Raw genomic sequence first — 68,308 nt, forward strand, 5'->3', positions numbered from 1 at the left:
CCACAAAAAAAAGTCACTAAGAGACAATTTTTGGCCGGCAAGTTTTTTTAAATATTGTTTTAGGATCAGGTATATGAGTCTGGAAAAGTATGCTTTTGAGGCGAAAAATTCCACATTCCATTCCCAGAAGAACCAAACAAACGCATTTTTATCCCATAATCAAATCAAATTAAATTTCTGTGAAACCTGCCTCAGATCTTTACGGGAATGTTTCCTCCTCCTCTCAGTGTGTTGGAATGCCAAAAATTCTGTTGTCATGTCGATAACACGCAAATGGGTCAGTAGAACGTGCCACCGCTGCGGCTATTGGCTGCCCAAAAAACCAAACCGAAACCGGCAACTGCAAAACGCGTCAAGCTAATTTAAAAAGTAAACGCACTTGGGCACATGGCTCTGCGGAGCAGTACGCGAGAGAGCCCAATCTGCCACACCCACACGGTCCGGCGCAGACGAGAAAAGTGGGAAGTGGGGGCAATCGACAATCGGTGTTTAGGCCAACTTGTTGCCGGCTAATTGAGCGACGCCCGACACCCAGCAACAAATCGCTAGTCGAGTCGCAGAAAAGAAACGAAGATAATTGACTTTGAATAAATAATGAATGCCTACATTTCTGTGAGTCCAGTCTGGACAACAGACCCTGCTGTCAGGAACGCATTATGTGGGAGGGGAGCACGACATGAGAAAGGTTATCAAAATTGACAGTTCTCAAAAGCAAAAAAGCAGAAAAGCAGAAAAGCAGAAACCAAGCCAGAGCTTTTCGGTAGAAAAGAGAAATTGTTTATGATTGGCATTTAGAAACTTTGTTTGATTTGACAGTTGGGTGGGTAATAGTCGTAAAACCTGACGATCGATAAGGCCTCGGAGCATGGAGGTCCCGGCAATCCGGTTTAGCGGGGCAGCGCACTACAGATTGCAAAACTGAATGGGAATTACATAACTTTCACTCAAAAACGATGACGCGAACTGCGAACCGCGAACCCCAGCGGTGCTCTGGCTGCGTCAATGAATGAGTAGTGCGAAACTGGATCGCCGCATACCTGACCGTGCGTGCGTGAGGCAAGCCAATGTCATGCGGGCATCATCATCATCATCAATGATGGCATGAATGGATCTCCGGTTAGTGCTTGGGCTCTTGCAGCGCTGAGATATGCAAATTGTCGCAGCAAGTGAATCACTGCACAAAACGCTCGATAAGGCGGCATACTTCCTAGCACACTTTCTTTTTCTCTTGCCGGAGCGGGGCTAAAACAATAACCGAAAATAAAGGCGCGTCACTCATACGCAGCGTGTGACAAGCCGACGCCCGCGGCCGTGGCCGCAACAGGCCTGCCGCCCGGCAACAACAGCAATAACAACAGCAACATTGGGGGCAACATTTAGTGTCGCATTTCGTTGTAATATAAATGAAAGTGAGTGAGGCAGCGGATCGGCTACATATTTTTCTCTGCTGTTACTTTGCTGCTCTTTGAATGGGTTGCCTTTAATAAGCTGCTGGAACAATAAAAATACAAATTTTGTTGCTGCCAAAAATTGAAGCTGCTTCGATTTTATAGAGATCTTTGTACGAAACCTGTCATTTTACGATGCAATTCCTCACAGAGAAACTTGGATAGAAGCATAAACTGGCAATGCAGTGGAGAATGTGGGCCGTGATAGCAGAACGTGACTGGGAAAATCTTCAAGCGAATGAATGACTGATGAATCATAAACTTCAGTGTTCAGACTGATAGACACATAAAAACAGATGTATCTGACAGAGTGAGAGAGAATGAGATGACGATGAGAATAAGAGTGGGGCTTAAGGGAAATATTCCGAATGAACGTACACTCTACAATACCTTAACAATTTTTTATTTTTATTTTGAGTGTTAAATATTAGTTATAATAAGACTTGACTTACTGGTAAATTCCTAAAACCATCGCATTGTATTTATCATTTCCCAAAACATCATCATAATTATTATTATTCCAGTCAAAAACATTTTTTTTTTATCAAATTTAATCAATTTATTTATGAATAATACAATTTTAATATATATGTACGTATAAATAAATAAATAGAATAACAATATAAAATACAATAGTTTAAATATTTTGTATTAAAAAAAAAATCAACAAAAATTTCAAAAGACTACAATTATTTTTAAGTAATTAATTTCAAGTTTTATATTTTATCCATATTTCATTATTAAACTTTGTATGCCTTTAACTTGCTTTTAATTGCCTTTACCTTTACTTAACTCGTCTTTACCTATTTCGCCCATTCTATCAAAAAGCTCTATTATGTTTTATTCCCCTAGAGTTCTATAATTCATATCGACTTCAATTTTCCACTAAAACTTCCTTTTATCCAACAAAAACATTTAAATATTTTTTTATTGCTAATTATTTGTACCATTAGATCGTTTTACCTATTTTCCCACCTAATATTTAACATTCATCCTTGCTTTTGGATAACAAAATGCCTATTTTACCTCTATTATTTTATCACTTATGATTAGCTCGTATTTTTCCCATTGCCACTTAACTTTCAATTATTACCACATAGACATGGATACACAGTCCACTTCAATCATCGAAGTGCTAAACACTATTTCACCATACCATTTACCATTCCCTGCAACAACAACAGAATGGGCTAACACAAATGACCCATTTATGCTGCAAAGAAAGGAGACACACACACACACGGACACATTTTTGCGCTCATAAGTGGACAGCGTGAAATATACGGCAACCGGATCGTTCGGTTAAGAAGCGTAAATAAATTAGCAAATATGTGACTTTGGATATTGCGAGAGTCGAATGAAAGCTGAGCGCAAACGCAGCCGGGCTGGGTAAACTGCGGGTAAACAGCCTCATTGAGGGCGTGTGCATATCGAATGCCTCCAGACCATATCCCAGTCCCAGGCCCAGGCCCAGGCCCAAGACCAAGCCACCAGCCAATGATGTCGAATGTTTACCCCACAACACAGTCAAGGCGCCCCGCCTGATCCAATGGCCAAGTCCAAGTACAAATTTCTCTCCAGTGGCGCTGACTGCGACGACGACGTAGACGTTGACGGATGAAGACGGCGCTCCCGAAAAAAAGGCAGCAGCAGCAGGGCTGCCCAAAAAGCAACCAAAATGAACATTTCAGTTAACAAACAAGTTGACTTTATTTTCTAGATTTATGTACATGTGTGTATGTTGCCTCTACGGCTCTGACGCTGACTCCGACTACAACTCGGGAGAGCCGGCATATTTTTCGCGTCTTTTTTTTGGTTGCTTCCGCAGTCGGCGGCTGCGTCTCGGCTGGTTTTATTTAATTTACTTTGAAATTGTTTTGTAATGTCGGACCGACTGCGACGTCGGCGGCGGCGGCGGCTTCGACAGCGCAACAAACGCCGCCCAATATAAAAGGCTAGACGTCTCGAGACGCATACATCAAACTCATCTCAACGCTCTCGAGCTCAGCAGCAGACAGCATCAGCGCCAGCTCCAGCAAGGATTAAACCGTGTCGCGATCCGACTTGAATCTAAAACGAAACGAAAATGAAAGTGTTTGCCATCGCTTGTGTTACCCTCTTGGCGGCCGCCAGCTGTTCCTGGGCCGCTCCCAGTGTCCAAGACAACAGAATCGAAAGTGATAACACGCTCAGCAGGGCCGCCCGCTATCTGGGTGCCTGTTTGGAGAGCGATGACATGGCCACCTGTCTGGCTGTCAAGGGCATCACTGCCCTGAACCGTGCCGCCAGGAGCAACAACATTGAGCTTGCCAGCGGTGTCACCTTCCAGAGGTGTGTGTTGTGTGTCTGTGACAGTGTTCAAACTGAAATTGAAATCGAAATAAAAAAACCGAAAGTGATGTGGATTTGACACCGTTTTTAATGTGACCCATTTCTCATTCGTTGCAGAGATCCTGCCAGTCCCGTACAGCGCAATGGCAAGTCCCTCAGCGAACAGGATATCTATGCGGAGCTGCCCCAGAACGCCGAGGATCGCAATGGACGCTTGGTCGATCTAGCCATTTCCAGCATGACCGACTTCTTGACCACCCACAACTTGGAGTTCAAGCTGCCCTCGGAGACTACCCAGCAGGTGGCTCGCGCTCTGGATGAAGGTGAGCTCAGCAGTTCCGTCGAACCATTTTAATTTGGTTCTAAAATTCGGATATTTTTGTGCTACTCAGGTCGTGGCAAGATCAAGAAGATGATTGGACCCATTGCCCTGGCTATTGGCGCCAAACTGTTCGCCGTCGTTCCTTTGGTCCTCGGATTCCTCGCTCTGCTAACCTTCAAGGCCGTGATTGTGGCCAAGCTTGCCTTCTTCTTGGCCATCCTGGTTGGCGGCTCCCGTCTTCTGGGCGGATTTGGTAACAAGTTCGGCGGTAACGCCATCGGCGGCGGTTACAGCTCGAACGCCTGGTCTGCCCCTGCCAGTGCTGGCTGGAGCTCGGGTGCCTCTTCGTCCTATCCCTATGCACGCAGCATCAACGAGGAGCAGGTCGATGCCCAGGAGTTGGCCTACGCCGGACAGCAGCAGCAGTAAGCAGTCAGGAGTCAGGAGAGTAGCCGTGGATGCCGTTGGTGCCACTAATGTGCCTTTGTTTTGAAACCCCTTAGCATGTAGTAATTTATTCGAAGAGTAATTAGCTAACTTATTGTACAAGAGACAGCCGAACGCTTTTCACAGCAAGAAAATAGTCATTATGAATGTTTGAATAAAACTAAAAGTATTTCCCCAACCCCCTCTCGAGTCACGAGCGTCTGCCCAACCATATTCCACATCAAAATCCCTGCACGTGCCTCTTGGCGTTTGTATAATTGATGCCGGGGAGGGCGTGGTTGGACAAAATGTTTACCTGTTGGTAAAAGACTTTCCCATGGGGCAGCTTAATTCAAATGCTGACAGAGTCAAGCAAGACTGGTTGGGCGACAAATATTTGGAACTCTGAGCGAACGGGCTTGACCTAAGAGTGCGGCAAGGCAAAAAGTTTCTTGTGGTAATTAAAACTTGTGGCAGGTTCTGCTGCTGCCTGTCCCTCAAACGAGTGGCAGTCGAGCAAAAGGCTGTGCAAAAGGCTGTGCAAAATTATGTGTAAAAGTCTGTGCAAAAAGAATTGATAATCTTTGGATAAAGTTTTGGCAAGCCAAGTGGTATGTGTGCCCTTCTCATAATTGGAGTTTCTAATACTGATGTGGCATGTTAATTGTCTGCCACACAAGTTGCAGCCAGAAGAAACTTTCTACTTATGCTCATAAAAGTGTCACTTTTGCGATTGAAAAGATATATGCGGGTATGCGCTACAATTCAGCTTTCTTTTGGAAATAGATTTAGAAGCAATTGAAATAGAAAACGAGCGCCAGCGAACCAGCAAGCCACCGAACGACACTTGACAAAAAGAGAATGAAATCGAAAGCGTTGAAAGCGTACGCTGGCCAGAGCAACTAACTGGGCCAAAGCGGGCATTAAGTCACCACGACTGAGGCATACCAAATAAGGGGCGGATCGGGGCAGGCCACTAATAATCGCTTTAATGGAATTCAATGGCACGCCTAATGAGCGATGGCGAGCGAGAAGGAGTCAGTGTGGGAAGAAGCCCAAGCAGAAGGCAGCGCCCAAGAATCTGGCACACAGTCAATCTCCTCCAAGAGCCGCCTAAGTCACGTTCCCGTGTGCTGCAGTGCTGCATGCCAATTACAATCAGCTAACGGTGGAAGGCAGAAATTGGGCCATTTGCTTATATAAAATATATGTACAAAAATCATATCCAGCCACGGCAGTGGCAGACGCCCGGCCCAGCCCGGCAGGTCACTTCCCTTTCGTTGACGACGTGCGTGGTGGAAATATGGTCAAGAAATTGTTGGCAGGCAGCATACGCATACGCTTTGCATAAATTGTGCCGGGGATGGCATGGCTTTTTGGTATGGGGACTGTTATTGCAGTGCGGTGCGTTTTTATTTTGGACACTGCGCGATTTCTAGCCACACAAAATTGGTCAATCGACTCAGTTCGGAGCCGGCGGGCACGCATACGATTCGAAAAGGTATAAAACGCGGGGGCATTGCATACAATTAATCACAAAGCAATTTCCATTCGCAAAGCCAACAGCCCCAGCCCAGCCATCAGTGCGCCGACCAGTGTGGAATCCAATCGAAGGATTATCAATATAAATATCAATATCGACTTTTGTCCAAAACCAAAACCAAAGTGCTAAGCAATATGTGCGCGAAATTCGTTTGTGTTGTGCTGGTGGCCAGCTTTGTGTGCGGCGCTTTGGCACTGCCATCGCAGGACGGCAGTGAAAAGGATTTAGTGAACATGCTCAATCGATTGGATAACGAGGAGTCGGTGTCACTGTTCGGTGGCCTGCGCATCGATCGGTCTGAGACGGGACGCAGCTTTGGTGCCAACAAGGGCGTCGAGTCGTTCGAGGACCGCGCCGAACGCTATCTAGAAACACATGAGCTCAATCTGTCCTTCTCCGGCGATGAGCAGGAGGAGAATACCGAGAACGAATACGCCGGACGTGCCATGGATGGTGAGTGATCAAAAAGCAAAGTGCCTTCACTCCACGAAATATTGCGCATACAACGTGTTGTACTGTGGGAACATATAGCCAAATGCAGCAGAAAAGCGTTGCATACTTTTCTGTCTTCGCCTAAGTGGAAGTGAAAGCTTTCTTCGAACTGCCACGGATGGCATACTTTTGGGTGGCCTTCACTCAATGTCTCCGCTTTCTCTCTGCTTTCTCCGCAATAGAATCCCGCAGCAAGCGCATGAAGAAGATGCTGCTGCCTCTGCTGTTGGCTTTGAAACTGAAGAAGGCTGTGGTCGTCAAGGTCATGTTCACGATCATTAAGTTCATCTCGCTGAAAGCCCTGGCCATCTCCTTCCTGGCCCTCATTCTGGCTGGTAAGTGTCGCTAGCTGAAAGCAAACAAAAAGAGGCCCAGCTTACGATTTCCTTGACTTGCAGGTGCCACCTTCTTCAAGGATCTGCTGGCCAAGAAGAAGGAACATATCACCACTGCCTACATCACTGGCAGCCCCCTGAACGCCGATATTGTGCACTCCGACTGGAGCCGCAATGGACAAGCCGCCGGCGCCGATTTGGCCTACAACCACTACGGCCTGGCCCAGCCCTTCTAAGCTCTGCCATACCGCCACAAATCCATCCAATCCATCCCCCTCTATACTAGTCTATATCCCAACCCTCATCACTGCATCTTACCCTCGCTGTTTGCTCTCCCTCGCCTTTTCCTTTCCACCCCTTCAATCCCCTTCCTACATGAGACTTTACCCCTGAAGAATGGCTTAATTCGTTGTAGTCAATAATTATGTATTTACGAGTAGTTACATTTAGTTAGTTAGCTGCGACATACCAAAAAACCAACAAGAAAAGCACAAAAAAAAGAGAAACTTAGAAAGGATCCAATCGGATGCCCACGACATGGCTAGCTCAGGACAATGCTTAAGGATATATGTAATCAAACAGTCGATCATATTTGCGCCATATTTATTGCACATTTCCTTCCACAACCCAGAACCCATAACTCTTGGCGGATGTAAATGTTACTCAGGTCCAATCGAACAAAACGAAGATTATGCCTGCTAAAGAGCTTACTTACTTACTAAGTATTTATTTCGATAACTTAAAGCAAAAGCAATTGAATAAAAATGATTCATCAAATTCAAAAATCACAAATATTTCCAACCTTTTTGCGTAAAGAACTTTTTCTACAGCCCAAATACATACATCAGAGAAAACCTACGCCCATAAATAACTTCAAAGAGATGTAACCCAGATTTGAAGGCATCCTGCCGTGATATATTGCAAAAATATTTTCCGACCTTTTTTTGGACACAACAAAAATCGAGCAAACAACAGAAATAGTCCAAAGTATTCATCATAGGTGAAGATTAATGGCTGAATGTTGGATTGGTTTGTTTTCTGGTTCACCCGCAGTTTCTATCCCTGGATATAGCTTGGCGAAGCAATCAAAGAAATATGTTCGTAATCATCCAATCGAATATGCACATACATATGTATGTGTGTTTAAGGAATTGAAAGAGTATGCAATGCGTATGCTTTTCACTCTTAAAGCCCATCTATTGATATATGTTAAATATCTAAACATAAGTGTGAATGTATGGGCTCATATGGGATATTCCCCAGTGGCCAATGCTTTCTTTATCATGCAAAAATAGTGCCAGCATTTGTGTTTCATTAATTTATTAGCAAATTTAATTAACATGGTCTCTAGGCCCACTCCACTGGCTTTCTTTGCGTATTCTTCCTAATTGATTACGGGCAAATGTCCCACTTACTGTTCCTCTATAAAACTGAAACAAATAGACTATTGTTTATCAGTTCCATTTGATCAGCATTGAGATGAACGGTATAAGCAAGAACTTAGCAGGCGGGTGCCTGATTAAAACTGCCCTCATCGTCGGCTTGCTGGTGTCTCTTGCCTCGACACTGCCTGTCACCGAGGAGCAGTCCTCGACTGCGGCCACTAACGTGTCTGCCCCTTCGATTCAAACGACCGAGAAGCTGGCTGAGGGTGCAGAACTTGTGGATGGCCCCTTGGATGCTGCTGGGCAACTGCGCTTTCCTCCAGATGGAAACGGTGGATTTTTCCAGAAATTCGGCCAAAGACTAAAGAACAAGAAGACCACAACGACCACTACTACCACTACTACCACTTCATCGACGACCCAACCACCATCATCGATTTGAAATTTCTGTGACTGCGACAATTATTTAATATTTATTCAATTTAAATTTACTATACCCAGCATATTCCATAAAATATAATTTGTTTTATGAAAACCGCATTAAATGTTTTGCAATTGAGAATCAAACTATAGAAAGGGCCAGAATCAAAATAAACTCCAGAAAATAAATCATTAGCAAAGTATAATATGAATACAAAGAGTCAAGAGGCAGCAATGAAGAAAGATATATTACCTCATGGGCGAAGAAAGCGGCAAAACGAGGGTAGGGAAGGGCCAGAAGAGAAATGAAATGAAAATGTAATAATAATTAACAATGAATTGTTAGTTAGTCCCAGTTAGGCATGGCAAAATGCTGTGACTTAATTTATGGAAGTCCGAGGCACGCGACCTTTATCTGCCTCTGGTAATTATGCGAATGTCCACGAGTTTTCTTCTCGGCTCCCAGGGCTCTCCGGGAATTCATTAGTTGGAACTTTTTTGGCGACAGAATTAGCCGCATGGTTCGTCTCGCAAGACTGGCCGCTGTGCGCAGAGGAAAGCGAAAGTCCCACCCATTCGCCGCTGATGCCCCCCCAGTTGCTTGGTTGTCGGTTGTCCGGTTGCCCGGTTGGACGCAGCTGACTGACGCTGGGAAGAATTTCGACCACAAATCGTTTGGGTAATTAGAAAAGGCAAGGGGCCACAGAGAGTACACAGAGCACAGCATTGGTGAAAGGGAAATGGGAAATGGGTATAGAAATGGAAGTGGAAGTTTGGTATAAAAGGCGAACCCATAAAAATTAGATGTTGCAGTCTCTCTAAAGCAATCCCCAAGCATAAGTCCCCGTACAGCAACAATAGGTTTGTCACACCAAGTATGTTGCTAATCAAAACCCTGGAGTATCTATTCTACCTGGCCCTGTTCGCCTTCATGTGCAAATATGCCCAGGCGGCCAGCGTCCAAGCCACAGAAGCATCGACTATTGCCACAGAACCTCTAAGGAAGCCGCAAAAAATAGAGACGCCTCTCAATGAGTGCGATGCTTCGTCATTCAGCTGGATGTGCCTCAAGATAGAGCTGGTCAAGATCATGGAGAGGCTGGCCGAGCAGCAGGAGCTCAGTGTCTTGCCCGGCGTTAGTGTGGTTAAGGATGAGAGTGCCACCGAAATGAAGACCTCCGAGCTAATGGCGGGTAAGCTCTCTCTCCATCGCATCGTTATGGGGAAGGGAATGCTAACTACTGTCTAATCTTGCAGAGGTGGCACGCAGCTATCCAAGTGATCCCAATACCCGTCTGAATGGATACATAGTGGCCAAAATGGAGAATCTCCTGAAGACGCGCTTCCTTCGCTTCCGCTTGCTGGACGACAAGGCCCTGGTGGAGGGACGCAAGCACAAGTTTGGCAAGAAGGGCGGTCTGGAAGCTCTAGTGGCAGCCGGTGTCATGATGAAGGGCATGCTGATGGCCATGGGCTTGGGCGCGATAGCTCTTATGGCGGGCAAGGCCCTGATGGCAGCTCTCATGGCTCTGACGCTGTCCGGCGTCCTGGGTCTTAAAAGCTTGGCCGGCGGTGGCAAGTCAACCACATACGAGATAGTGGCCAAACCCATTTACACCTCAAGCCACTCCCACTCGGTTACCCACGAGGATGGCCATGGACACACGCCACACTTTGCAGCTGGAGGCGGCGGAGGTGGTGGCACTGCCAGCGGTTTCGGCTACGGTGGATATGCCAGATCTATGAAGCCAGGCAGTCAAATGCAAAAGCAGTAGACGAGATTCGAAGCATTTACGTGTATAACTACTCTTAGGTTATTTATTTATTTATTTATTGTAATTTAAGCATGACAGGAAATACATGCAAATCTATCATTGAAAAATAAGCGATATAAATCAATGGGTTACACTTGTGACGACGTTTGCTGTACCTAATTCTTTTACCTGGATACTACTTAAGGTTCTTTAATTGCCTCAAAATGTTCATGACGACCCCCTTGTGGAGTTGTTTTGTTCTTCTGATGGCCATCACTATTACTGCTGGACGCAAAAATCGCACAAGTAATTTACAACTCAAACCCTAAAAATTTATCTAAATATATTTCACGTATATTTCTCCTCAGTATGCGATGATTTGGGTGTATGTATGAAAAGCTGTTTTGTGATAATTGTCCAGACGAAAGCCCAGTGTCCCGAGGGTAAGCGGTGTTGCCTACATGGAAACGTCCCGGATACTTACCCTGCAGTACAAGTCCTCGATGACTCATCTGATGACGAGTCGATGACAGCATCTCTACCACCGATGACATAGGCGATGAACCGCCTACGAAGTGTTGAAATTTACATGGTAAGACCTCTCCATAGGGCATATCAGATGACATTGTCTTCCAGGAAGAATCATGCATATTATAAGCGATGATTTCAGAGAGGAAGTAATAGATTTATATTTGTCGTATATATGTGATGAGTTTCCAAAATATTAATACATTTAAAAATTATTGGTTTCGGGAAAAAGTAGTACTCGTAGATTATTTAACATTGTTCCCTGAGCCCTGTACTTTTTGGCTCTTGAACATTTTTTAAATGTGCTATGCTTAACGTTATGGTTATATAGTTCTTTTAGCGGGCTCTTTTGGAATCTTCTACTGAATCGCCACTGAAATAATATTGATTACTTACTACGCGGTACTCAGTGAGTATACATTTCAGCTTATAATTTATCTAATTTTTATAATATATATTATGTGACGTTTTGTATTGCTTTTCGCAAAAAGGACAAATTAATTTTCTGTTAAAAAAATTTTTTTTTAAAGTCATAAAAATCGGTTGAACCTATTCAAATTTGTCTGTTTGTTTTCTATTCTCACAAAACATCAGCCGTTTTTTCTCGCCAGAGGGCGAACACTGCACCAGGAAGATTGTGTGAAAAATAAGGGACTGAGTAAGCGCGTGGCCACTGAAAATTTATTTGTTCATTCTGGCTATAATAATCATTATAGTCAAAAAAATAAAATACACTCCTAATTATAAAAAAAAAAAAAAAATCGAATCATTAAATTTGTGAAATAACATTTCATATTTTGATTTTTTTCCATTTAACATTTTTTGGTCACATATGTATTTCAAAATTTATAGCGATATTATTTTTTCTGTATTCTTCTTGAGTTTATCAATCGCGTTCAATAGTCCAACTGCTCCCAGTGACGTCAAATTATGTAAGTAAATATTTGTATAAAAAAAATCAACGTCAATTAGCAAGTCCAAAGAGAATCAACTACCAAACTGTATATAAAAACTTTCTTATACTCTCACTTAAGCGCTCTTTACAGAACAAAGTTATTTGGCAAAAGTTTGCTCCAAACAAAACTTTGAAAAGGTATTTAAACTTCAGTGCAAAAAACTCCAGCTGAGTCTTCTGCGAGCATTAATTAGCAAAATTATTAAACATTGATTTTTGCCACTAGCCTACTTTTTAATTTGACCCAATTTCTTTAAATAATTAAACCGAAATTCGTTGAATATACTTTAGTCCATTGCATGTCACCATAAAGTCACTCTGTGGTGGTAAGTAGCTCGAATACTTTCCACGAAAATTTCATACTTAATTACTCTTTCTACAGCTGAATCTGTTGGCCACCTGATATGGATTTCATTGATACGAAATGGTCTCCAGGCGGGTACTCCTCCCTTGTCAGTACTGACAGCTAAAGGTGATTATCCGAAAAACCCCAATCGTACTTACCAGCCCCATAGCACAGCCAGTGACATCGGGGGCAGTCAACTACGAAACAACGGAGGCAGACTCAACTGTCAACGCTGAAGCGGAGGTTACGGTTGTTACAGTGAAATCCATGCATTCAGCATGAACGCTTTAGAAGCAGAAGCCTGGACTCAACGTCTGGAAGGAACCTCACGGGTATCTGCAGGCCCAACTCTAGTTAATGCCTGACATCTTGAACAGCTCGCATCAATTTGCACATGGCTCAAACACGGCTGCATGAGAACACTGGGGTACTATCGACTGCCAGTATATATCCCATATCCATAAACTATTGGCTAAAAAATGGCGAGTTAAACTCCGCCACTACAACTATGACACTACAACCACTACATCGGAACGTCCGGTCACAGTGCTCCCGAAGAAACAAGATTTTTAAGGTAGTTACAACGACCGAAAGCAATATTTACTCTGAATTAGAAACAACAATTATAAACAACCATGTGTAAATCTGGGCTATACTGAGGTCCCAAACTAAAGAGTGATGTCCAGTTGACATTTGCAAATCCATATTCCAGGCAATCAAATAAAAGTATAACTTTATAGCTAGAAAATAAATCACAAAGACTGATTTGCTATATGAAATGGTCATACCTTGCTCTTGTGCAACAAATATTGGGTATTATATGGTAGTGTAATTCGAATCATACATCAGCCTCGAATCAGCCTCACGAAACATTACAAACTGATGTTTCATATTTTGTTACAAACATACGTCCATTTAAATAGGAACAATTTGTTTAAACTTCTTTGTGGTTGAATTGAAACTTTTTATTTCTTTGTTTAAAACTAAACTATAGTAGTTATTCTGCTTTTATTCTTATATCGCTCAAATCGTTAATTTAGTGGGCTCTGTGGAAATTATTGGTGGTGGCGTTTCTGTAGTAGTAGTTGTTGTGGGTTTTCTCCACTTGCCTCGCCATTTGTTTGTTCCAGGACGGTTCTTATTCTGATTTTTGTCCTTCCAGATGTTTTTCAGATTCAATCCTGAATCCTTAAGCAAATTCTCAGCCAATAGCTTATTCAATTTTGATGCGAGTTGGTCTTCAGAGTTGCCTTTGTACAAACTTTGGGCGTCGTTCATCATAAATGGAATTGGATATGGGATATATATCGGCATCGGATAGTACCACGGTTGCAAAGTGGGTGGCATTGGGGCTTTAGTTGCAGCCGCGTTCGAGCCAAGTGCTAATTGAGGAGAGCTGTTCCACATTTCAGGCATTGACAAAAGTTGAGCCTGCAGATATCCTTGAGGTCCGTCCCAAACGTTGAGCCCAGGCTTCTTCTGTGGCGCTCGTGTTGGCTGCGCAGATTTCACTGGAACGACTGTAACTTCCCCATCAGCGTCGATAGTTATGTCTGTCTCCGTTGTTTCGTATTTAACTTCCTCCGATATCTCTGGCTTTGTTATGGGGCTCGAAAGCACGATCAGTGGATTTTTCGGATCATCATTTCTAGCTGTCAGTACTGAGAGGGGAGGCTCTTGTTCCGCGTGGCAATTTGTTATCAATGACATCCATAGCAGTAGGGCAACAGTTTTAGCTATAGAAGGTGTAAATAAGTATACAAGTTTCACAGAAAAGTGTTCGAGCTACATACCACTGCAGAGTAGCTTCATGGTGTCAAGAAATGGACTAAAGTTCTTTTGAGAAAAGTTCGGTTTTTATGCGAATTTTCGATTAAATAAGAAAGTGGGTCAGTGCAAAAATGAAGACTTGAATGAATTTGCTAATTAACAGTTTTATTGTTTTATAAAATATAATAATTTTTAATTAGAGGTTTTTTAGAAGCAAACATTTCTCCAGTTCTTTTACTAAAACGAGTTACACGCCGACGTGGCATACTTTTAGGCATCCGGAAAAATCTTTCACTCTCTCTCGCTGTCGTCGATGCATGACTGTGTGTGAGTACCGATGCGGTATACTTATGCTCACCCAACATCACCCAAAGTTGGCCGCATCTTGTCTGCACATTCGGTCTGGCACCTCGAATCAGTTGGTCTTAAACGTTTGCCGGTCTTCCACGTTCAACGCGTCGCAACGTTTCGGCCAGAGCCCACAACAGCCATAAAAAAAGTGAAAGACCCGATGGGACAAGATGAATTCTGGGTATCAAATGTCCGAAATTTGGGTGTTGTGAAAACTTGAGAGAGCGAAAGTAACTAGTAGCCGACAATAACAACAAATTGTCTTGCTAATTAGCCGCCGACACGCAACAGCAACGACAAGAATTATGAGTCGATGAGGCAGGAGTGAGTGTGAACGTGATATCTTCCAGTGTTTCTGTGAGTGTTATTGTGATTGAGAGTAAGTGCGTGCGAGAGGCTGCTAATTGGTCGTGGAACATCCTTACCCTAAAGAAACAGTAAGTAAAAGCCCGAGAGCCAAGCATTCCGATTTAAATCGAACTTGATTGCCCGTGAAATGCAAATATTTGACCCAGTTTCGAGTGCGCCCCACAGGCAACTGCCTGCACAAAAGCCAGCAACAGCTGGTAAGCCGGTTATAGCCAGTCACTGCAAGGCTGCACTGTGCTGCACTGCCGGGATGGCTTATCAACCGAAAAGTGGAAACAAAACCCGTTTCTTACCTTCCTGCATGCAAGTGAAAGAGTGGAAATGGATGTAAAAGTGAAATTTCCTGGTGTCTGGGGCCGGCTTAATAAAGTTCTTAAAGACCCTCCGCTTACCGGGCCCCCCGACCCCGACTCACTTGAGTTATTAGCGCATGCCAGATGAGAATCTCAACGCGCTCTAATACCCAACAAGCAGCAGCAGGTACTCGTATATTAGAATGCCAATTAGGGTTTGAATGGCGTGCCAAGTGGTTGTAGATTCTAAAAAACAAAATATTTATAATGTTATACAAATTGGGAATAGAGACCAGAAGCGGGTAGCGAAGAGTGTAAGTAAATGGCTGAAATACGCTGTACTTTATTTGTACCTCAAAGCCCAGCATATTGCTGAATAATCGCAGTAAAGTGACAGGAAAGGGAAAGCATTTTGGCATAGATTTTGAAGCGATAAAACCGCATACATACATATACGACATAAATGTCGATGCGGTGACAGAAATGTTTAATGCAAAGCCTGTTATATTTATTTGCTATTTTATTGCCGCTCTGTGGCATATCAAATATGCGCAATAATTACCACTTAATTCATTGCACTCTACCTTGCCCATGGATAAACATTAAAAAATCATGGTAAATCCGATCTATTTGGACTTAATAAGCCATTAGTAAGTCAGGTTGGTTAACCGCAACGAAAGTGAATTTGCTGCCTATAGATTTCTCTTACCGCAAATAAAACGCAACAGAAGAAATGTGAGACTAGCAGACAGACCTAGAGCAAAAGTTAAACAACTTTTAAAAATATTTGCACGCTATTCCCGAACAGAGTCTGAGATAGAGATACAGGCACGCATGAAGTGAAATTAGTAATCTATTAGATACATTCACCGGGCGGGCGTTCGACTGAAACTGAAACCGAAACCGAAAGCTGCCGCTGAATGGCTCTCAGATTGATGCGATTCCATCGTAAGGGCATGCATACGAGTATTTTTAAACTTTACATAACTTCTGGTTAAACATTGCTCTTAAATGCCTTCCACTTGATGGCAGGGCAGCTCTGTGATGTTTTTTGTCTGGGATGCGTGTGTCTGCTCGAGAAATTGTCACATAAAAATGCAATAAAATCTCACAGAAATGCCGTCACTGACAGCCACAGCAGCAGCAACAGCAATGGCAACAGAAATGACAGCGTACAGGGAAAGCTTGTTACCTTCCCGAACGTAATCTGGCTGGCAACGGATGGCGGAAGGTTGGCCATTTTCAAATGTCATTAAGATGAATGTAACTGAATCATTATTCAAAGAGCAGAAAGCATTCGAGTGAAAGGGTCGGGCCCGTTGTCAACTGGTATGGCAGAACGAGCGGCGAATTAAACGAATTAACAAAATCGCACATCTTACATAAGGTCCACACAAATCTTCAAGACCAAAAGTTCTATGGTTTCTATGCCACTAACCCTTCAAGTCAGTCGCCTAACGGTCAGTCAGGCCTGGGCCGGGTCTTCGACTCGGCTTGAACTCAAAGAGAGCTCTTACTTCATTGTAGAGGTTGGGCGTCGTTGGGTGAGTTCTTCTGCTGGTGATGGTTGCTCCCCAAAACTTGATTTAGCAGCCCATTATTTTTATAGCAATTGTGTACGAGTACTCAGTCTTTTATGGGTATTTTTGTGGCATGACATAAGTCGACATGGCACTTTAATAGAATGGAGAGCCTTTAATATGAAAAGCCATAACAACACGACGCGTTACATGAAACATATTGTGGTGCCGTTTGTGTATATTACGCATACGTCCTGTGCTACGGAGAGCCGCAAATTCGAAGCTCGTTAAAAATAATAATCATAAGTCATGTAGCTGCAGCTGTGCGCGTTATTTAGTATAATTGATTGCATTATACACATGATTAGCAACGGCTATACACATATCAAGTAGTATGGAGAGGCACTTACATTGCATGTCTAGGATTCCAAGCTAATTAGAAATCCACAAAATGCCAACAGGCCAATGGAGGTCAGAGGTTTCCTGGCAGATGCTTCGGAACACTCCGAAAAACCTGGCCTAATAACCCAAATTGGTCAGCTCTTTAGATTGATATCTCGGTTATTGATGTGGCAAACAAAACTTCCATGTCTTTTGTTGCGAATATCATTGAAACGGGGCTCAGTGCGGAAGGTAATGGAATTTTTATTTGACAGCTTGATTGCTTTTTATTGTCACCAATGCCGTTCTCAATTTGAGTTCTCCAAGACACTTAATATCCCATTTGAATACAAAGCTTGAGACCTCTTCCTCTCTCTGACAAATATTCACAGACCACAGTGGGGCTATCGGACTATTGCTGACCCAATTTTGAGTCCCAAAAAGAGTTTCGGTGAATATACATACTAGCCCAATAAATACATAATAGAATTCACTTTATCTTTATTCTTCTTTATAGCAAAAACTCGTTTGTGTTGGATCCTAAATGGCCGTGAAAAGCGCAGCCAGCCGCTGTGCAGAATTACCGTCCAACGAGCAGACAAAGTGCACTTGAAACAATCCAAGTTAACTGGAAAACTCAGCCACAACGCAGCCAAACAACTTTCAGCGGTGGTCAATGCAAAAGCAGAAACATCAGCAACAAACTACAGTTAAGGTTTTGAGCCGCGGAAGAATCTTGAAGCAATATTTGCAACGGCAACGTGTGAATACACAGGAAGATCCAGACTGCGGATGGCGACTGCAATGCGAAAAGTTAACGACGACTGAACGAAACCAGAGAGTGATAGAGAGAAAGAGAGAGAGAGAGAGAGAGAGAGAGCGGAGTCAAAAGAGCGACCGATCTGCCTGGGGCTGGCCATGATCTTGGCTTACAGCGCGAGAGCTTCCCTCCACAGTTGTCCGCCAGACGCGCACGCATGCGCACGCGAAAACTTGCTAACCGGGATCTACATAACGTATCTGCCAGATACCAGATACAACGAAACGATACGCGTTCACCGTTAGTCCGTAGGTGTGTCGTAGGCCTTGATGAAGTAATTGCAGGTGGTATCTAACCGCACAGCTCTTTTTGTGGCCAACAGTTGGCTAAAGCAAATAGAAAACGAGGCGCTAAATGCGGCAGCGAAACTCCAAACAAACAAACGAATCCAAAGTGAAATACGTGAAGAAAGTACAATCAACGCACAGTCTAAAAGAATTTACCAGAGAGGAGAGGAGCAGGAAATCAATGAAATTGTGTTTGCGGGCTAATCTGGTTTTACTCGGAACACTTTGCTGCCTCACAAATTGATTTGTCAAGTGGCTAACGATTTCGCCAATAAAGCCTTGGCCCCAGCCATTGTGTCCGGCCCAGACGGTAGGGCGTTCCTAAGCAGCTCAAAGTTCCTAAGCACGTAGACGGCAAATTCAGAGTCAGTCAGGCGGATCCAAATAAATAAACAGCTTGGAACAGACAAATTGCAGAGGAGACTGGCTACGGGTACGGCTACCCATTGCGGCCCATTGATTGCCTTGCCATTTCTTTGTGCAATTGCAGGTTAAAGGTGTAAACAGCCATCAACATCACTGTCTCGGTGTCAGTTGTTTAAGGGAAGTGCTAATCGGAGAGTGAAACTGAAATTGAAAATGCATAGCCCGCCGGCGACACACATACTCGTACAGAGCGTACAGATGCTCCATAATTGGACGTCAAGTGAGAGTCAATGCACATCCTCAAAGCGGGCCAAAAGAAATCGCACCTGCAATCGTAGTTGCAGTCGGAATCGAAATCACAGTTGGAGCCACCCAGGTAGCAGCATGGTCAAATCAAATACTTGGCTTCTGCTCTTGGCCATGCTCTGTCTAATCAACTTTGTCGCCAAAGCGGATGAGACTGCTCAGAATGGACGTGGACGTGGACGCGTTGGCCGCCATCTCTCCACAACACCTTTGAGTCACACAGCGACTGAGTCCCCGGACACTGCGACGGAGTCAGCGACAGTCACAGAGTTAGCGCCAACAGAATCCGCCACGGAACTGGCACAGGAAGACTGGCAGCCTGTGGTGAATGCCACACAGATGACGATGCCGACGCCGCTCAGGAAGCAGATGGATGAAAGAGCCGGCAGCGATTCGGTGCTGCTGCGTTTGGCCCGTCGCTTCACCAGCGGCAACGAGCTGTGGAATGGCATCATTCGCGATTGCTATCTCCGGCCAGACATCTCGTGTTTTCAAAAGAACGTTTTCAGCTATCTAAATGACGCCCTCGATGTGCAGGATGTGAATGTGACACAGCGCCTCAAGTTCTTTAAGAATCAAGTGCAGTACGAGGCGGATAAGGAGCAGGAGCAGCACAATGCAAACGAGATTCCCAATAGGGCGCGTGCCGGTAAGTGGTTTTACTCCAACCCGTCTCCATTTACTCCATTTATCAAGAGACAAAAAATCTTATGTAAGAGGCGCTCTAGCCCTTCGACTTGCCTTGCCTCACATACCAGTCGCTCGTTCGATCAGTTTTCACATTTGATTCTTTTCTTCTTCGTTTCGTTGTTTACCTCTACTCAACCTGGGCACGTTCACCGCCGACTGAAAGAAAACTTTCACTTGTTGGGTTTTGATTTGATTTTTTATGTATCTTTGCTCCGACACAGCACAGCAACAGCTAAGCCGCAAAGAGAGTAGTAAAATATCTTCGGCGGCGAGTCGATCTCTCATTCATGTGAGTCACGGCGTTTTGACTGCGCACTCAATTACTCGCCTTTTGGGTAGCCATCAATGGTTTGTTTGGCCAATGCCACGGCAAGTATTGGAGTAACAACTGTAACAATTGCCCATTAACATTAATTAAACCGGTCGTCGGGAGTTGTGCAACCGCTGAACATCGTTTAGAATTAGCAAAGAAATTGAGATAATTGAGAAGCTATGTTTATGCAATCGCCAGGTTTCGTTGCGTTCTCAGCACTTTCCATAACCCAAATATGCCAGGCAGTCAGTTCACATTTCACCCCATGAATCTCTCTGTTTTATAGCCCCGCCGGCGGAAACCCCCATCGAGGAAGTGACAACGGCGCTGTATGGCAAGAGTATTAAATTTGCGATGACCCACGATCTGGAAGTGGATTTACCAGAAGTAATGTTCAATGGCGCCACATTTCGCATCTCGCCGCGTTCCATCGAAGGAAATGGAATCATTGCCAAGCTGGAGCTAATACCCAAGCAGGTGGTCAAGGCCCGGCTGGCTGGCATGATAATCCAGAAGAAAATACGTAAGTAATATTCGCATTCGCTTGTCTTTTGGCTTGGCTTGTGGCTGCTGCAGTCACGCACCGCACCCCACAAGCAGATGCAGACGCAGATGCAGATGAGAAGCGCTTTCACTCTCTGAAAAAGAGCGAGCGAGCAACTGCAGCCAATGCAGCCGACACACGAAAAAATGCTCAAAAATCTCTGATTTCATTTTAACTTTCGTTTCATTTTCTGGTAGAAAAATTTCTACGCAGTAAAATTGTGCTGTCATTCCTGGCATTGCTGCTAATCATCAAAATCATCAAGATCAAGTTATTCTGGTTGCTTCCGATCGTCATTGGCGTTGGTGCGGCAAAGAAGTTGCTCCTGAAATTCCTGCTGTTCCTGTTCCCGGCATTGTCGCACCTCTTTAAGTTGTGCTCGCACTACCAGCAATCGTATCATGCACCCCTTAAGTACCACCACCACCATCACCTAATTGATCATCATCACACGGCAAGTACAAAAGATCGAAATAATATAATTCTTTTATCATTTATCACTCGTTCGGGGTCAGATACCTCAAAAATGGGAACGTCTGATGTGTAGTCTTATACTTTTTTGGTGAAATTTCATTAGCCAGCTTGAGCTTCTAAGCATATTTTGTCTATCCGCCTGCCGGTCGGAAGTCTCTGTTGTTGCTCCACGGAAATTCAATTAGAAAAGTACAAGTACTTTGGCCTCTCAGTAGAAAAGTATTTTCATTGAAAGCACGCGTTAACACATGCTCAGACGCTGACACAGACAGCTCCTCAGCTTGACGTATCGTCAAATGAAATCCCTACCGTCTTTGGTAAATGTCCTCGTTGGCGAGGATTATAGCTGGCTCCCACCTGAATTTCCCATTCTATGCTCACTTGTCAGAAGAAAGGAGTGCACACGCGTAGATACTCGTATTTATGAGATATTTATATTCGCATTTGAAAATTCTGCTGGATGCAAAACCAGGGCCTGAGGCTTAAGCTCGTCGGGATAATCCGGGTTTCTGTGTTTGCTTATAAAATTCTATCTGGCTTGCAACGGCTTGCGACTGAGTAAGGTTTTTTAAAATCAGGATTCAATAAAATCAGGAATTTTCCACTTAAAATCCTTAACGGCTGTCACGTAGTCAGGTTAAATTGGGATTAGGCCGACTATTAATCGATTTTACAGTAGTTAATGGAGAAAACTTGTAACCAAGTAACCAAGGAAGACATGAACGCTCAACATGTTGCTCCATGGAATAAATACATTTTTCAAGCGTTGATTGTGGAAAGTTAAGCGAGAAGAATGACCCATACAAATAGAAAGCTGGTAGCTAGACTTCTTTATGGCATTCTCGATTTTCATACTCTGGATACCACAGATAATGTGTCTGTCCTTTTATCCAGCCCTGGCCAAAGTCTGCGTAAATTAAATTACTTTGAGTTTGTCATTGCCCAAAAGGAAGTCTTTTCACACACAAGGACTCATCATAGCTCGACAACCGCTTGACAACCACACGTACAATCTGGGCGCAGCATTTCATCTGTTTGTGATGTGGCAAATGTTCGTTTGTCACCTCTTTACCAGGAAAACTCAGTTGTCTCTGAAGACAGTGATAGAACCACGAAATATGAGCCGAGCCATGAGTTTGGCCAACAATAAAAACCACAAGTAATAAGCAGAATGTGAATCTAAAGCTATAACTACGACTGTCGGTATATCAACATTTCATTCATTATTTACGGCTATTTGGCAGTCATTGAACTGGGACTAAGGGAGAGATCCCACAGGGAAATATAATGCGTATTATTCGGATACCAGTAGCCCGTACCTACCAGTATTGGCTATAAATAGCCAAAAAATGTCGTGATGAGAGCACTCCACACGAATAAGAAGAAGCCCTCCAACTCACACACACAACAAAAAAGAGATGAAAAAAAAATGAAAAAAGTTCTGGTGCCACGAGTTTATTAAATGTCACGCAGAAGCCTTGCAGCATCGACTGCTCCATTACATTTTTCAATTTAAGCTTATCATTGGTTTTTTTTTGTCTACCTCCCCCTTCCCGTCTGCGTCTCATCTTTAGGTGGTTCCACCATGGCACAGTGGAGAACACCAGTCGGTGCCTGACATTATCTACACTCACCCACCCAAGGGTCATCCATCTGCGTATCTCCATGGTGCGCCCGTGCACGAGAGCCATGGACCAGGATTCGAGCACTTTGAGGGCGCATGGGAGAACAGCGGCCCGGGACTGGGGTCTGAGTAAGTTTTTTGCATGGCTTTGGCAGCACTCTATATATCTGTCTTTATCTTTATGTTTATCTGTATCTATGACTCTGTCTTGTCTCTAAACACACATTTCTCACTCTCACAACAACAAACCAAAACAACAACAAAAAATCCTTCATCACAATAGATACATAGGCGATATAAATCGCGCTGCACAAATAGAGGATAATCCGCATTTATTTAAGCCGAATACGGCGAATGATGCTGGGGTACTGCATGCTTGGGGCCTGGGCACCACACAGACGTATCCTAAACAGCCGCAGAACCATCCACAGCAGCACCCACAGCAGCAGCAGCAACGTTGGCCTGCCACACAACAGTCCAGGCCACCGACAGCCCAACAGCACAGGCCGCAATTACAACACCAGCAGCAGCAACAGCAACAGCAGCAGAAATTTCAACAACAATTAAACGCCCAGAAAGTACATGCCTCTAGTCACAGTTTAAATCCATTTCAAAGTCAGGATAAACAAAGGTATATACATCCTCAGCACTCGCTCAAAACACACAAATCTGTACACACATACGCACACCCATTAATAAGGTCGTAATATACTCGAACTCTACTAACATCTAACACACCAGGGACCTCTTAAAGTATCCGCACTCCTGAGAAACGCACACTGAATTTTTCATCTCTTTATTAATACACCCAGAGAAAAATCAAATACTAAAAAGAAGCACACACATATTTAAATTACATATTCGGGGCTGAAGTGCAAACATGGTGAAATTATAAACACTTTAAAATAAATATATGAAGTTTGTTGGAAATATATTTAATTTACATTTTATATGTATTTATTTTAAATATGGAAATATGTAATTTAAGTATGAAAACATTTTACAATTCCCACTCTCGTTGAAAATCTTTTGGCATACATTTTTAATTCTAAGTGTAAATATTCAAATATCAGGGTGTTTGTTCTCTCTGTACAAAAAAAAAAGTTTATATTTTATATCGCACAACTGTTGTGTAGGCGTTATAATCAAAATTGAATGCCGAATTGTATTGCTTATCCATGCCACACAGTCCCAGTCTTATTTCAATATGTGACTCCTCAATCTGTTTTCCCAGTCACCTTGTGTCCTCGTGGTCTCGGCAGGAGGCACACGCACATGAGAATGTAATTAAAATTTGTTTAATGAAAGCCAAACAACAGACAAGGGCCGAGAGCAATCATCGTACGAGTAGTTGTAATTTTTGCCAATTACAAAGTCTGCTGACAGGCAAAAAACAAAACGAATAAAGGAAATTGGAGTCACTCTCTAATGAAACTATTGTGCAGAGACCCTGCTCACATTCCAATTTGTAATACTCCCACTTTGCATGTTACAGCTCAAGGCCAGCTTACACCCAGCCGCATCCGGTATACGTTCCAGGACACCAGCAGCCACAGCTAGGACCAGGATCAGGACCCGGAGCAGGACTGACGGCTGCCGCACAGATTGCCGCACAATACGAGCCAGCACGCAACAATCAGCAGCAGCAGCAGCCACAGCAACAGCACCACCAAAATTTGCAGGAGCCACAACTTTCGGTGCGTATCACATTACAATACCCATTATGTACAACGCTTAGATGTACAAACGGAATCTACGAATGTACTGCATTTGTAATTGGAATTCAACATACCCAAAAAAACAAAAAGGAACCTGTGAAATCAGATAACCCACACATAAAACAAAGCCTTGGGTTAGACGAGGTTTTGTGTGGCTTTATTTTAAAAGGAAATGGAGAATTTAGGGCACATCCAGCATCCAAAATCCAGCAGATTTTAAAATTATAATTTAATTTGAAGCGAGCAGACTAATTTAAGCTCAGAGACAACTCAATTAGAAGGAAATTGAATTTGTATTTTAGTCCGACATCGAATCGATTGCAAAGCAAATGTTTGTCATAATATTTTTCTCATCAGAAACAAGCAAGAAAAACAATTTATTTTCCATGCTTTCTCTGTCCCTGCGGAACTTTCCATTCCATCCCAGATCATTTGGCCAATTTGCTGTGTAGGTCACTGGACTGGGACTCCACTCCACCCACCAGGCATCATTAGTGGCATAGTGCCAACTCCTATTTGCACAGCTTGACGGGCGTGCAACAGCAGCCACAGCAGCACATTCAATCAAGCGCTGCTGCAGTTTCACTTGTTGTCAGTGTCAGTTCAAACAAATGTCTAGACTCCTCTCGTATCTTCATTTATTGACACTTTCCTCAGCTCACAGTGCAAATAGTTTTTCTTGTGTCTGCAAAAGACCCTTACGCAGATGCAATTTGTGCCCGCTAGGAAGTTGTTTTTTTTTTTAGTTTTTTTTAGTTAACGACACCATGCAAATTGCAGGGCTGTGCAACGTTTTGCCGCCCAACTGCCGACTGACGGTTTTCACTTTCGAGTGTCCAGGCCAGGCCAGAGCGTCATGTGGGCTGTGTCTTCAGACATGTGGCTTGTCAACTAAACCCATAATTAAATTGCACTTTGCCATTGCAAAGCCAGGCGGGGCGGCAGCTGTGGCAGGGAAATCCGCCAAGCAAAGCTTGCGAAATGCCCCGCTGTTCACCTTAATTAAATGAGCACAGCACACATTGGCCAAGCATGAAATATGATGGGAACTTGTCGGGAAAGTGTGCCTGTAAGCCGTAAACCGTAAGCCACCTAAGAGACCTGTCCGCAGCAGACGTGATGTCCGTTTAAACGCTAGCCTGGCCGCATGCATGGAAACCCTTTATGACCGACTACAGCCTCAACTCAACATTTTGCTCTCTTACTCCTCCCATCCGAAACATAGCCCGAACTTGCCGCCCAGCTGAAAGAGGCCATACGCATTCAGGCTGAGCAGCGTCTGATCCAGCAGCAGCAGAAGATACTCGAGCACCAGCCGTTTGTGCAGGACGGACAGGTTTGGCCACTCGCCTCACTAATCAGCTTTCATTGTTAATAATTTTCGCTTTTTTTCTCCTAGCCGCTGTATCCGCTCAACTATGATCCGTTTTATAGTCCCATACTGCTGAAAATCGATAAAATCGTGGAACAACTGGGCGTGAAAAACGACCTGTGCAAGGAGCGCATTGTGTGCAGCATGTACAAGGATCCAGCCACCTATAGTCCGCACAGCAATTTCGTTTCCGCTGAGCTCAGTCGGTAAGTTTTACGATGGCCAAATGTGGGGACAATGTAATGCGTTTTATTGCCATTTTATTGCCGTTTTAGTTCTGCGTAAAGTTTTTGTCCCATTTTGTGCTCTAATTGTTACTTGAACATTTATGCAGGCATCGCAAATTGTAATGTCAGGCAGTCAAAAGGCGCCACCCCATGCTCCATTCATGTTTGAGATCGTTTAGTTCAATGCGTTTGCACTCTGCAGTGAAAACTCTAAAAAATACTCCCTCTTCCAAGGTCCCCCTTCATCACTTTTCAATTAATAGCCAAGAGCGTGAAAAGAAAGCGTGGCTCTGAGCTCTGAGCTCCGAGCTCCGAGCGCTCCAAACTCTCTTTCTGAGTGCAGTTTGTCACATAGCAAGTTCGTTGCTGTCTTTTCTCGTCTTCTAATTGAACTGCACATTGCACATGGCCAGCCAAGCGGAACTGCCTGCCACATGCCTCAAGCGGCAACAAAGCGGCGTGGCGTGGCGTGCCATCAGGGCGTTCCGCCCACATGCCACTAGCCCAGTCAACGACTGACACACGGCAATGGGTCATTCCCGAGTCGCTCGAGCATGCCACGGGCCAGATAAATTCGTACTGTTTTGCCGGTTTTCCTTATCGCTCACAACAATGAATACCAAAATTGTCATCATTTTGCATGGCTCCCCTAGATAAGTTTTTTGACGAAATTGTGACTGACAGCGACGCCAGGAGATGTGATCTAGGGCCCGGGTCCAGACATTGGATGATTTATGAGTCTGTGTGTCCATGACAAGTCATTAATTGAGTGCCCCAAGTGTGCTTAATTGCCTTATCAGGGCTCGACAACAGACAATGGCAACGGGCACAGCCTTGGGCTCAGGTTTTTAGCCATTCTAGTTGAAAATTAATTAAAATAAATTGACTTCATGAAAGGCCACGCAACTCTAGTTTAAAGTGTCCTAACAGTCCGGCTGATTGGCCCTTTGGCGTTGTCAGGTCTCCGGTCTTATCATAATAAAGCAATCATAATTAATTGAAAATGTCCAATGATATTCGATTCGATTCGAATGGAAGTTTGATTGAACCTTTAGAATGGATAGCCTAGAACCGCCCGAAGGCAAGTGCTGTAAAATTTAATTGACTGTATTTCTTTCTCATTTTATTGAAATTTATGCTTCTAACAAGCAAAACTACTGAAAAAGTAATTAAAATTTTCTACTTTTAACGAGGGAAACGGGTAAAAAGGTCGGGAAAAAGTTTCCTACAAATAGTAAAATGCTTGCAAAAAATCCTTCATATGAATATGAAATGTAATTTTAATGAAAACTTGGGGCAGGGAGGCGACAAAAAATAGTTACATTAAAAGTCTGTCAGCATATGCGTCCCGCATCAGGTCACGTCGTCCGCGTTCCCTTTCAACTCCGGAGCAGTCCCTGAATGGGATATCAGTCTGGCCTTGACTTAGGTACTCCAAAACCCACTCTGCACGACCCACTAGTCACATGAAATCCATTAGCAGAACCGAGGCCAGAGAATCCTACTGAATTAAGTACTGACAGCGCGCCTACAACTCAGGTCTGAATAGTTGAGTGGGGGGCGTTGATGTAGGAGCAATAGAAGTGGGAGTAGCTACGCCGCGGTGCGCCGGTGCTGTCTGGCACACAAAAGACCCAGAGGAACGAGACGAGTGAGCCGAAGAAGCAATTAAAGCTGCTTTCGCTGAACCGATGTGTGCCGAAAACTTTAGGGCGATGTTCACAAGTGCCAAAGTTAATTAGCTAACTTCCTGGCAGCTAACACAAAAACGTTCGTTCGTAGATCTTGGCCTGCAGCTAGGACTGTAGGACTGTAAAAGCATCCGGCTTGGGAGCATCTGCTCAAAGCACAACAAAAAAAAACGAAAAATTAATTAAACAGGCGAAAAGTTTTTTGGCAAAGAAGTTTATCATTTGTGTCTGTTGCAGCGATACCAGCGAGCTGGAGCCCGTAACGCATGCGAATGAGGCCGTACGTCGCTTCTATCGGCTCATCCAGGCGGCGCGAGATGGCCAGGATCAAAAGGATTGCCAGAGTCTCTATCCACAGTGCACAATGCCGGCAAAGTGAGGCCAAGGCGTGAGGCGGAACGAGTACCAGTACGAGCAACTTTGAAGTCAAATTTTCCTTGTTAAAATGAACTGTAAATAGGATAATAACGATAGTACCTAAGCATAATTTATTGTAATTTGTTAAACTATTATTTATTTATTTATTTATTGTAGAGTAAGCGTAAGGGGTTGACCCGTGCTTCATTAATATTCATTCTGATTTTGTTGCAGTTTTTCAACCAATAATATATTGAAACTTACTGCGGCTTTTGCGGTTCGTACACTCCTTAAATTCCTCACACACGAGTTGTCTCGTACATATGTAAAATTCACTAAAAAAACAATTCACTAAAATACGAAATAATGAAATCAGAATATTTATTAATTGCCGGCCAGACAGACCCGGCTGCAAATTCAATTAGTCAATATGAAAAATTGTTATTAGAGAAACCCAAAATGAAAAAATAAATTGAAATTGTGTTAAATGTCATGTAAAGTAAAATTCATTTTTGGATCACAGCACAGGGTGATGCCAATCCAATCGTAATGTTGGCAATTCCATAGAACTCTGCTTCAATTTACAGGTTAATAAAATTCGCAGGAAGAGTGCACTTATCCACAGAGACGAAACCGACCAATGCCATGCCCTAAGAATCATCTTTAAATATACATAATATTTTCAAGATGATTTCTTCGTATAAAAGTCTATTATATAAGCAAATGATTGTGATACCACCATATGGTAAATTTCAAATAAATAAATATTTTACCACTCCTGGGCTTATCAATTTTGCTAAATCAATAATCTTTATCCAAGACAATCTTCATGAAATTTGTTTACTACTAGTATGCCATTCCCATAAGAGCACTATGGGCAAAAATGGGATCATGTTAGCATTTATTATACATAAGTACATATGTATTACATATTATGTATGTATTAATAAAAATAAAGTTACATTTTTAAGTTTTACTTTCCATAAATTTTAAATTTATTCCTTTAATTGATTTTTAAAAATGTTTAAAAGTATTATCAAAGCGTTTTGAACTCTAATATGTACTCAGAACATAGACCAGTTTATAAAATTCTAAACAACAACAAAATTGTATTTATTCCAAAAAAAAAGGGATTTTTTGCCCATAGTACAGTGGCGCAATGAGCCGACACGCTGAGAAATCACTCACACAGACCAGCAGCTTCAATAATAATACATTTTCTTTGGATGAATCAAAGCGCCAGGGCACAGCAGGAATGACGTCCCAAAATGTCTTCGCCTAATTGTCGGCTGGCAAACAGTCGAATCCACATGGTTCCCCACTCATTTCCATAAATATATTTATTAGGTAGCATATTGCCATTCGCGGGGACGGGAAGGCTTTGATGTCCCTAGGGGAATGTCGAGCAAGCAGTGCGCGAACTCATCTGAAAGCTCATCTGAAATTAATATTTATGTAAATGCCAAGCGCAATTAACACGCAAATGGCAATGCTTTCACTTTTTTCCAACATACAAAAATTCCTTGTTGCCCAAAGAAAAGTAGATAAATAAAAAATCCAAATTACAACAAAGAGCGGAAGCATTAAGACTCGTGGGCCCTATGTCTCGGCCCAGCCAACTGCACTGACATCAAAACACCGATTGCCAAATTGGCAGCTCATTAAATACCAAAGCAGGCAAAGCACTTCAAGACATACTTCAGTTCCCTCTACGCTCAGCTCCGATATCACACAATTAGGCTCGGCTTCTGTCTTGGCCCACGAATATTTTTCCGCTATTTGAAACCAAGGAAATATATTTTCACGCCAACTGAAGTGACACCCACACACTCTGGATAATTAAGGTCTATACTAAATAGTATCGATTACTCACTGGCCAGTGTCAGGGCTCAAGGACAAGTGCTGCTTGAGACAGAACTTGAAAGAGATTCGATCCCCTTTCCGTAGACATCGTTTCTAGCTAATCGAATACTTACATCCCCAACCCAAGGCCAATCAGAGAATTCGGCAAAGAATAGTACCAATGTCCCATTCATTTGAGACGTTTATTTTAAGAAATAATTTATCGGTCTTTCTATTTATGTATTTGCTTAATTTATTCCACAAGAAAATTATTGCATTGGACAACTTTTTTCAAATTACGCCAATGATGCTGATTCACAGTTAAAGATTGACATAAAGGAACATAAAAATTCAAATTGGGTTTAAATTACGCATGGGATGTTCTTAATATTAAAGGAAATACATAGGGTCCATCTAATACCATTATTGGAAGAAACATTGAAGTATTGCTTGAAAACAAATCAGCAGTTTTATTCAACAGTGGCAACATCATAGTGGTACCGCTATCGTCCGCGGATGTTAATATCCTGCTAAGGGAACTACGGCATAAAATTTGTATGGTATCTAAAAATGGACCTCTCCGAAATCCGACTTTTACGAATATCCAAACGGATGCCAGATAACCGGTAGACCGACCAGAGCAAAAAGAATAAATAACATAGCTAACAGAAACCACAAAATAAGCGGAAAAAGGTATTCAAATTAGTATCGGTCTGTCTCTTCTAGCGACTATAAAAACTGTACAATATCAGCTATAAATATGTATACGCACATAAGGAGAAAGTTAATATAAGAGAAAGAAAGCCAGAACATTGTGGGGTCAATATCAAATTCTGAAAAGAAAAATTTTAGTAAAGAATATAGCAGTATAATATTTCAAGTCCATGACATCCTCCATACAATCGAAAAAGTACTTTAAGCCTGAATGTACTTTTTTTTTGAGGAACGGAACTTTTAATACCCTTGCAGCTATATTATAAATAGCCATTCCAAAGTAAAAAGAGTTTGATTAAAACACTCTACGTCTCGTTGCTATGCCCGTACTATGCTTTAGTACAAAGAGCATTAAAGCCATTATAGATTCTGAGCTAGAACAATTTGTAATTTTTTCCCCTCGTAATATTAATTGATGCTAGAACTCTGGTAGACTATTGCCTTAGTAGACCTTACCGATAAAGGCTAAATCTTATTGACCCACCTTCTTGGGATGGCTGATGCCTAAACACTCCTGGGGCCAGATTTTATTTCTTTTTTCGTACGAATATAACGTAACGCCAGGATGAAATTACCATATCTAATGGTATACAAAAATTATATGTTGCTGGGGACTGCAATTCCGCTGTTCGGTACGAGTACTCGTATCCCAGAAACTACTTATTCGAGTTCCCTGCCAAAAAAAATACCACAGCGTGTCTTCGTCTTGTATTTGAATTGAGTTGCGAGGCACGCACCGGACTGCTGGCCACTTGGTTTTACGAGCTTCGTCCGCTATAGCAATGGTGACAGGGGCAGCCCATCGATATAGAAGCCATCAAATAACTTTCAATTATGTGCGGCATATTATGGCGGGGGTGTTATGATGGAAACCTCTTTGATGAATCCCTCAACAAAGCAAAGAGACTTGCGTGCCCATAAAATGTTGAGTTGACCCAGTACCATTTCTGGGTGTGCATTTATAGAACCCCAAAACCGCCTCGGAGTACTCCTTCTTCGAGTGCTGCGCCCTATAGGTGAAACTCTGGTCGGACGGGGGGATAACTTGCGCTTTCCATGGCTTTGACAACAAAGCAAAATGGTCGCTAAAGCTCAAGCCCAAAGAAGAGCTCGCGCGTACTCTCTGTATACGCATTTCAATTAACAAAGTACCCGACGTATAAAAACCATGCGGTGCCCAGGCGACATTTGCATAACCCATTGAGTCGCCAACGCGTGCAGACTTCTACTACTACGAGCTGAGAGTTCGGATTCACGCGGATTACTTCAGGTGAAAGCGAAAAGGATGAAGAGCTACGCTTTCTTAATCGCCGCTGTGACGGCGCTGTCCGCCGCCGCCCAGGGAGCGACCACCCAAACCGAAGTGCCACGGACGCCGCAGTCTGCCGCCCAGCTGGCTCTGGACATGTACCACGGCTGCCTCAAGGACCTGAGCGTGTCTTGTGTGCGTCCCAAGGCGATGCGGTGGTTCAATATAGCTTTGCAGCAGCCGGAAGTCAGACTAACTGACCGTCTGTCGATTGTCCGCACCACGGAAAAGTCGGAATCGACCTCATCCCGCTCTCTCAATGCCGAAGAGCAAATGTTCGATGACATCGATGGCTATCTGGGCAGTCATGCCTTGAGAATCCAAGCACCAGAGTACTTCCGTAGCTCCGAAGCCCGTGCGTTGGTGCCCGTCTTTCTGCTGCAGAATGCCCTCACTCAGGGCGGAGTAGTGCCTCTGGCAGCCGCCAACGAGGGTGAGTCGTAAATCCTGATGAAATATCAATTGGGTAGGAAAACTTTACTCTTTCGTCTGTGTTTAGGTCGTGGTATGATCCGCAAGGCCATATTGCCTTTCCTACTCGGTCTGAAGCTGAAGACAACTGTTTTGGTGCCCCTGGCCCTGGGTCTGATTGCTTTGAAGACGTGGAAGGCGATGACTTTGGGTCTACTCTCGTTGGTGTTGTCCGGTGCTTTGGTTATATTCAAGATTGCCAAGCCCAAGATCGTCAACTACGAGGTGGTGCACTATCCAAACCACCACCATGTCGAACATGTGGTTCCCCACCACATTGAGCATGTGGTACCACACCATATCGAACATGTGGTTCCACATCACATTGAGCACATTGTACCCCATCACATTGACCATCATCTGGATCACCATATCGACCATCATGTGGATCTCCCTGTGGAGCATATCGAGCACTTGGAGCATCCGTCGCCCGCTTGGGACCCGCACGCTTGGGCCCGCTCCTCTCAGGAGCCACAGGATGCTCAGGACCTTGCCTACGCGGGTCAGAAATAATACTGAAAGATCCCGAAACCCGAAATTCGAATTCATAATTATTTATTTGCTCTAATTTAAGTAGTTGAAACGCGAGGGGAGCTTGGCGTTTGGTTTAATTTATTTATTTATTGAAAAATGTACAAAACCAAGCTAAAAAAAAGGAAGAAAGCCCAAGGCCAAGTAATTTTGCTCTTTTATCCTTTTGTGTAAATACTTCTGCAATAAAAACCATGCGAAAATGATGTGCCTAATTGAAGACTTTCCAAGGGCTGAAGTCTCTACGTTTTTTCCGGTATAATTACCCCGAAAACTTTCTAATGCCCCTAAACGGGGCTTGGGTCTGACCGTAGCAGTAAAAAGAATTTTAAATTCTAGCACAGCACATGAATGGAGGAGCAACAGCTTTTCGTTTTCCCAGGTAAAATGTAAAAACTTCTACCTGTTTTCATGTAAAATTCAAATGCTTTTGTGAGTCGGAGCGAAAAAATCACATTGTTGAAAGCAGCGCCCAAAGTGCCCCTCACTGCAACGAATACATTTTCTATGAAGTGGAATGTATCCTCTTCAGTACGGGATACCCTGTGCCCCTGTTTGTGTTGATTCATTGCAGGGGGCATTACTTTTAAAGATAAAATGCATTTGATCTTGTAAGACCCTATAGAAACAAATTGAAAAAGGTTTCCCAGGATAGTGGCCATCATAGTTCCCGCAGCGAAAATTATTAGCCTACTTTTAGGGGCGTTCGTGCAACACGAAGGAAGACTCTTCCCACCATAGGGGGTACAAAGTTTTCGAATTGCCCCAATAATATGTGAACTTATTGCATTCATTCCTTCTGCACACGGAAGAGAAAATCGATGGTTCATCCACGGATAACCACACGCTCCACCAGATAGACGCAGGTGTGTGCTGGAAAGTAGCCATCGCCGCAGTCCCAGCCACACCGACGACAGCACAGCGTGCAACAATGCAAAATGGCGTTGGCGCCAGCAACAAAAGACAGGTAATGGAAACAATACAAAAGCAACAAAAGCAACAGCAACAGCATTGAGCGACCACACTTCATTTATATTTAACGGCATGCACTTGGCCGCCATCGCATGGCCGTTTCTACGCAACAATTTCGAATATGAAAAAGTTTTCCAATTTCATTGGCACCACACCGGACCATGGGACGTCCAGTACGAGTAGCTTGAAAAGAAATGCGACCGGAATGGCAAATTGTCCAGCAATTGAAACCGGTGAAACTTTTTACCGAAAGAAATAATCAAAAAAAAAAAGGAGAAGACAGAAAAGAAGCACGAAAAAGTAAAAAAAAAATCGAAAAACACACTCGCCCGCTATCAAAATCAATTTTCATGGCGAACCGCGCGTAATCAATATACGGGATTCATAATTTACAAGTTGCACGGCGAAACGAAAAAGTTCGACATTCAGTGCATGACTTAACCTGCAGGGTTTGGCAAGAGCAAAGGGGGATGGGATGAGCACTTGTGTCACTTTCGCTTTCGATGGCGAAAAGTACTTTCTATTTCATTGGCATGTAAATGGCAGGCAGCCCTTGTCCCTTGTTTTGCATATTCTTTTCCCGATTTTTATTAAGATATGTTTGCCGTAATTAGCTGTCGCAATTTGACGTGTGCTTACTGTATACAATTATGTGATGGGATATTTTTAATTACTTGTTTGTAATGAGCATTGAACGGTTTATGAACTTGGGGAAATGATATCCGCTTACTTACACTCAAAGAAAAATGGTAGTAAAAGAAAAACGCCCATATTTTGATTATATATTTGGTTTTTAAATACAAACAGAATGAGATTAAATAGAATTTACTTCGGTCTAAACATAAATGTATCAAGAAGTATAACACGGCCCAAATTTAATTTAAATATAAAACACTTTAAAATATTTATAATATTATAAACTTCCATGAAATATATTTAATCTTAATATCAAAATATTTCATTGAAATATGAAATATAATTAAATCAATGTTTTTATTTTCATTTTACAATTTCCACTCTTGGTGGAAATCTTTTGGTACAAATATTTAAATCCAAGTTAAAATATGAAAATTTCAGGCTTTTTCTATGGGTTTAATAGCCAATTAAAACGTGTTCATGGAATGCTAATTGCCAATCAAACTTTTTACTTCTATAGTTTCAAAGTGATTCAAGAGTCACTTGACCATTTATAATTATGAAAGTTAGGAAAGAAAATATTCTCTTTTTTATTTTCCGCATTGTCTTGTTTTTCAAGTATTTATTTTATTACTTCAATTATGTTAGATTTTGTATGCAAGAAAAGGGGCTTTCAGCTTAACATTTTTGCAATTTAATTTTAATCGGGTGAAACGTTGTTCGGAAATTACTTTGTTCATCGAAGCTCATATCTAATTTCCAAGAACAAGAACTCACAGGTACAATGGAGAATCGAGATTTAATCAGTTAATGGCCAGAGTGTGGCTTCCTTAATGTTTCTTCAGAGCAAACTGTTGAATGAAACGAAGGCATTATTCCCCCCAGCCACCGGCTTAGAAAATACTCCAATGTGGCCGGGCCGGCACGCGTTTGAGATATAGTCACATTAAGTATACGACACGTGGTACAGTACCCAAAGGCACGCACTCACACACCCGCAACAGCAGTGCAATGCCGGAGCGCTTCGGCTCTTTCAGTATTTGCTTCATTCATGTCTTTTTCGAGCATTTCTTTTGAATCAGCATTCGCTGGGGCGACAGCGACGAAGACGAAGACAACAACGAAGACACTGCGACGTCGACACTTGCGACACTCGGGAAGGTGGGGGCAGCGAAAGACGCCGGCCGCAGAGGCTAAAACATTGGGAGTATAAAAATCGTGAACAATAGAAAAACGATTATTAAACGCAATTGTGCCAGCATTGAGGCAACAGCGGCAACAGAGCGAAAAAAACAGTTAACAAAATGGCTAAACTGCTCCTTGTGATTTTCGGTGTGGCAGCCCTGGTGGCTGTCGGCCAGGCGGCGGCAGGTGCCTCGACACAGCAGCTGCCGCTGCAGCGGCTGATTGCCGAGGAGCAGAGCAAATGCGCCAGTGGCCAAGATTCGATGGCCTGCATCAAAGAGCGTGCCATGCGCTTTGTGGACAGCGTGATGAGTAAAGACAGCTACACGGTAAGAAATTATTTAACATTGATTTAAATATTTCGTCTACCAAATGCAGCTGCTTAATCTTTCGACGCATTTAGCTCTCCAACCTGGAGGTACGCTCCAATGGCCAGAAGATGAGCCCGATCAACGATGCCCGTGCCCGTGCCAGCAGTGCCGATGGCTTCATGGATGCCCTCGAGAACTATATCCAGGGCCATGATGTCAGTATGAACTTGCCCATGGCCGATGCCAAGATCACCGTCTCGGCTCGCAATCTGGCCAACGACGAGCTTAGCTTGAATCTGCAGCTAAACGGCGATGATGATGATAGTGCTGTTGATGGTGAAGCCAGGGGTAAGAAGGGCAACATCTTCAAGAAGGGTGGGTTGATTTCTGCATGCTTTTGGCAATATTGGAACTATCTTGTGGGCTACGTTTACTAACCTATACGAATGATCTCCCTGATCATGATCCGTTTGCAGGCAAGAAGCACCGTCTCCGCAAGCTGGCCATGCCCATTCTGGTTCTCATCCTGCTGAAGGCCATCACCGTCATACCAATGGCCATTGGTATCCTCAAGATAAAGGCGTTCAACGCTCTAGCCCTGGGCTTCTTCTCTTTCCTAGTCTCGGTTGGTTTGGCCATTTTCCAATTGTGCAAAAAGGTAAGCCAGCCTCGATACTAAAACGCACCTCTAATTGTCTTCTAGGCATTCGCTGGCTGTGGTAATTAGAGAGAGCGTTAGAGAGTTTTGCTTTGGTTGCGTGAGTGAGTTGTGGCGACGATTCAAGAGAAGAGTCAAACATTATTGCAATTAGGATTAGGTGTCCATAAGTACTCGTACAATATGCATGTATGTATAAGAACCCCCACACTGTCTAGAGTCTAGAGAGGGCACACGCAGGGTAAGTCCAGTCAGAATCCTCGCCCACAACCCGCTCCCGCATCCCCAACCACACCGAAACGAAACAAAACTGACACTCAACCAACTACTTCCCGAACCAACATGTGCATTTAATAGATTGTTTTTTTTGCCCATCCTCGGGGGAAGCATGTTTTAAAATTACACTTTTGCTCTTTTTGCCCCAACAGATTGCCCATGATCATCATCACACCGCCCACATCACCGCCCACGGCCCCTGGGATGGTCGTACATTTGGCTCCGTTGCCGTCCCTGCCCCAGTTGTGGAGCAGCCCCAGCAGTTGGCCCAGGAAATGGCCTACAAGGGTTATGTCTAAGCCGCAAAAACCAGAGAGCGGAGCGGAACATTAAGGGCCATAAAAAGTGGGCAGCACAAGAGCGCAAAATGATTGTTAATTGTTAGAAGTTTTTTGAGGCTTTTGTTCCTGACACTTCCCCAGTCCTTTCGACTGGTATCCCTTTTATCCTCCTGCTCTGCTGTCCCTTTTCTTTAGACTTTACATATAATATTTATTAACTATTTATTGAAAACAAGAGAATAAGAAAAGAGAGAAGGCAGAAAACCAAAATAAAGTAGCAGAATAAAATGCCTTGAACATGCTAAGCTTTGATTTAATTTACTGAAAACACCGGTGGGCCGTAGGTCAGCCATAATCCTTAATCTTTAAGCCGAAGCCTTGGGCAATCGACAGACTTCGAACTTTACGAGCCCCAGCCGGCAGGACAGGGTCTAATTAACGTGTTCCGCCCCGTCAGTACGCCTCCGGTGGGAGTCTCCGTCTCCGGCTCTCGACCAATTTCACTTGGCATACAATATTTATAGGCCAATGCGGCGGGCACAGCAATTGCGTCCTAATTAGCCAAATTTAATCCACATCCCACGGCAGCCGGCCCTCAGTAGAAAATATAATTAAGCATTCCACTCAAGCCTGGGGCTTGGGGCCCGGCTTTGGCGATCGATTAAATTGATCCATCCACTGAATATAATTTAAAAATTTAAATTTCTTATTTTCACTTGCGCGAAAGTTGACAGCCGGCAACGCCACCGCCACCTGAGAGTGAAAGTCTTTACATATTCTTGCCCCAGGAAAACCCACAGATCAGGGACATTTCCAAACAACATTGAATGCCGGTCACCGAAGCATGTTTGCTCACAGCCATAAATCTTTCATTCGTCGCACAAATAGAAAAGGAAAAATCTCAAAATAAATTCCTGCCAGCTCCGATTGCGCTCAACTGCACAACGTAGGTCTTCTAAACAGGAATTCGAATTCGGGGAAAAGTGTGGAGAGCAGAAGCGACTGGAGAGCACGACTAGGACATACCCAGGACAGTATATTGAGGCATTTTTTTTTAAATTTCAGTTGGAACTGCATAGGATTTGATATGACATATTTTATGAAATTTCTTAATGATTAAATTGAGGGAAAAAGTCCTGTAATTGTAATTTATACCTTTAGATTTAAAAATGTATACCAATAGATTTGACTCGTGAGAGGAATTTGTAAAAAAATAAACAACGTGTTTCACTTGTATTTTGAAATGAATACGAAAATATTTGATCAAAAATAGCTTTCATATTTCAAGTAATTTATTTCATATTAAAAATAAATAATTTTCATATTTCAAATTAATATATTATGTATTTAAATAAAAAAAGATTATCATATTTAGATTAAATATTTTTCCTACTAATTTAATATATTAGTGTTTAATTCATTTTAATTTAATTATTTAAATTAAAGTAAGCGTGAGTTTCTTTTTACTATGGCATTTTAATTTTTTTTTTTTAGTGTACAGAGAAAACATATGGTTCACCGTACAAACGTTTCAATTTTCCCAGCTACTTACCTTAATTTATTGACCTTAATCTTTCAGTCACTTTCGTACTCTTCGCACTGACAAAAAGGTAGATACGAGTATACCCCAACACCTTCTGGGTAGGATAATCTACATACATTTCAGAGAGCTCGAATTTAATTTGAAAGGCAATGCTGGCGAATGGTCAAGTATCCATTTTTCATGTTCCATGCTACATCGCGGCTACCATCTAGAACCCAATAAAGTGTGAAACGGCTGAATCGATGAATTTTCGGCCAGTGGCCCCTCGCTGTTCTGTTTGCAATTTTCACAGATTTTAAGCCAATTTATCAGGCGACTGCACAGTGCGGGGGGCTACCGCTCCCTCTGCGGCGGACAGCTGGACAGCTGGCGCCACTTTCATAATCGTTTGGCATGCATGAGGACGCTGTTTTGGGCAACACACACCACACGACTAACACAACATAATATGCAGCCTGGCCTGGCCAAGACGCGGGCATATGGAAATTTATCGAGCGACATAAAGTTGTCGGCTCTTTGGTTTGGCACGAACCAAGCAAACGTGGGGCTTTGCACCCCACCAATTTGTTTTGTCGTGGGGATAACAGTAGTGATACACATAAAAATTAGACACGACACCTATTGCATTATTTAAAATGACAATTAGATAACACTTATGAGGATGCAATGATTTTGGCAACCAGCCGGAAAGATGTTTGATTTGATTGTGCCACTCTGAGAGAAGTTTGCCAAAGTTTTTACCAATTTTTGCCAATAACACGGCAATAGATAACCAATATTAGTTTAACTAATGTTTTCAATGCGTCTTTATGATTTTTATGATCAATACCTCTTTCGTTACTTACAGAGCACTTTGTTTCCAATATTGCCATACCACAATCATTGCTTAGTAGAATATAAAATTAGGTTGATTTTCTACAAAATGTTTGCCTTTGACCATCTTTGAACAATTTTAATGATTAGTAGCCACTGGAGAACTTAAGTCTTGAAATAACACTCTTGAACCATAACATACAAAAAAATATATAAAAATTGCACGGATGGTAAACAACTTCAACTCGGTATGTCTTCAGGTACAGCCATTGTATTGACCCGAATAAAAACTGCAATCAAAGTATGTGGAGGTATCTAGTATTTAAGTATCTGGGCCCAAACCCTAAGTTTTGTCTCATGCAAAGTACAGAGCCGGTCAACTGAATAAGTTCAACAATTTTCAAAAGTAAAACCAACTTACCGATTTATATGAATTGTTAATATAGCAAGAATGTTTGTGGTTTCCAGGACACGTTTTTAAAGGCTAGCTCAACTGAATAGGTTCAAGTGTATTATTGCATTTAAAAGTTAATTTAACATTAAAGCTCAATGTATTCCCAACCATCCCGCCCTTAAATCTTTCAATTCTAAAGCGTAAATTAATTGAGGAACGTACAATCACGAAGTGAGTGCAGTTTCATTTAGCCATTTGTTTTTGTCCGTCTAGAAAAGTCAGCTACTAATTTTCTAGTGAGATTGATCCATTCGGGGACCACTTCTAGACGGTTGACAATGTGCATCCAAATGCACAATGACTCCGTAGATGAACACCAATTATGAAGTTATGATCATCATAGCAAAATCATTGGTCCAATTACTAAATAATTAATATTCAAGAGAAGAGAATGTAGGCCATGGTTCCCAGAAATTCGACCCAAATTAGCCAAGAAACGTGTCTGCTGGAAATGTGTCACAAATAAAAATGAAAATCTATTTCGTAATCTAATAACAACAAAAGTATCAAATACATACGATAATTGAATCCGCTTCTGAATTCAGCAAACAGTTCCGCATACACGCTGAAACAAACAAAAAAAAGAAGTCAAATCCAATCAAAGCAATCCTACGAGGAGGCAGAGGAGTATGAATCAATACCTAAGCGTAGGTGAGTTCCGTACTGATTTCTTGTATCGAAATTTGACACAATACGTTGAAATATGTACGTGCCCAAGCCCTTCGATCTGGCTTTCATGCGGTCGGTCGCGTAAGAGTTGAGGGCCTGCATACTAATAGGAAACAAAAGTTATTTTCATCGGAGCAGCGTCAGTGTAATGCAACTTTGGCCAAAACCAAAAGGCTGTATTGAGGCGGGGGTGGGTGTCTGGCCGATATGGAAAGCGAGAAAGCGCTGAAGACATGCGTTAGTGCCGACTGGTGGGGGGAGGGCGCTCTATGGCCAGGCAGGCCCGTGGACAACCCAGATAGTATTTTTTGGTGAAAAACTTTTTGGACATTTGCTTTCCGTGGACTTGGCTAGGGTTCGGCTTCGGCCCCGTTGGCGTTCCGTCAGTCTCGTCACTCGATTTTGTTGCCGCTGTCCAAAAACCAAAAAGTGTGCGCTCCAAAATACTTGCAGCAGGTCTCTGTCTCTGCCACTGTCTGTGGCTCTCTTGCGGTGCGTTGCGAGCCCTGCCTGTGGGGAGCGGCAGTATAAAACCGTTGTCGCTCGAACAACTGTCCAACATTGTCGTCGCATCGACATCGCCGTGAACACTACGCGCTCTGGTAGTGTCAATACATATATATATATCTCTTTAAAGTGTGCCCAAGAGGAGACCCGATTCAATATAATGGCCATCCGTTTCACGTCCTTGCTCGCGGTCGGTTGTGTGCTGCTAGTGTCTGGTGCTGTGTCTGGCGCTGCCATCGAGAATGCGGTCACACCGCGCATCCACAGCTCCGACGAGCTGATCTCGACCATTGTGGATAAGTGCTTCCATGCCAATGCCATGCATTGCCTGAAGGAAAAGGTGCTGACCTATCTGGACACGATGGCTAATGTGGAGGAGGAGGTCAGTGGGCGTGCCTTCGACGACGATGTCATCGACAAAGTCATTGTGGATCGCATTGGCCGCATTCTGCACACCAACGAGATGCGTCTCCAGCTGCCAGAGACCTTCTTCGCCAGCTCCGTGATGACCTATCGTGCTGACCGCGGCTTCGACCTGGAGCTGCCAAAAGAGGAGGGTGCGTTACAGTCTACAGCCACGACACCTAGACACTCACAATGACATGTTTCTTCTGTCTCACTTAGGTCGTGCCGAGAAAAAGAACAAGGACAAGCTCTTCCTGCCCCTGCTGCTGCTCATGAAGCTGAAGCTTAAGGTGGTCATGCCCATTCTGCTGGCTCTGATCGGTCTGAAGGCCACCAAGGCTCTGATCCTGTCCAAGATCGCCATTAAGCTGGTGCTCGGCTTCCTCATCTACAATCTCATCCAGAAGTTGGGTGGCATGAAGATGAACATGGTGCCAATGCCAGCTCCGGCCACGGAATACGGTGTGCCCAGCACCACGGCCTCCTCGTACGACCCCAGCAGCTGGGAGCCAATGAACAGCGGACCCTATGCCCGCTGGGACTCGCAGAACCTGGCCTATAGCTCTTACCACCCCAGCAGCTCCTCGTCGTACTCGTCCGGCTCATCGTCGAGCTCATCCCCCAGCTCGTCCAGCTACAGCTCTTCCTCTTAAATCAGGCGCCAAGCGCTACGCCCTGCCGCTTTATATGTACATACCACATACATACCAAGGAATACCGAGGATGCCACCATCCAAGCAAATGGAGGTGGCTCCGCGAGTCAAAAACAGACCAAATGGAACGGAACATGCCTAGGCCATAATTTTAGTTGTTAACGGTTAAGCATGCGAGAGTCTTTAGCCATTCTTCGTTAGCCATCCACTCCCCTACTCCCACTTAGCCTCTGCAATTTCTACCCTATTCACTTTGCCCCTTCTTCTTCTGTTCGCAATTTCTCCATTAGTTCTCGATCGTCACCAATCGACCAAAAATCAACAACTACTGAATTGAAATATTATTTATTTAATTTATTAAAATGCAAAAATTGAAAACATTTATCTAAATTGATGATTATTTAAAAGATTTCGTGATCACAGTAGGCGTTTTATTAGGTATTTAATCGAATTCGTGATCACTGAGGGTGTTTTTAGATTCAGTTGATTGGCATATGATGCGAGTATGCCAAGAGGAAAACTATCAATCGTCATGTAAAGCTCCACTATACGTAGATGCCCTAAACTGCAACTATTACAGAAAAAGCGATGAGAGCTGTTAAAGCAGGGCTCGTAAGTATTTTCATTTTTATAATGCAAACTTGCTGACCCGAAATCGGTACGGTATACAAAAATGGATCAAAGCATTATTGATTGTGTATATATATTTTATGGAATATTTGAAGATTTTTCATACAAAAACACTAAAATTCCGATTGAACAATGGTGGATAGTGGTAAGAAGAAGGAAAATAGTTGAAAACCTATTAGCAGACCTACTACATAGACAGACAAAAACTTCCAAAAAATGACGAGAGATTTTTTGTTATATCTTAGAAAGAAGATGTGAATATTTCTTGTGTTAGTTAGCTCTCTGTTTCAGCGGATATCGAGAATCGGATGGAGAATCAGAGGAAGATGAAGAAGAGGCCTTAGGAAAACCTTAAGAGAGGACACGAGCCCAAAAGGGTGCTTATGGCGGCTTAGAGTGAAATTTTGGGTCACATCCCGAGGCCTCAGGATCGAGGATGGGAGAGCGTTATACCACTTTGAGCTCGGAGATACTGGCGGCCATCGAAGTTTTTTATAGTATCGAATTATCGGTTCAGGCCATTGTGAAATATATGAAGAGAAATGGCCATGAAGTAACTGAAGCTGAGCTCAAGCTGAGCATCACCAAGGGCCAGTTGGAGAAGGTCTAGCGTTTTTTTAAGCTCAGGAAACCCGATAAGAATATACGAAGTCGTTGAAGAAACTGAGGGCCAAGCAGGCAGAGAACACCGACAAGAAGGAGAGCAAGGCCAAAGGCCCGATACATAGTCAGTACGGCTACATTGAGCGACAGAAAACGTGTCTGAACGTGTCGCCAGGTTCTGCTTAGCCACCGCAAATTGATTTGTTCTTTTTGGCTATAAAAATGATCCGATCTTATTCAGATTCATTTCTTATGATTGGGCGTCCTTAGTTTTCTCGTATCTTCAATATTCTGGATGCCACAGATTTTCGTCTTTTGTGGGGCCGGTAAGGGGTGGTGAGAAATTTTGAAATACACTTGGTTCGATATCACAGGTGTGTGGATACCAAATTTGGTTGCTCTAGCTCGAATAGTCTCTGAGCACTAGGCGCTCAACGGGACGGACAGACGGACGGACGGACAGACGGACAGAAATGGCTCAATCGACTCGGCTATTGATGCTAATCAAGAATATATATACTTTATGGGGTCGGAAACGTTCCTTCTGGACGTCACACATTTTCACCACAAATCTAATATACCCAATAGTCATTTTGAGTATCGGGTATAAAATAGCGTCGATGGGCGTCAGGATCTCCGAGCTCAAAGTGGTACCCTTTGGGTTCTTTAGGTTCTTCTACGATACGTTCTTCATCTGCCTCTGATTCTCCGTCATCCGGTTCAGATGAGCCGATTCGGATTTGTTTTTGGCGGACCTTTTTTTTGTTAGTTAATTGGAAGACGAAAAAGAGGAACGGACCTGTTATAAAAAATGTAATACATGTTTGCTTAAATTACAATATGTTTTCCAACGAAGCCCAAAATACGCATAAAGTAAGTTAACCCCGTTGCACCAAAGTTTGTATACCCTTTAGACAACAGGAATTTTTATCATACTAGTAATGCAAGTTTATACTGTTCGAGGATATGTTTTGAAAACAATATTGTAATTTTTTTTCACAGACGTACATACATATATGTAGGTCCATTTTTTGCACTTTTAAGTCTTATCTATGATCTCTACTAAAAAGGCTTGGAAATGGAAAACAATAAGACAAGGACGATAGACAGAACTCGATAAAAGTTCTAAACTAATTTAAATAATTATTTAATTGATAAAATAAAATTAAAAAAGTAATCAAGTAGACTGTAATATGAGACGGTTTAGTGTCACATTAAAAAATTTCAAAATGATCAAAAACAAAACACTCGAATTAGTCCACTCAATCGGCAATGCTCTGCTGAATGGTAAAGTGTATTTCAGTTTTGCATGTTGAAAAGTCGTTGGTAATTACAATAGTCTGTCTGTCAACTAAATGGGGTTCTAAGTGATTGTGGGTTTAGTGATTTAAGAAGTAGGCGGCACGCAAGTCCGTGGTCACTCAACTAATTGCTCTGAGGCACGCCAAGCACTTCCTCTACCTGGAGACTAATTAAAGGCGCTGGTCAGCCAATTGATGACAAATTAGTTAATCTGAATCAAATCGGCAGCTGTTTATAAATAAAATAAAGGTGTTTGACTGTGGGCCTCATGTGTATTTAAGTCGAAGCAATAGGAAAATTATAGTCAGTAGGAAAGCTACTTTAGAATGCTAATCCACCACTGGATTTTGCTCGGCCTGAGCTGGACACTCTGCAATGCTGATTTTTATTCAGAAACCGAAGTTGGAAAGTTCCTGAGGCACCTGGAAGTCATACCAGATGTCATTGAAGCGGGGCCGCAGGAGTTTCTCAATGTGGGTAAAACCATGAGGAGGGCACAAGAGTGTCACACAGCCTTGATTCTGGATTCCCTCCCCACTCCTCTGCTAGGTCACGTATCTGGGATTTATTCAAGCCGATCGCGGCGTGGAGCTACAGCCCATGCAAGTGCGCGATGAGCCCTATGTGGCCTGGAACGCACCCATGACAAACTATTACACGCTGCTGATGATCGACCCGGATGCACCAAGCCCCCAACAGCCCTCGGCCCGGGAGAAGTTGCACTGGATGGTGCTCAACATTCCCGGCAATCAGCTGATTATGGGTGATGTTCGCGCCGGCTATGTGGGGCCCACGCCAGCCTCGGGGAGTGGACTCCATCGCTATGTCTTTCTGCTCTACAGGCAACAGGATTACACTAAATTCGATTTTCCAAGACTGCCCAAACACATTCTTACGGGACGCAGCAAATTCAGAAGCATGCAATTTGCGAAACGCTATAAGCTCGGTTATCCGGTGGCTGGAAATGTGTTCACTGCCACCTGGAGCACCGATGTGCCAGCCCTGTACAACTCCATCTCCCGAGGCGCAAAACAGAAAATCACGCTATTAGAAACGGCAAGTTAATTTAAAGATGAAGATAAATTCGGTTATTCACTAATACACAAAACAAACGAAAGAAATTTTTAAATTAGTTGGTAAATACCCTAAAGTATCCGGGAATGGCATTAGTGGGCCTGCTCATGAGACTGACTTTGACAAGCTATTGGCAGAATACAGAATAGGGGGTTCTTAGAATAAGACATTCCAAAACAGAAGCCACATTAGACATATGTAAATATTTTGATCATAGCGTGCCTAGCCTCTTTTAGTATCTTATTTACCCAACAGAAGCAGAATATATCAAAACGTTCGAAAATGTCGAGTTCCGAAGCTGCCGAATGCTTTGCAAAGCATGAAATTGTTCCAGATGTAGTCCCCGTGGGGCCAAATAAACTACTCAAGGTAGGATCCCAACAAACGTATGACCTTTGTAACCGTCTGTAAGTCCTCATAGGTCACCTATGGAGGCGGTCTGGTCGTCGACAAGGGCGCCGAACTGACACCCACTCAGGTAAAGGCTCAGCCGAATGTGGAATGGGACGCAGAGCCGGAGGCGCTGTACACTCTCATCCTAACCGATCCGGATGCTCCAAGCCGCAAGCAGCCCAAGTTTCGTGAGTGGCATCATTGGCTCGTGGTCAACATACCCGGCACTCAGATCGCAAAAGGTGACGTGCTGAGCGAATATGTAGGCGCTGGGCCGCCCGAGGGCACGGGACTTCACCGATATGTATTCCTGCTCTTCAAGCAGAAGCAGAAGCTATCCTGCAAAGAACCACGCATACCCAAGACCAGCGGCGATAATCGAGCCAAGTTTAGCACCACCAAGTTCGTGGGCAAGTACGATCTTGGCAATCCCGTGGCCGGCAACTGCTTCCAGGCCAAGTACGATGACTATGTGCCCAAGCTGTACAAGCAACTCTCTGGCAAGAAGTAGCCATTAAATATATAGTCACCAATTGTGTATCTAATAACTATTAAAATTCGCATTGAAGCGCAACGAGTAATTAACAAAGAGCTTGTTCGTGGGATGCTTTCCCACTAAAAGCTCTGCCAGACTCGCTTTAACAGTGTGCCACCGGGTCAAACTGGTTTCAGTTGCTGTCAGACCTTGTTCGGGAGCTGATCGCCTTTTCCATATAAATCTGTTCTCAGTTTTCCAGTTCAGTTCAGAGAGATGATGCTGATTCCGATACTGTTAGCCAGCATTGTAGCGGCTGGGCACTGTTCTGCCTCCGTGGAGGAAGTCTTTGCTTCGCATAAGGTGGTGCCCGATGTCATTGCCCAGGCGCCAAACCAGTTTCTAAAGGTGGGGCAACAGAGACAAAGAAAACGTCGGCGAAACCAAAACGAATACTTAAACTATTTTAAACTTTCCGTTCAAAGGTCACATACAAACAGGGACTCGTTGCAAAGGAAGGAGTGGAGCTCACGCCCACACAAGTCAAGGATCAGCCCTTGGTCGAGTGGTCTGCCGCGTCCGGAGACTACTACACATTGATCCTCACAGATCCCGATGCACCCAGTCGTGCCGATCCAAAGTTCCGTGAGTTCAAACACTGGGTGGTGGTCAATATTCCCGGCAACGACGTGGCCAGGGGCGAGGTATTGACTGCCTACATTGGCTCCGGCCCGCCCAAGGGAACGGGCCTCCATCGCTATGTCTTCCTGCTGTACAAGCAGTCCAGCAAGCTGGACTTTAAGGAGCCGCACGTCAGCAACAAGTCTCGTCGGGACAGACCCAGTTTCAAGGCAGCAAAGTTTGCAGAGACGTATCAGCTAGGTAATCCCGTGGCCGGTAACTTCTACCAGGCGCAGTACGACGACTACGTCCCAGAGCTCCACAAGCAGCTCTCCGAGGAGTAAGAGCTTACCTCTGAAGCACACCTACATATATTTTGCACAGTGCACACATTTGGTTTAATTATAGAAAATCGCTTTTGGTTTTATTGACTTCAGTGGAAAGTATTCTATTCGTGTTTTGGGTTTTGGTGAAAGTGCAGTCTATTTACCAGCTGCTGTGGCCAGGGGATTTCGCAGCACCAGGATCACAGAGTCGCCGCGCAGAAACATTTTCGAGATGAAGCGATCTTTGTTGACGGGCTTCACCTTCTTTTTGCCCTTGCCCGTTCGCGGCAGCTCCGTCCACATCTCCTTGACGTTCTCCAGCACCATGTTGCAATGGCGGTCGAAGGCCTTCACGCGGCCCAGCAGCTTCTTGTTATTGCGGCAATTGATGAGCACTTGCGTGTTGTTCTTCACGGACTGTGTGAGCACGGACAGGGGTCCGGTGTTGAACTCCTCTTCCTCCTGGCGGGCCAGCTCCTCGGGTGTCAGCTCCGACTTCGGTTTCACAAGAGCCCTTCAAAATAATGCAAAATTATTGGACGCTACAACAATCGCAAAAGCCGGCGCACATGTCGCTGGTCGGCATGAGTCGAAGTATTCGGTTTTCATACTTTCCTGATGTTACTTACATGTTGTAGTAGCTTTAGATGTTGCTAAATACAAAAAGTAATACTTTTTCACTTGTTTTTTGTTAGTTTTTGCGGATTTTGTCGAAAAATTTGTGGAAACGCGGCTTTTTTCTTGTTGATATTATATCGATGTATCGATATGGGTTTTTTTGCCATTATTGATACGATATTTTCAGTGCGGTATTTTTGTCGATATTTTTAGAAATTTATATATTCGATATGTCGATATTTAAATTTAGCAGGTTTGATATATCGAAATAATTTGCACAGTGTGACCGCGGACATATTGATCAAATATACCACCCGACCCTCATTAACATACCAATATATACCGTCTCATTTTAAAAATATAACGTAAAAATACCGATGAAAAAACAAATCTTTCCGTAATAAAAACGTAACAAAACAGTGTTTTTATATATTTGGAATCATCCTTCCTTTTTTTTAAGTCTGATCAATATTAAACATAAATTTCCCTGCGAACAGCTCAGTCAGTGCTAGCGTTTCACGTTGTACAGTTGGTAAAAGTGATTTTGAAGGGGTTTTGCTGTGGCAAAGGCAGCTAAAACTATTAACCCATCACTCTTTTTTTCCCTTAAGCTACTACCGAAAATGTGATGGAATGGTTTCCGCTTTGCATTTTTGTGCTGGTCTCCGTTTCAAAGCTTTCAAACTAATCGGGTGGCGGCCATACATTTGTAATGTTTAAATAGGTGGAGGTCCTCCTCATTGCCCAAAAAGATTTCATCCTGCGTTCACGTTTGCTCTTGATACTGGCATTAACTGCCTTTTTGAGGACCATACTTTTATCCAATTCATGAATCAATTTTCTACAATATCCTTTTCACCGCCAAACGCCCATCGATACTATCGACTGAATCGACCATCGTCTGTTATTACATTACAGAGTGCTGTTAGACGCGCACCTGGACTGTTAACTTCAACCGCACGAGTTAGGAATTACTTTAAAAATCTGATTTGCATGGCTGCCAAGAAGCCCAAGATGACCCAAAAGGACGATGTGGCCGCAGTTACCACGTGCACATACTGGGTGCCGCGCAAGAAACGTCACTGCAAGATGGCAGCCAACAAGGAAAGCCTCTTCTGCGGCGCCCATTCCCCTGCCACTGAAGAAAGCAAAGCCGTGGGCGCGGCTGCTGAGCGGATTCCCTGTCCACTAGACCCAAAGCATACGGTATTCAAGAGAAAGCTGGCGAAACACCTGACAATCTGCAATGCCCGGGACCAGGCCAGCACGCTGCCCTACATCGTCAAGAATATAAACGCCGGCGAGGAGTTGGAAAATCCTCTGGAAGACGAAATAAACAGCAAGTTGAGACTCCATGAGCTAGAGGATACAGAGTTCTACAGCGTAATAGACAAAGTACGGGCTCTTTACGACAAACACGTTGCCAACAGCATCGAAGAGCTGCATTTGCAGCACGCCTCCCTAGAGGAGCCACTCGGCCACGAGGAGTACGGCCAGGAGTCCCGCAAGCATCTGGTGCAGGCCTCTGCTCTGTTGGGCATCCTCGAGCACGACCAGCAGTTGACCGACAGCACCAGCTTCATTGAGTTTGGCGCCGGCAAGGGCCAGCTGGCCTTCTTCCTGGCCACAGCGCTGGAAGCCCAGGGCCTGTCCCACTCGCAGGTGGTGCTTATCGATCGCATGTCGCTGCGCCACAAGAAGGACAACAAGGTGACGAACAAGGAGCTGGTGCAGCGCATTCGCGCTGACATAGGAGACCTCAAGATTTCCGAGCTGCCAGAGTTGGAGCAAACCAAACGCAATGTCGCTTTGTCTAAGCACCTGTGCGGAGCGGCCACGGATCTTACGTTGCGCTGTGTTCTGGCCCATGGAGCCGCTCCCACGGATTACATCCTTATTGCTCTCTGCTGCCATCACCGCTGCTCCTGGCGCTCTTACGTCGGCCAGACCTGGCTGCAGGCGGCCGGCCTTGGACACCGGGAGTTCGCCATCATCACCAAAATGGTTAGTTGGGCTGTCTGCGGCACGGGCCTCAGTCGGGAGCGTCGCAAGGCCATGGCGGAGGCGCATGAAGAGCTCGGCGAGCCGCCCACCCAAAGATTGACCCGAGAGCAGCGCGAACAGATCGGCTACCAGTGCAAGCGCGTCTTGGATCAAGGTCGTCTTGAGCATCTGCGAGCCAACGGCTTCGATGCGTCGCTGAAGTTCTATGTCCCGCGGGAAATCACGTTGGAAAATGTCGTGCTCATAGCCAAACCCATGAAAAGCTGACCGCAAAGGATGAGCGGCAGATATAGGAATCACTGCAAGTGCCGGACACTGGTGGCGGTGGTGTCGGCATTGGCATCAGCAACGGCATGCAATTTGACTTGTGATAAGAGCGCTCTGGTAGACTTGTGTATTACGCTTTAGTTGGATACCACTTTTAAGTTTCGTTCAGTACTTCGTGTGGTCCCACTAAAAACAAAACACACTTCAGACTAACTATAGCGGGCTAATAATGCTGATAATGACTTTAAGAGATATATAGCATATATATATATATGTATATGTAAATGAGAAAACAAAAAAAACAGCAGCACTCCTACCAAACACGAAAACAATGCGTTTAACGTTTTTCCCCCCAATGTAGATATGTATTTATTACTATTAATCTATCGCATATGTATAGCTCGGCGTCTTGTAACTGATGGAACGCCTGTTTTTACGGCAAAACCTCCAGCAAAGGAGACTTGATAAACTAATAAAGAGAATATTAGGAATACAGCCCATGCACTGGATCAATTTTGTATCGTACATTGGCTCCCATTAAAGAAAACAAATAAAATTTTATTAGCTTATAATCAAAAAAGCGTGATGAAAATTAAAAATATGCAAGAGTACGTACAACTTATTAAATCTTTGTATGGAATTAAGCAATATACAACTGCAAGCGACAAAGGCATGCGCCAATGAGCATTTACGCATCGACAATGAGTCGCCGTAATCTATTACTTGAGCTTGCTTTTGTATTTTTCTTCTTCCACATAGAAATCGGATTTCTACTTCAGCAACCGTTTCCATTTGATGGCGACTTCAGCGTAGCTCGGGCCCTGCCCATCCAGTTCCTTTGTTCCTTTGATCATGAAGATCCTGAAAGATCACTCAAATTTACTATCGAATGCATATGTATGCACCGGAAAGTGTTCAGAAAGATGTATACATGACACAGAGCGTTAGTAAACTCCAATAGTTGGCAGGGATAGGCTGTCCAGCTCTATACCGATCGTTTAGATCAGCCGCAGGGAATGACCCAATCATCGGTGCAGTGGGTTCTGGCAAGTCTAGTCCCTTCTGCGAGAGCTTAATCCGGATGCGGGCTCCATCGTATGCTTCCCAGGAGCCATAGCTCTTTACGGGCACCGTGCGACAGAACATACTCTTTGGCCTACCCATGGACAAGCATCGCACTGTGGTGAAGAAGTGCGCCCTGGAGAGGGACTCCAAGCTGCTCCTGCTCCTGAACTCCTTCGCCTATCTTATTATCGTAATTTTTCACGTTTTTAACACTTATTCATTTCTACGAGGGCAGTTATTTTCAAAAAACTTTATCGGGTTTATTTTGTATGACCATGGTTCATGGACGCTGGCCGGTCGTGATTTCCAAAAGGATCCGCTCCACGACCAGATGATTCTGGCCAACGCCGTCATGAAGGAGAAGCAGGGCTGGGAGCGTCCCGGCTACTTCTTTCCTCTCGATTCCTGAAATCAATCATCCTCAAAATCATGGAGAATCTGGCAAGAGAAGGTCGTCTGCTATTTCGAACAAATCCATACAGATTTATGGCAATAGTCGTGGGAGTGTCTGAGATGGATACTCCCAAACCGGATGGAGTCAACCCTGGATAGGCGCCTATCCATACAAATCGGTCCTCTGCAGGAGGTGTTATTCAGGCAGGCTCCGTTTTACTTTTGCGGATTACGTTTTCAGATGTTTTCGTTTTAAGGCTCGCTTTTACATATTTTTGCTGTTTGCACCAAAACGAAAATTGTTGTTGCCCTGACTAATTTTTTCCAAGCCAAATTTGAGGTTGGGTTAAAATAAAATTATTTATAAAGAAAGCAATAGTTAAATTACCCTGATATAGGTGTCAAGTTTATGTGAATGCATCAATTAGTCATCTATTTATTTCCTTTTGCAATTAAGGTTCGTTTCGTTGCATAAAAGGCAGTTTACTTTTCATTTCGGTTGAAAAAGAATAAATCTTGCGGAATGTGAAAACGGGAGCCCCAGTTTATGTGTATTCAAAAGAAAATCGGACAACTTTTGTCCCGCAACATGGGTAACATTCTGCATACCCTAAGGAAAAGTATATTTTATAATCAAAATCAAACAGTATCTTAATATTAAATTAATGAAATAGGGTATCCTAAATGGCCGTCTTCAATTACGACTGTTTTTTGTTGACCTTTTTTGTTAAAGCCGTGTTTTAGTCGAAAATAGCCCATTCAAATAGAAAATAGGTTCATTAATTGGATAAAATTATGTGGGCAGGGCTGAGATCTATCTAGCTAGTAATATTCGACGGAATATCAAAAACGTGAATATGAATAATATAACTTGAATTCGTCAGAATATTTACGATATATTTTTTAAATCAGATGGTATATTTTGGTATATCTCTGAGGTCGGTCACACTGGACATCAGCTGTTGGTGACTCAGAAAAAAATATTGCTGGCAAAAATATTTATCGCGTTGATTTGAGGAGCAAACATTTAGAAATACTGTTCAAAATGGCACACAAAATGAAGGCCATCAAGTGCCCCACAGACGAGCTGTCGCTGACCAACAAGGCCATCGTAAACATCAACGATTTCACCGAGGAAGTAAAGTCAGTCTCCCCTACTTTTTCGATATGACGCCAGCGCTGCGCTACGTGGGCGTCTCTAGGCAGAACAACAACTAATTGCATTGTTTCGCCATTGACAGATATGTGGATATCTCGCCGGGACCCGGACAGCACTACATTTTCGCTCTGGAGAAGATCGCGGAGCTGCCACGTGATCATGTGGGCTTCTCGCTGGTCCAGCGCAAGTGGGCGACGCTTTCCATTAATCAGGAGATCGATGTGCGTCCCTACCGCTTCGACGCCAGTTCGGACATCATCACCCAAGTCTCCTTTGAGACGGACTTTTTGCAGAAAAAGACCACCACCCAAGAGCCCTACGACTCTGACGAAATGGCCAAGGAGTTCATCATGCAGTTCTCGGGAATGGCCTTGACTGTGGGTCAGTCACTGGTCTTTCAGTTCAAGGACAAGAAATTCCTCGGCTTGGCGGTCAAGACGCTGGAGGCGGTGGACCCCCGAACCGTTGGCGACGGCAAAGAGCCGAAGTCACGCAATGTCCGTTTCGGCCGCATCCTGGGCAACACGGTCGTGCAGTTCGAGAAGGCTGAGAACTCGGTGCTGAATCTGCAGGGCAGGTCCAAGGGCAAGATTGTGAGGCAGTCGATCATCAATCCGGACTGGGACTTTGGCAAGATGGGCATCGGCGGCCTGGACAACGAGTTCAATGCCATCTTTCGACGAGCCTTTGCCTCGCGCGTCTTTCCTCCCGAGCTGGTAGAGCAGCTGGGCATCAAGCACGTCAAGGGCATCCTCCTCTATGGACCTCCTGGCACAGGCAAGACGCTGATGGCCAGACAGATTGGCACAATGCTGAATGCTCGAGAACCCAAGATTGTAAACGGGCCTCAAATCCTGGACAAATATGTGGGCGAATCGGAGGCCAACATTCGGCGGCTGTTTGCCGATGCCGAAGAAGAGGAAAAGCGGCTGGGACCCAACAGCGGCCTACACATCATCATCTTCGACGAGATCGATGCCATCTGCAAGGCACGCGGCTCTGTGGCGGGCAATAGCGGGGTCCACGACACAGTGGTGAACCAGCTGCTGGCCAAGATCGACGGTGTGGAGCAGCTAAACAACATCCTCGTCATCGGCATGACCAATCGCAGGGATATGATCGATGAGGCTCTGCTCCGTCCCGGCCGCCTGGAGGTCCAAATGGAAATTAGCCTGCCCAACGAACAGGGTCGAGTCCAGATCCTCAATATCCACACGAAACGTATGCGTGATTTCAACAAGATTGCCAGTGATGTGGACAACACCGAGATCGCGTCTCGGACAAAGAACTTCAGTGGCGCCGAACTGGAGGGTCTGGTGCGCGCAGCCCAATCGACGGCCATGAATCGCCTCATCAAGGCGGACTCCAAAGTCCACGTCGATCCGGAAGCCATGGAGAAACTGAAGATCACCCGCTCGGACTTCATTCACGCTCTGGACAACGACATCAAGCCGGCATTTGGCACCGCTCAGGAAATGTTGGAGAACATGCTGGCCCGTGGCATTACAAACTGGGGTCCGCCAGTCTCCAAACTGCTGGAGGACGGCATGCTCTACGTGCAGCAGGCCAAGGCCACGGAGAGCTCTGGCCTGGTGTCCGTGCTCATCGAGGGTGCCCCCAACTCTGGCAAGTCGGCGCTGGCCGCAAATCTTGCCAAGATGAGCGACTTTCCCTTCGTGAAGGTCTGCTCGCCCGAGGACATGGTCGGTTTCACGGAGTCCGCCAAGTGCCTGCACATACGCAAGATCTTCGACGATGCCTACCGGTCGACTCTAAGCTGTATTGTGGTAGACAATGTGGAACGCCTGCTGGACTACGGATCCATTGGACCCCGCTACTCAAATCTTACGCTGCAGGCCCTGCTGGTGCTGCTTAAGAAGCAGCCGCCGAAGGGACGCAAGCTGCTCATCTTATGCACGTCCAGTCGACGCGAAGTTCTGGAGGAGATGGAAATGCTGCCGGCCTTCACCTCTGTCCTGCACGTCTCCAATCTGTCCAGCCCCGAACATGTTATGGCCGTGCTCGAAGATTCGGATCTCTTTAGTCACGAGGAGCTGCAGAGCATTGCCCGGAATATGGCCGGTAAGCGGGTCAGTATTGGCATCAAGAAGCTGCTCGCGATGATAGACATGATCCGTCAGTCGGAGCCCAATTATCGCGTCGTCAAGTTCCTGTCCAAATTGGAGGAGGAGGGTGGATTGTCCATGGTGGCGCGCCCCCACTAGCTACCGCCCGTTGCGGAACTCCGATTGTCCGTCGTGGAGCTCAACGACGCTTTTTAAGCGATCCTATTTCATCAGCTCAAATATTGTATGTGTGTATGTTGCTTATGACCCGAAAAGATGATCGAAACAAATCAAGATACAATCCAATTTTGATTTGATTCCGTTGAACATTCCATCAGAAGGATGGCGGCTTAGAAGACTTGCCTGTCCCTCAGTCTCGTGTGTGTAATTATGTAATTAGTTGTCCTCTAGCGATTATTTATCCGATTGAATAACAATTGGCATTGTTCATTAAAGTTGTATTAGACCATTTTTTAAGCGCAAAACTTAAATGTAACTGATGATTTGAGATACATACTTATATATGTATAATCCTAGCCTCGCTCGCTGTTAAGTTGCAATGTCACGACCCAACGAATGAAAATCAGAACCAGACCAGAACCATTCAAAACGATACGAAAGACTTTTGTAACTCGCATTTAGCGAACAAGGATCAATATCGAATTGCCCGAAAACTAGTCAAATAGCATAAACAGACAAAGCACAAAATCAATCTGGAACTTTTTTATACGATACGTGTGTGTATATTTTGTACGTTTTATGATGCCACAATTTTGGAATTTGTCTTTAGATGATCACCAGAACGAACACTTTTTGTATTCAGATCAAACACTGGGCCAAAACTCATTTACAACAAAACTAATACTATATCCCTATACTCTTTGAATATCGGGTATACAAAGTTGGAACTGAAAACGACTAATCAACATAACTATGGAACTATAGAAAATGTGTCCACTATGTCCCTGTAGAACCATAATAGGTAATAACAGATCCCGTCCTCTCTCGGAGCGACATATCCCAAGAACTTCCTGCCGGGAACTTCCATTTACGGGTAGATATATTGTTGTCTTACAGTTTGCACAAATGTACTACTATTAGATCAATTTAGGTTTCAAAACTAGGCTTAAGAAGGTGTGTGCATTCACTTGAAGTCAATTCTGTCGAGTATCTCCCCATCCGACCGGTGGACCGACCCATTACTGGGCGGAGCAACGAATTAATATAATGACAAATGAGGCTGAAAATGATTTCATTGCCTAGCACACAAGCATAATCCGGTATTCGATGTATTTTTAAAATGGTTTAATAATGCAAAACAGTTCTATAATATGTATTCAACCAGATTATGATCATGTCCCACGCTGTTTAATAATATATTTAATAAAATTATGTATAAATCGAGATGTCATATCAATATTGAATTTGCTTGAACCATTTAGAGACAATCTGTCATCAATGTCCAAAGGGAACATCTCAATTTCAAACTACAAATTTGCATTCGTTAAATGAAATTCTTTGAAAAATCCCATTGATTTGAATAATGTCTACACTCTCAGATCGCCGCCAGACGGCCGTCTGGCCAACTGAGCGGCGTCAGAAATTATCACCAGCCAGAGCCGTTACATAGCGAGAGCCATAACCGAGACATCGATCAGCTGTTCGCAAGGCCCGACGGACGCCGCACTGACCCGCCAGCAGTAGCTGAGAGTTGGTGTTGAGCTCGGCTCTGGCCAAGACAGCGCCCTGGCCAGTCTCTTGATGGTACTAAGACCGGGACGGAAGACGGAACCCAATCAGTGCTGACCACAACCAGTCGGAGTCGCCAATTGCTGACTGCTGCTCTAATATGTAATTTGAATAAATGATTTATAATGAAAACACTCGAGCGGTGCGCGCGTCGTATACGTAATATAGAGTAGAGCAGAGCATAGCAGAGAGTAATTGATATATGGCGCTAATTGCGCCCGACGCCCATTTGTGGTGCGAAGCGGTCCAGTCCAGTCCAGTGCGGAGCGCCGCTTTATCAGCGCGTCTGAGGAATCTTGAGGTAGCCAGAGCCACCGGCACAGCCAGATCTAGTGTCGCGACGGTGTCAGCTGCCGCTTATTAACTAATTAAAGCTGCATATTTCTTGAGATCTTAAAATTGATTTGCATTGCCAATTGAATGGAATGGCTGGGCTGTCAGGGCACCTCTTGTCCCACAATTAGCCACAAATGTATGCAGTGTGCAGCTGTCCCTAAACCATTTTCCACGTCATGGAGAGTACGAGTACAAGCAACACGATCCCGTCGACGTCGACTCATCCAACCCACCCACCACTTAGCGGGCCAGCGTAATTATTGGGTGGGGGCTGGGGACCAGGCCACCGCGTCATCCGCTCACGTATGCAAAAGATTTTCGTGACGAAAGTCCAGTCGGACAAAGTTCAGTGACCGAGCCAAAATGCAGCCACGAAGCCCAAAATTAAAGCCAAAACGGATTTTCATTCAGTGCCGGGCCGCTGTCGTCTCTCTCTCTCTCTCGCTCTTTAAAAATAAATGCGAAACTTTTACAAATTTGTATTTTTGTTTATTATTAATTGAACCCGCTCTCGGCCAGGGCGCACTTGTCCGGCCAAAAGCAAAGCCCAAGCCCGCGCCCGCGCTTCAGCCTGAGCCGCCGCCCCAGTCACAGCTCAGTCGCGCCCCTCGTAAACTTTGAAACCGGCCTGGCCCGAGACGACTGCTGCTTTTTCTGCTGCTGTTGTTTAAAGCACAAACGCCGGCAGCAAAGGTTCGATTTCACTTTCGCACGCTGTCTCGAGAAAGGTGGGAGGGGAGGACGAGGGGGAGGAGCAGGCGCATCTGGGGAGCTGGAGCCATAGCTGGAGCTGAAGCTGAAGCTGGAGCGGATGGGAATGGGGGGATTGGTAGGCTGTCTCTGGCTGTGACGCGGGGTCTGTCATGTGTTCAACTTTGCTGCTCTCACTTGCTTTCTTTCAAATGGGACTCTCTCTCTCTCTCTCTCTTTCCTTGGAGCACCGGATCTGTTTCCTTTTGTATTTTCATCGCTACACTGCAATAAAATTATATTTCCCGAATGTCAATGTGAAAAACTTCACATTTAAAATAATAAATAAATAACGTATTACAATATATGAGATATATCATTAAAGCTAATTTTAAGCTTTTTTCTTTAGTGCTGGGCAATAGAAACTTGTTGAATTTGTCAGCATTTTCCAGATAGTTCTTTGGTCCTCTCCTGTCATTGGCCACCCCCCAATCTTCACGGGAATTTGCCCACCGATGTATGGCGATGTCGGGTATCGTATCGTACCAGCTACCTGCTGCCGCCGCAGTGAATGAGGTGAAGACAAAGGCAAACATCATGCAAAATCTTCCTGCATTACACAAACGCGGAAGGTTTTCGCTGTACTCGCACATTTCATGGATTTTCCAGCGCTCCAACTGCATTTTCATGGCATTTTCATTGATGTTTTCAAGCGTGCATGTGCCCGTATGCGAAACTAGCAGTTAAATTAGCAGTTTTTGCCCGTTGCCTCCGCTCTGCACTACAATTTTACACTGCAGTGACTGACTGTTTGGGGATTTTTTGTGTGTTGGTTTTCGGTTTTCTCCGTCTGTTTTTTTTTGTTTTTTGTTGCAATTTATAATTGAGTTGCAATTTGGCATGCGAGCCAAGAAGAAGTGGCCGGGAGTCAAGCCTCGAAACTATTTGCGGTATGTCGGAGATTTTCGTGGAACTTGCATGCGTATTCGTCATCAAGTAAAGATATGGGAAAAGGTATTTAAATTGACTGTGTTTTGGGTCAAAGATTCTCCTCTTAACTTAACCCTTGTGTTAGGGCAATAAAACAGATATGTATGTAGACCCTGCCTGAACAGGACACAGGACTCCACAGAAGACTATGAAGAAAAAGGCCACTACCTTAACCCCCTATGTCAGTCGGGGGTTAAGAACAAGTAGTCATCTGTATTTATATCGCATTTATATCCTAAACAGAAGACACAACCCCCAAGATTACACAAACAAAAAAAAGCTCAAAAACGGGGCATGATCAAAAGCCGGTAACAACCGAAACACAAATCAAAACGCAGAATCCAGAATCCAGGGCAAAAAGCCAGCACAGAATCCAGCCTCTCGAAATCTGTGAAAATGTTGCCGCACGCGATCGGGACATTCGCATTCGCATTTCATTTCGATTCATTGATACACAGCCTCCACTCCCGGACAGAATGCAGAAAAAAAACCGCCTTCGCCTCGGCACAGTTCCATATTAAATAATACGATCTGATCTGGCTGTGTGTGTGTGTGTGCGCGCTCCTTATTATTATTATATTGTATTCCACCCTTTTTTTGCGTGCTGCCCAGAGCGGCGATTTTTTGTGCCATTTTCTTAGGAATTCCTTGGCACGCAGCAGCAGCAGCAGCAGCAGAAGCCGAAACCGAGTCCGAATCCGAATCTGGGGCCATATCCCCTGTCGCATGATCAATCAGAACGTTCCATCAACATTCCCCGATCTCAATCTGAATCTGGATCTCAGGGGCATATTGACATCCCAGAGACGCGTCGTAGTTCACTTTCCTTTTTTTCGACGGCAGCTGTCGAGTGGGGAGGGGCGGCACGTGCCTAGCTTCTGCTTTCTTCACTTTCGTCGTCGGTGTTCTCGGGTTACCTTTCGGAGTTACCCCTTTCGGGGCCACGCCTCCAGTCGTTATAGCGCACACTTACGCAAGGCGGATATTGATTTCGGGATTGTCAGTAGATTGTCAAAGGTGGGGGTTGAAGTGGAACAACTACTACTACGAGTACGATTTCACGTGCTACCCGTGTGCCCCGTGTGCCAGAGACCCGGCTGACTGCGAGAATGACATCTGCGTGTGCCCATTGTGTTTCACTTTTCATCAAACTTATATTAATAAGTTGCTTGCGCCATAATTAAACCGAATTTGATATTTCCGGCCCGGGGGAGAGACACTTGGTTCACTGAACCCATGAAAAATCCTTGAACCCACGACCAAGACGCCAGACGAAATAAATATTTTGTACATATGTATTGCCAATAATCTATTTCAAACAAAGAACCAGAAAAATATAAAAAAAGTTAGAGAAGCGTCGCGTCTGCTGCCCTTTTGGCTTTTGGCGGCACCCTCACAAAATTATTGACCAGCGTTCCATCCATCCATCCCAAAAAAAACGCAAAAATGGGAGAGAAAACGAACAAGAAGTCGGACTCTGACTGACTTTTGATCTGGACTTGTCTGTCTCTTTCTGGATCTGGAAGGAGGATGGCGGATGGTGATGCTACCCAAATATTTCTGTTGGTCAGGAAAGGACTTCTGTGCGGTTTGTTCACATTCGTTTTTTGTTAGTTTTTTATTTTTTGTATCTGTATCTGCTGCCGGTCCTTCTGCCCCTCCACACACACACATCTTTGTATTTCATTCTAATCAACATGCTGCAAAACATATAATTCGAATTTTTGATATTTCATCTGACCATTTTGCCGAGAAAATTGCATTTAAACGCCTATTATGCGCTTTTTATTTGCAACCCATACTTTTCTGCCCGATTGCCCTGGCCTGGCTTGGCTGACTCAGTCATGCAAAAATACAAATCATTGTTTAAGTATATACTCCTACCATACCGACAATATTTAGGTATAATGCTGATAAATCGCCACAATACATGGATAAATATGGTTCATATTTAAACGTATACTCGTATATATACAATACATATGTATATTCGTACTTACAGGCCGCTCTGACAACTAGTCGGCAGCTTCCTGCTTTGGGAGTTAATTAAATAAAGTCGTAATATCGTTAGCAAATAAAATAAATTGTCTTCAATTACATGAATGACATCCAAGGCGCAATCTCTGGTGATTGACCTCTTTCAATGTGGCATTCTTGGCTTGATTGCCCCGAACTTCGGCAGGAAGATAATGAAATTGTATATAAACTTGCATATATGTACATATACTCGTTCAACCCCGCCGATACACAGAGACAGAGACGGCTGTGGCTATGCGCCATGCACTTAATCAAAAAATACGACAAAATCAAGTGTAAACAAAACTGCATCGCAGATCTCGACTCGAACTGGCAGGCAGCATCGACACCGACTCCGAGACTCCGACTCGACCGATCGGGTGCATTGAACACATGAATATATCTGGCAACAAAACAAAAATTTAAATCTCATTTATACATATATATATGCATATTGTATGTATGTATTAAAGTGCACTGCAAAAATAGTTGCCTGTTACTGTTAAATCGTTTTTAAGCTTGAGTTAAAAAAGAAACGATTGCGATTTATTTTTTTTTACTGAGAAGCAAGCTAATACAGAAATTGTCTTGCACTGGGAGAGATTTCAGATACTGGAATATTCAAATGTGTTTAAATTATTTCGAGGCATTAGCACATATTTTAGAATGTGGTAAATTTTAGAGGTTTATGTACTTCCTGTTAAACCAATAAATACGAGTAATTTTCGAAAGATTTATTTAATCACAAAATCAAAAAGTAAATACATCTTTTTCTGAATATTTTCAATCTTATAAAACTACTTTTGCCTCGTATTAAATAAAAAGTATTAACAATTTAGAAATATTTCAGTCTCTTATAAAAGTAAGCTATTATTCCGGGATTTCTTGGGTAGGACTAGCTAGAAGTTACAGTCTGAATCCCTTGACAGACTACTACTAAGAATATTACTACAAATTTTACTTTAAATGCAATCTATTGTTATGATTATGTATTGCAGTTAACTTTTCATCTTTCAATATTATACAATATTCTCCGCCAATGATGATCAGTTGGCAAAAATCGAGCAAAATCGATCCAGTTTGGCTAATATTAGAATCAAAATAAGTATACACTTATACTCATATATTGTATATGAGTCTATAGACCGACCTGTATTAGAATTGACTTTCGTCTTCTAATGCGATGTGGTTGACCTTGACGCTCTACCGAGAGTTTATTGTCCTTTCAATAGAACACGCTAAATAAACTCGAATTTTAGCAGTCGTACATATACCATACATGCCTATATCTTTAAATTTATACATTTTCGTATACATATATGTATATACAGTTTATACTGCACTAATTCTGCGACGAACTAGTTTCGACAAAACAGATTCAGATTTCAATTCCGATTCCGATTGCGATTCCGATTCCTGAATTCCGAACAATAATAAGATGAGAGAGTAAAAAACGTCCACAAAGTGCATATAAAAAAAGTATTTAAATCTACCCACAACCCGAACTGCTGACTGCTGACTGTTGATCGTCTCCAGTTGAGGCTCCGGCCAGATGCTACGATGTTGCATTCCGCTGGTACTCCAACCGTCTGTTCAAGCCCCAACACACTCGCTGCTCCTCCTCCGGCCGTTCTGTGCCCCCCCCGATCATCATCAGCTGACTGGATCTACGCGCGCGCCCGTTTAATTGCATCTGCGTGGGCCTCCTGCTCCTTCCCCTACCCTATTTTGGGGGTTCGGGAGAGGGGGGTATCTGGGCAGTCGTTTGTAGTATCTGTGAGATTTTATGCAAATTAAACAAGTTCGCTGCCAAAATATTGCCGTCTGCGTTGATTTGTTGTTGCGCTGCTGCCGCTTCTGCTGTATTTGCTTTTAATTATTTATTTGCATTTATGTGATGTGTGTACAGATGTGTGTACACTGTGTACAGGTGTGTAGTATATAAGATTGTGTGCGTAGTCAGTGTAAGTAGTTTGGCTAGTCCCTGGCACCGGCACCGGCACCGACACCGACACCTGCACTGGAAGCTTTGTCGTGGTATCTGCCCAAACCATTCCATACCATAACAAAAGCGATTCCAAAAACCCAAAAACCAAACATGTTTCATGTTTTTTGGGCGTTTGCTGCTCGAGGGATGTCTCTGTTATTATTGATTAGCTAAATTGTTGTTAATTAGTTTGACTTTGAACTTGATTTAGAGCTTGTTTGGGGCAAATGTTTCAATAGTCGTCTATTCGGGGGGTTCATCTGTCGGCGCTGTCGATCGGTACAAAGAACGAAGCCCAGTCACGTGTTACGGAATATTAGGTTAAGAACTTTTGAAGTCTTTTTGTTGGAGCTGCCCCTGAGGCATCTCTTTCCACCTGAATCCATTTTGATCTTATATATATCCACCGTATATCATATTGTATAATCTTTCTCTCTCTCTCTCTCTTGTTATCCAATTTCCAGTGTTGCTTTTCAGGGGGTAGTAACTGGCACTGAGTATCCCCCATTCATGCCCTAATTGCAGCCCAGTGGAACAGATTCGAGCGTTTCATGATCATGACTAAGGTCAGATTCATAAAAAACCGCATATACTACGAGTAGACCCAATTTAGCGGACAAAAGTACACTCTCGAAATTTGTGCGCAAAGAAATTAAAAGCGAAATGGAATTGTTTATACAAATGCCGACCAGACCAGGCCAGACCAGACCAGACCCTGCATTTGCATAAACATTTGCACGTTCATTGTGTATCGCGAGGTTTGTGGTTTTTGGTGTCCAGAGCCGAGCCGAGCAGAGTCGTATCATGTGGACGTTGGAGACCCTCGAGCAAATAGGTGCTTCCATTTTCAAGGGTTTGCCTTGTCTGGCAGCTCGGATTTTCCGTTTCCACATTGAACTTGAGAGCTCTCCGATCCGATCCAATCCGATCTGCTCGGTCTAGCCCTGGTGGTGCAGAAGCGAATCCAATTCAATCCATTCAGGTGTTGTCGGAGTCGCTTGGGGAGTCACTTGCTGCCGGATCTGAGTCTGGTGCATTAGTGCATAAATCATGCGCGTCCGATGATATCACGTGTTATAATTAGAACGATGCATTTTCACTTTTTTCACATCCCAACCCCAACATCGAGATCAAATGTCCGTATCCGCGTAGGGCTGGGTTGACAGCTGAAAATCGTGATATTTGATGTTTGTATCTTTCATACATATGGCCTGGAACGATAGCCTGAGTGCCGGCTGGGGAGGGGAGTGGAGGGGCATAAGACGGGGGAGCGAAACCCCATCGAGCCATCAATGGAACCAATGCCCGTAAAGTGTCGTTCATTATGACCTCCTGTTGCAGTTGCAGTTGCAGTTTTTGTTGTTGTTGTTGTTGCCGAGTTGTTGCTATTATTGCCATGGTTCTTGTTACAATGTAATCGCTGGCGGCTCTTTAAAATATGCACCAGCTATACTGTCAATAGCTAAGAGTACCTCTGGTCGGGCCAACCACTCCACTGAGAACTGGAGACTCCAGCAGCCAGCAGATAGTGGCCAACACCGCCACCGCCACCGCCAAAGCAGCAGCAGGTTGACCATGAGAACATGTTATTAAATTACTGTAATAATGTATTAAGTATGTAAGAATGCTACAAATGTTAATATGTAATAATAATTGTAATAGGTTGTTGCTATATGCCAATATGCCAAACGGACCAATCTACTCGACTTTGGTCAACAGTCAACAGTCGGTTTACTCCCATTCCCATTCCCCTTCCCCTTCCCCTTCCCTGCCTGCCTGCCATTCTACGCACTGTAGTACGAGTCTGTTGGTCAGCGGAACTCGCATTTGACATTTTCATTTTCAATTCCATGAAAGTGTTAATAATGCACTTATGTGAATATATATGTATGTATATGGATTGGGTGAGTGAATGAGTAATATACATGGGCGGTCCGTATCGTATCGATATCGACATCGATGATACACATACGAGTATTTAATTTATGGCTCCATCATTTGCGTCACCCCAGGCACAGGCTCAGCCTCAGGCAGGGTTGGGTTCGACTCGGTTCTGTTTCTGGCTGCTAGTGGGGGGGGTGGGGACAGGAGGATTCAGCTTTTTTTGGAAAGGGAAATCCAGAACGGGTCCAGCTTGGCGCAAAAGTGTGCCGAATTTGTGAGTTAATGGCGCACTCTGAAAAGATGTGCTTGAATAAACTACATATAGTGATATCTCTATACACAGCTATACCTGAGATCTGAATACCTAAAAGCTACCTAAAATATGCATATTTCCATGTCCTTGACATAGTTGTATTTGTAAAGCCAACACAAAGAATAATGGTCAGGAGACTTCTGAATATACCTATTACTTTGTATCTTCATTTAATCCAAGGACACCATATTCCTCACCTATGTAATATCAACATTTCAATTCGCAAGAACTATTGTCTTTCGAGAGCGGGGTATCCCATGACATGCCTAAAAATAAATTTCTTTGTAAATACTAAACTCGGTGGCTATTATCTATTCTATGAATGTTATTGACGTTGTGTACATAATCCCTTAATTATATGCAAACATTCTGATGGTGGCTTTCATCAAGACGTCTTAATGTATAAATATGTAAATTAATTTTTTCCCTCTTTATTAAAATTGTTACTGGTTGAGCATTCCCGGTGCGCATTTGCTTTCTTCTTCGCGTCGTCGATGATTATTTTGGGTGTTATGCAATCAAGACGATAATTTCAACATTTCTATAATAAAAAAAGTCCATATTGGAGGAGGGGAAAAAACAGCCAAGGATATGCATATCCAGTTCTGATCGGTCGATTGCTGCGGTCTGTATCGTATTTTATGAGACTTTATTTATGTGCGTTGGGGTTTCTTGTCTTTTTGGTGTTTTTTTTTTATACAACGAGTTAAACTTGTAAATAAATATAATTATTTCGTCGGCTGTGCTCAATTAATTAATATTATTTATAAATTGGCTCAACTGATGTTGAACAATTGAGTGTGGCTTGCTGGCTTTGGTTTGTTGGGCTTATGTGCATTAAATACTCTAATTTATGGCAGCTGCTCTGAGGTGCGGTGGCGGTGCACAACTATGTGTTTCTTCTCATTTCGATATCTAAATTAGCATTTTGTCTGTCATTTCCCAGCTCTATCTATGGTGGCTAAGAGGTATAGGTCTGCTAAGTGCGTTCATATTTTTTATTTGTTATTTACTCAATTGCAACCAATAGCCAAACGGTAATAGACCAAGACCAGCGTCTAGACCTGTTGTTTGCTTATCCGCCCGCACTAGCCGATCATTAAACATTTATAAACAAATTATGTCAATTTCAGTGTAAACATGATATCGAATCAAATCGAATCGCACCATCCTCAAGTCGCTGGCTGTGCATCGAGTGCAGACACGGTCTGGTCTGCATCGGATCTGCAGCCTCAAAAATAGCAAATATTGAATTGCTGTCTGCAGTCTGCTGTCTGCGGTCTGCAGTCTGCTGTCTGCAGTCTACAGTTGATTCGGATTACGGACCAAACTTTTCCGTTTTCAGCTGTCAGAGATTGCCGTTTGCAATTTCGTCTGAATGCAGCGTCGTGTCGCGTCACCGTCAACATTTAGTTTGGCTTTGCATTTTGTTACTTGAGCTAAATTACAGCGCATGAAATACGGAAGTTGTTATTGCTATTACGGCATTGATTGCAACCTGCACTTACAGAGGGAAATAAAGATACGTATACGTATATAGAGAAAGAGAGAGATACATATAGTACTGTATAGATACTCATTGAGAGAGGTACATATGTGTATAGATGATGCAGGAGTTTGGTAACAGAGCAAAGGGCGTGTAAGTGCTTGCTGGCCCAAAGTTGTATGCTGCTAATTTTGATTTATTGCACATCGCCTTCTATGGCATTTTTATCTTCGTAATGCTTCCTGTTCTCCATAAAATCTGTGTCTCTGTGTGCAACTATGACTAGGCCGCTTTTGTAAGTGTTTGCACAACTAAAGCCCCGGTTCTCTCCCGCTCATTGAGACTGATCTCGAGCCCCAGATCGAGACCGACTTCGAGATCGAGCATAGCGCGTGTTATTTGATATTGAACTTGGCTTTGGCTTTGGCTTTGGCTTTGACGCTTACGCCGGGTGTGTGGCACGAGCTCTGTCGCGTAAACTCGCTCTCGTTATTGTTGTTTTTTCCGCTGCTTTTCGTCTCATTCTAATTTATTAATTATTTATTTATGTTGTCAGCGATCACGATACTCGCCGTAGGTGGTAATGGTTAGGCACTGCAGGGGCACTGGCAGGCCTGGTCGGGCGGGGTGGTGTGGCGTGGGGCATATTTGTCGCATTTTGTGCATTGAACGCCTTTGAGCAATTCGTATGGTTATCGGATATTACTTATGCAAAAGCCAAACTTTTAATGAGCCACATGTTTTCGTTCATGTCTGGGGGTGAACGTCATCCTATACCTTTATTTTTGAGGTTTACCAGACATTTTTTGAATTGAAAGTCAATTAATATTTGAAGCCTGCCTAACTGGCTCTTGTATCGGCCAACAAGTTCGAGGCTAGAATCACGATAGGAGTAGAATCAGATCCAGAAAACAGAGCACCATCAGACCTACACTTTTCTTAATGTTTAACCTCCTTAGGGACTAAGACTATCTGCATGTTTCTCGACTTCGAATTAAGGTACAGTTTAGGGTTAGGTGTCGTTCCGAAAAGGTTGAAAGATTTCTCTAAGGAGGGTAATTTTTCTGTAAGAAAAATTAATGATGGCCTAATGAAGGAGGATCTCTTGAGATGATGATCTCTCGATCCCAGAAATGTTAACCCGAAGTCGATAAGCCGGCAATAATTTATTTCCACATCGATTTTATTGGAATCTATGTATCTGATATCTTACAAATTAAATAATTTTAATTCCAAGCTCTTCGGTTTCCAAATAGATCAATGAGATTGAAAAAATTACAATTTGTAAGTACTCTCCATCTCCCCTGGCTAACGTCATAAGTATTCCGGTTTCGTGTACATTATCCCAAAAAGAGTTGGGAGAGGTGGGGGAAGAGGTACCAATAAACAAGGTAAAATACTTGTTTCGCTTAAAATACGATAAAGTAATTAATTGGTGCTAGTCTGTGCAACAAAGAAACCTAATAACAATAAGAATAATGTGCACATCTCAGTCTCGAGAGTCGTCTGGCATAGTCCCAAGACTATGGCGGGATGGGGTAATGACGCGTTTCAAATACTACAACAGGAACAGCAAAAAAAGTGATACCAAAGGAAATTAATTAAGTGCATTCTGTTTGCCAGCAAGCAGACGAGTTCAGTCCCGTTTAATGAGTGATAGGAATACTACTCCCAGTCCCATCCCAATTGGAGTATTGTTCAAAATTTAATTGAAATTTATACACTGGGAGTGTAGGGTGGGACTTGGCTTTTATCGACTTCTCACTTGCTAATCTCAAGGTCGGCGCCTCTTTGCTGTTGGGTTTTTATGGATAATTAAATGTCGCGGCTGAGCTTCGGCTAAGGCTCATTTCGTCCGAGCCAGGCCGATGGG

General features: G+C 43.7%; 13 protein-coding genes across 13 annotated transcripts; 11 read left to right on the forward strand and 2 right to left on the reverse strand.

The window, feature by feature from the left end:
• The first annotated feature begins 3,534 nt into the window (after nt 1-3,534).
• Nucleotides 3,535-4,577, forward strand: LOC6587764. The gene is made up of 3 exons (XM_002013269.2): nt 3,535-3,779; nt 3,897-4,102; nt 4,172-4,577. Exons 1-3 carry the CDS (start codon nt 3,535-3,537, stop codon nt 4,528-4,530), a joined length of 810 nt encoding a protein of 269 aa, XP_002013305.1. The 3' UTR covers nt 4,531-4,577.
• Nucleotides 4,578-6,195: 1,618 nt separating this feature from the next.
• Nucleotides 6,196-7,133, forward strand: LOC6587707. Its single transcript, XM_002013270.2, has 3 exons — nt 6,196-6,523; nt 6,745-6,897; nt 6,961-7,133. Exons 1-3 carry the CDS (start codon nt 6,205-6,207, stop codon nt 7,131-7,133), a joined length of 645 nt encoding a protein of 214 aa, XP_002013306.1. The 5' UTR covers nt 6,196-6,204.
• Nucleotides 7,134-9,537: 2,404 nt separating this feature from the next.
• On the forward strand, nt 9,538-10,477 carry LOC6587659. Its single transcript, XM_002013272.2, has 2 exons — nt 9,538-9,895; nt 9,960-10,477. Exons 1-2 carry the CDS (start codon nt 9,580-9,582, stop codon nt 10,475-10,477), a joined length of 834 nt encoding a protein of 277 aa, XP_002013308.1. The 5' UTR covers nt 9,538-9,579.
• A 2,831-nt stretch (nt 10,478-13,308) lies between these two features.
• On the reverse strand, nt 13,309-14,097 carry LOC113564942. The gene is made up of 2 exons (XM_026984518.1): nt 14,079-14,097; nt 13,309-14,021 (listed from the first exon to the last, which is right to left on the reverse strand). Exons 1-2 carry the CDS (start codon nt 14,095-14,097, stop codon nt 13,309-13,311), a joined length of 732 nt encoding a protein of 243 aa, XP_026840319.1.
• A 4,711-nt stretch (nt 14,098-18,808) lies between these two features.
• On the forward strand, nt 18,809-27,862 carry LOC6587729. The gene is made up of 9 exons (XM_002013273.2): nt 18,809-19,397; nt 20,038-20,274; nt 20,493-20,749; nt 22,344-22,522; nt 22,677-23,024; nt 23,889-24,090; nt 25,337-25,447; nt 25,511-25,689; nt 27,639-27,862. The coding sequence occupies exons 1-9, from the start codon at nt 18,827-18,829 to the stop codon at nt 27,778-27,780; spliced, it is 2,226 nt and encodes a 741-aa protein (XP_002013309.1). The 5' UTR covers nt 18,809-18,826; the 3' UTR covers nt 27,781-27,862.
• Nucleotides 27,863-31,599: 3,737 nt separating this feature from the next.
• Nucleotides 31,600-32,607, forward strand: LOC6587894. Its single transcript, XM_002013274.2, has 2 exons — nt 31,600-32,056; nt 32,123-32,607. The coding sequence occupies exons 1-2, from the start codon at nt 31,600-31,602 to the stop codon at nt 32,605-32,607; spliced, it is 942 nt and encodes a 313-aa protein (XP_002013310.2).
• A 2,930-nt stretch (nt 32,608-35,537) lies between these two features.
• Nucleotides 35,538-36,962, forward strand: LOC6587885. The gene is made up of 4 exons (XM_002013275.1): nt 35,538-35,747; nt 35,822-36,104; nt 36,206-36,387; nt 36,816-36,962. The coding sequence occupies exons 1-4, from the start codon at nt 35,538-35,540 to the stop codon at nt 36,960-36,962; spliced, it is 822 nt and encodes a 273-aa protein (XP_002013311.1).
• A 4,128-nt stretch (nt 36,963-41,090) lies between these two features.
• Nucleotides 41,091-41,988, forward strand: LOC6587835. Its single transcript, XM_002013276.1, has 2 exons — nt 41,091-41,487; nt 41,555-41,988. Exons 1-2 carry the CDS (start codon nt 41,091-41,093, stop codon nt 41,986-41,988), a joined length of 831 nt encoding a protein of 276 aa, XP_002013312.1.
• Nucleotides 41,989-44,848: 2,860 nt separating this feature from the next.
• LOC6587906 lies at nt 44,849-46,571 on the forward strand. Its single transcript, XM_002013277.2, has 4 exons — nt 44,849-44,996; nt 45,073-45,579; nt 45,853-45,966; nt 46,019-46,571. The coding sequence occupies exons 1-4, from the start codon at nt 44,850-44,852 to the stop codon at nt 46,499-46,501; spliced, it is 1,251 nt and encodes a 416-aa protein (XP_002013313.2). The 5' UTR covers nt 44,849; the 3' UTR covers nt 46,502-46,571.
• A 111-nt stretch (nt 46,572-46,682) lies between these two features.
• Nucleotides 46,683-47,522, forward strand: LOC6588072 (protein D2). Its single transcript, XM_002013279.2, has 2 exons — nt 46,683-46,873; nt 46,951-47,522. The coding sequence occupies exons 1-2, from the start codon at nt 46,742-46,744 to the stop codon at nt 47,428-47,430; spliced, it is 612 nt and encodes a 203-aa protein (XP_002013315.1). The 5' UTR covers nt 46,683-46,741; the 3' UTR covers nt 47,431-47,522.
• Nucleotides 47,484-48,099, reverse strand: LOC6588036 (probable small nuclear ribonucleoprotein Sm D2). Its single transcript, XM_026988148.1, has 2 exons — nt 48,042-48,099; nt 47,484-47,926 (listed from the first exon to the last, which is right to left on the reverse strand). Coding segments are annotated over exons 1-2 (360 nt in total). The 5' UTR covers nt 48,044-48,099; the 3' UTR covers nt 47,484-47,568.
• Nucleotides 48,100-48,979: 880 nt separating this feature from the next.
• Nucleotides 48,980-50,796, forward strand: LOC6587946 (tRNA:m(4)X modification enzyme TRM13 homolog). Its single transcript, XM_002013281.2, has one exon. The coding sequence runs from the start codon at nt 49,024-49,026 to the stop codon at nt 50,299-50,301; it is 1,278 nt and encodes a 425-aa protein (XP_002013317.1). The 5' UTR covers nt 48,980-49,023; the 3' UTR covers nt 50,302-50,796.
• Nucleotides 50,797-52,754: 1,958 nt separating this feature from the next.
• On the forward strand, nt 52,755-55,439 carry LOC6587883 (vesicle-fusing ATPase 2). The gene is made up of 2 exons (XM_002013284.2): nt 52,755-52,902; nt 53,001-55,439. The coding sequence occupies exons 1-2, from the start codon at nt 52,805-52,807 to the stop codon at nt 55,141-55,143; spliced, it is 2,241 nt and encodes a 746-aa protein (XP_002013320.2). The 5' UTR covers nt 52,755-52,804; the 3' UTR covers nt 55,144-55,439.
• Nucleotides 55,440-68,308: the final 12,869 nt, after the last annotated feature.

The sequence above is a fragment of the Drosophila persimilis genome, unplaced genomic scaffold, assembly GCF_003286085.1.
Source record: "Drosophila persimilis strain 14011-0111.01,24,50 unplaced genomic scaffold, DperRS2 tig00000000-arrow-pilon, whole genome shotgun sequence".
Lineage (NCBI taxonomy): Eukaryota > Metazoa > Arthropoda > Insecta > Diptera > Drosophilidae > Drosophila > Drosophila persimilis.

Bases quoted from the DNA above. Each gene is read 5' to 3' on its own strand.
- LOC6587894 (XM_002013274.2), top strand. From the start codon at position 31,600: ATGAAGAGCTACGCTTTCTTAATCGCCGCTGTGACGGCGCTGTCCGCC. The intron at 32,057-32,122 runs GTGAGTCGTAAA...GTCTGTGTTTAG, and splicing joins TCTGGCAGCCGCCAACGAGG to GTCGTGGTATGATCCGCAAG.
- LOC6587729 (XM_002013273.2), top strand. From the start codon at position 18,827: ATGGTCAAATCAAATACTTGGCTTCTGCTCTTGGCCATGCTCTGTCTA. The intron at 20,275-20,492 runs GTAAGTAATATT...ATTTTCTGGTAG, and splicing joins GATAATCCAGAAGAAAATAC to AAAAATTTCTACGCAGTAAA. The intron at 22,523-22,676 runs GTAAGTTTTTTG...TCATCACAATAG, and splicing joins GGCCCGGGACTGGGGTCTGA to ATACATAGGCGATATAAATC.
- LOC6587659 (XM_002013272.2), top strand. From the start codon at position 9,580: ATGTTGCTAATCAAAACCCTGGAGTATCTATTCTACCTGGCCCTGTTC. The intron at 9,896-9,959 runs GTAAGCTCTCTC...CTAATCTTGCAG, and splicing joins GACCTCCGAGCTAATGGCGG to AGGTGGCACGCAGCTATCCA.
- LOC6588072 (XM_002013279.2), top strand. From the start codon at position 46,742: ATGATGCTGATTCCGATACTGTTAGCCAGCATTGTAGCGGCTGGGCAC. The intron at 46,874-46,950 runs GTGGGGCAACAG...TTCCGTTCAAAG, and splicing joins CGCCAAACCAGTTTCTAAAG to GTCACATACAAACAGGGACT.
- LOC6587707 (XM_002013270.2), top strand. From the start codon at position 6,205: ATGTGCGCGAAATTCGTTTGTGTTGTGCTGGTGGCCAGCTTTGTGTGC. The intron at 6,524-6,744 runs GTGAGTGATCAA...TCTCCGCAATAG, and splicing joins CGCCGGACGTGCCATGGATG to AATCCCGCAGCAAGCGCATG. The intron at 6,898-6,960 runs GTAAGTGTCGCT...CTTGACTTGCAG, and splicing joins CCTGGCCCTCATTCTGGCTG to GTGCCACCTTCTTCAAGGAT.
- LOC6587885 (XM_002013275.1), top strand. From the start codon at position 35,538: ATGGCTAAACTGCTCCTTGTGATTTTCGGTGTGGCAGCCCTGGTGGCT. The intron at 35,748-35,821 runs GTAAGAAATTAT...CGACGCATTTAG, and splicing joins TGAGTAAAGACAGCTACACG to CTCTCCAACCTGGAGGTACG. The intron at 36,105-36,205 runs GTGGGTTGATTT...ATCCGTTTGCAG, and splicing joins GGGCAACATCTTCAAGAAGG to GCAAGAAGCACCGTCTCCGC.
- LOC6587906 (XM_002013277.2), top strand. From the start codon at position 44,850: ATGCTAATCCACCACTGGATTTTGCTCGGCCTGAGCTGGACACTCTGC. The intron at 44,997-45,072 runs GTGGGTAAAACC...CTCCTCTGCTAG, and splicing joins GGCCGCAGGAGTTTCTCAAT to GTCACGTATCTGGGATTTAT. The intron at 45,580-45,852 runs GCAAGTTAATTT...TTTACCCAACAG, and splicing joins AAATCACGCTATTAGAAACG to AAGCAGAATATATCAAAACG.
- LOC6587764 (XM_002013269.2), top strand. From the start codon at position 3,535: ATGAAAGTGTTTGCCATCGCTTGTGTTACCCTCTTGGCGGCCGCCAGC. The intron at 3,780-3,896 runs GTGTGTGTTGTG...CATTCGTTGCAG, and splicing joins AGCGGTGTCACCTTCCAGAG to AGATCCTGCCAGTCCCGTAC. The intron at 4,103-4,171 runs GTGAGCTCAGCA...TGTGCTACTCAG, and splicing joins GGCTCGCGCTCTGGATGAAG to GTCGTGGCAAGATCAAGAAG.
- LOC6587883 (XM_002013284.2), top strand. From the start codon at position 52,805: ATGGCACACAAAATGAAGGCCATCAAGTGCCCCACAGACGAGCTGTCG. The intron at 52,903-53,000 runs GTCAGTCTCCCC...CGCCATTGACAG, and splicing joins GATTTCACCGAGGAAGTAAA to ATATGTGGATATCTCGCCGG.
- LOC6587946 (XM_002013281.2), top strand. From the start codon at position 49,024: ATGGCTGCCAAGAAGCCCAAGATGACCCAAAAGGACGATGTGGCCGCA.
- LOC6587835 (XM_002013276.1), top strand. From the start codon at position 41,091: ATGGCCATCCGTTTCACGTCCTTGCTCGCGGTCGGTTGTGTGCTGCTA. The intron at 41,488-41,554 runs GTGCGTTACAGT...TGTCTCACTTAG, and splicing joins GGAGCTGCCAAAAGAGGAGG to GTCGTGCCGAGAAAAAGAAC.